General features: G+C 45.9%; 1 protein-coding gene across 1 annotated transcript; it reads right to left on the bottom strand.

The window, feature by feature from the left end:
* Positions 1–15,845: 15,845 nt before the first annotated feature.
* Positions 15,846–58,203, bottom strand: LOC141141188 (ribonuclease H1-like). Its single transcript, XM_073628883.1, has 8 exons — positions 58,096–58,203; positions 57,981–58,054; positions 55,472–55,584; positions 54,995–55,094; positions 53,028–53,082; positions 52,678–52,762; positions 44,699–44,823; positions 15,846–15,923 (listed from the first exon to the last, which is right to left on the bottom strand). The coding sequence occupies exons 1-8, from the start codon at positions 58,201–58,203 to the stop codon at positions 15,846–15,848; spliced, it is 738 nt and encodes a 245-aa protein (XP_073484984.1).
* Between the last annotated feature and the right edge of the window lie 6,230 nt (positions 58,204–64,433).

Below are 64,433 nucleotides of genomic sequence, written 5' to 3'. Positions count from 1 at the left end.
ACAGACCAAGCTTTTTACCACAAAATTCTGTGCATATGAACTGAAAGCAGTGTCATCCTAGAGACTTAGTAAATGTTCTAGGAGTACAGGGTCCTCAAACACAAAAACATGTTCTTTATTCATTTGTCCAGTCCACTAGAGTCTGACAATGGACTTGGCCCGTACGGGCCAGTTGTAATAATCAGCCAGTGAGAGCAAAGGATGCTCTTAATAAGTTTTTAAAGCTCCTGCCACCTAAGTCATCAAAAGAGGAAACATTTTCAACAGGAACAGTGATATGCTTGTTGAGCACTGATAAGGCAGACACCATTACCAGAACAGACCATTTTCCATAAGACAGGGTTCTCCAAACTTTATCAGCAAAGGGCCGGTTTACTGTCCTTCGGATGTCCTGGCAGAAGTGAGAGTAAACAAAGCCTCAGTCTTGTTGGTTGGTGGGAGTAAAAATTAATGCATAGTGCCTGTGGTCAGTAGGAGGATTAATAACCCATCATTGGTAGCAGTGGGAGTAATAGGGCCCCAAGGTCCAGGAAAAAGGCAAGCAAAGGGCCACATCTGGGCCAGGGGCCGCATGCCATAGGCAACCATAGGATACAACTTGGAAAGGACTTTGGAGGAATGAATACATGGTCAGGCTTTCACCAATCCTCACACCGTTCACTTGTGTGTGCAAAGTAAAATTCTTTAGATTTTGCTGGCTGTTTAATACCCATATGAGTGAGCTTACTGTAGAAAGCATATGGTGCAACACCTTAGTTCCATAAAATAAAATGCAGAGGGTGGAAATCCTTCAGGATCCTTTTCTGCATCTACTTCACCCTCCCCAAAGAGGTTAAGAGAATCAGGGTCATACTCCTTTAGAGAAATAAGAGTGCTTTTGAGCCCTGGAAAGCAAAAAGTCCCAAAAGGGCAGAGCATTTCCCAAAGAAATAGAGTGTAAAATCTGCCTTCGTCAGATAGGCCACTTTGTCACCTGAGAGGAAGCTAGAAATTAGACAAAGATTCCATATTAACTGCTTCAGCCCCAGAAGATTTTACCCCCTTCCTGAGCAGAGCGTTTTTTGCGATTTGGCACTGCGTCGCTTTAACTGACAATTGCGCCGTTGTGCGACGTAGCTCCCAAACAAAATTGACGTCCTTTTCCCATAAATAGAGCTTTCTTTTGGTGGTATTTGATTGCCTCTGCGATTTTTATTTTTTGCGCTATAAACAATATAAGAGCTACAATTTTGAATAAAAACACGCATTTTTACATTTTGCTATAATAAATATCCCCTAAAAATATATAAAAAAAATTATTTTTCCCTCAGTTTAGGCCGATCGTATTCTACATTTTTTTTTTTTTACCAAAAATATCGCAATAAGCGTTGATTGATTGGTTTGCGCAAAAGTTATAGCGTTTACTAAATAGGGGATAGTTTTATAGCATTTTTATTACAAATTTTTTTTTTTACTAGAAATGGTGGCGATCAGCGATTTTTATTGTGACTGCGACGTTATGGCGGACATGTCGGACATTTTTGACACATTTTTGGGACCAGTCATTTATACAGCGATCAGTGCGATTAAAAATGCATTGATTACTGTGTAAATGACACTGGCAGTGAAGGGGTTAACCACTAGGATTCGGGGTGGGGTTAAGTGTGTCCTAGGGGAGTGATTTCTAACTGTCAGGGGGGGGGGATGGGCTGGTGTGTGATGTCACTGATCTCTGCTCCTAATGACGGGGAGCAGAGATCGAGTGACACTTACCACTAGGCAGAACGGGGAGATGCTGTTTACATCAGCATCTCCCCATTCGTCCTCTCCGTGAGGCGATCGCGTGTATCCCCGCAGCGATCGAGTCCACGGGACCCACGACCCGACTCACGGAGCTCACAGCCGGCGCGCACGCAATGGCACGTGGGGAATTCAAATGGACATACAGGTACACCCATTTGCCCAGCCGTGCCATTCTGCCGACGTACATCAGCGTGCGCCAGGCGCGAACCGGTTAACAAAGCTCCTTTTTTCCCCATTACAGGAGAACAGTCAGTCACTTTACCAGGCAAAGGATATAGTTGCAAACGTCTTCTATGTATCACTGCTGCGTGTGGGGAGAAAAACAAAAAACAAAACAAATGTAGCCATTTACAAAAGGCGGGTATCACCCTAAATTAAATCACATCCCAAACGCAAATGTAAAACAGAACATTATCACAATTACTGGGAAATACTGTTACCTTATCCACACTGCATGTTCCCAAAAGGGATCAAAGTTCAACTTGCACAGTGGAGATACCCCTGGACTCTTCAGGGTCTGCGTGCCATAGGAAGAGATCATGGTCCTGGATCTGTACTTTCTGTAAATATTTTATTTGCACCAATTTTGACCTTTACATTATTAAAACCTTATTTTCGAAGAGTGTTAACCTTGTCGCTAAGCTCTTAATGCAAGCTAGAAAAGAACCTGTCTCTTCAAGCATGCTACTGTACAGGAAAAATCTTATGAACATCCCTGTCTGTGGTGACTGTTACAGATGATTATTCTAAGATCATAATTGTAATGCTAAATTGGTGGAAGTTCTGACTCTTGATTAAAAGTCTGTGGTAGAGCTGCACAATTAATCAGTAAGAAACACGATTCTACTCCCCTCCCGATCTTAAAACAGCATTTCCAGGTTCTATGTAACAAGTGCAGAATGTTCCCTGCTCACTTCTGACTTAAAAATAAAAAAAAATAAAAAAAGCAGCCTGTCAAGTTTAGGTCAACATGTCCGATAACTATAAACAAAGTAACATTTCATTCTAAGGCCTCTTTCAGACGCGCGGATCCGTAATCAGCCATCCACTTGCTCAGCAGGGATCGCTCTGTTGATCCCCGCCAAGCCGGCAGATGACATGTTGGATCTCCGCTCTCCTCTATGGGGGGGGGGGGGCTAATCGGATGATTACGAAGACAGCCTGTCAGTTTTCATCCGATCCGACAGAAAAATAGGGCATCCATATGTCTGGATTTTGCAGATCGGATGTCAGCAGACATGTCACCACTGACATCCGTGGCTCCATAGAGATGGATAAAGCAACCATTCAGATCCACCTGAAAAAACTGACAGGCGGATCTGAATGGTCCGCAGGTGTGAAAGGGGCCCAAGATCAAATCAGTTTAACCACTTAAGCCTCCTGTACACTGCTGCTGGTAAACTGTTGTTCAGAGGCAGTTGGATGCTTTTTTCATCTGCCCCTGAACTCATCCAATGTTATCTTATGTGTACATGTACACAGGTTCGGTTAAAGTAGTTTTTTTTAGGCAGTTGCTTTTATAGGCTTTTCTTTGAAAGCAAATAAAAAAAAAAAAAAAAAAAAAAAAAAAAAAAAAAAGGGGGGTGGGGGGGGGGGGGTGTTCAGACATCAAAGTTTCCGATTCTAAATGCGGTAACTCACATTTAATTTACAGACGTTTTTCATTTTAAACGCTTCTAAAATGCAAACGCAGCAAAGCAGATGTTTTAAAACGTGGGTTACTATCTGTCCAGGTAAATTGTTCAGGAGAGGTTGTAAAACCATTAAGCCTTAAAGTGGTGTTCCACCCACTTTTACAACTCTTCAGCATCCCTCACTAAACTGCACTATAAACAAATTGGATATTTTTTTTTTTCTCAGCACCTACTGTATATCTGCTGTATTCATTTTTCACTATCTCCTCCCTGACCGTGGCCCATCGCATCATTTCCTATTTGCAATGCCTTCTGGGAAGGGGCGGCAACTTCCTCTGACACTGCCGTTGCTATGGAAACCTTACCTGAAACCTATTACACTGCTTGTGCTGCACTGAGCATGTGTGAGATCTGCAAGGATGAGATACAGGAAGAAATACAGTCTGGCATCAGATGCCCACACTTAAGATGGCCACGGCCTGCTGTAAGTTTAGAAAATAAACTACTGCTATAAACTAACAAAACAGACCTTAGCTTACAGACTAATTTTACTAGAATACATTAAGCTTGTGTATTATAGGGGTATTTTTATATAAAAAGTATAATTTCAGCTAGAATACCACTTTAAAGACCAAGCGTTTTTAACTGACACTAGCTGCTTATAAGTTAAAATCAGAATATTTTGCTAGAAAATTCCTTAGAACCCTAGAGAATAAAATGGTGGTTGCCACAATGTATTTGCACAGCAGTCTTTCAAATGCAATTTTTTTGAAAAAACAAAAAACCCACACACACTTTAGGACCCCTTTGGGCTAAAAATAGCATTTGTAAAAGTACCTGAAAAAGGTCTCCCCTGAAGCCCCAGTGTGAAAGCACCGTAGCGGTGTGCGCTTGCAGGAAGTTAGAAAAAGTCCTGCAAGCAGCATCTTTCAGCCAGTGCAGAAGCGAGATATGCACCGCTCCTTTCCCACCCCCTGCAATTGATATCAATGGGAACCACTGCCAAAGCGCTTTGAACTCTTAATTTGCCTGCTAGATTCCATCTAGAGTTTATCTGCCCTCCACCTACTCATCAAAATGCATGTGCTTCCACTGTGGAGTCACTCAAGCTAGTGATAGGAACTACAGATACCAGGGTGCCTTGGCAAGGCTCTGTAGCTTATGCATGTATTCGCAAATGTGTGCAGACTAAACCCGTTTTTAACCACTTCCCGCCCGGTCAATAGCATATTGACGTCCGGGAAGTGGTTGAGCTATCCTGACTGGACGTCATAAGACATCCAGCAGGATAACATTCCGGCGCGTGCCCGCGGGAGCGCGCAGCGCGGCGATCGGCGGCGGCGCGTGTCCCTCGGACACAGCGCTTCCCCAATCTAGGTAAACAGCCAATTCTATTGGCTGTTAACCCCGTGATCGGCTGTGTCAAAGTCACAGCCGATCACCTGTCACAATAAACTCGGCAGCGCGCTCCCTGCGCGCCGCCGAAGGCATCCAGAGTAGTGATCGAGGAAGGCGAGTGTCCCTTGGACACAGCGCTTCCCCGATCGGTAAACAGCCAATGAAATTGGCTGTTTACCAGGTGACTGGCTGTGTCCAATCAGAGCCTGTCACAAATGTAAACAAAAAAGTTGCTGTTACTATCTGATCCCTGCTCTCTCCTCACACACCGATCGCGAGAGGAGAGAGCAGGGATCAGTGAGTTATTCAGTGTCTGTCTGACAATACTGTTTGTACTGTACTGTGCACAACACGGCCCCCCCCAATAAAGAGGACCTGTCACACAGCCCATCTGTCAATCAGCCCATCTGTCACAGGCCCACCATCTATACTGCCACACAGGCCGCTACCAGTATTGCCACTAGTGCCGCCATCGGTACCACCACCACCCATACCACCGTCAGTACCGACATCAGTACCACCACCACCCATACCGCCACCTGTACCGCCACCACCACCCGTACCGCCATCGGTACCACCACCCGTACCTCCATCGGTACCACCACCCGCACCGCCATCTGTACCACCACACAGGCCCGCCAATAAGAATTGCCATAATGTCCCAAAGGCTTTACCCACCTGAGGAGGCATATGAGATTCTTACCATGTCGGATGATGGGAGCAGCGGGGAGCTCACATCATCTGGTTCGGAATACGAGCCAGTGGAGGATAGTGGATCAGAGTCCGAGTCCGCGGAGGAAACAGTCCCTCCCAAAAGATTGAGATCAGGACCAAGATCAGGAGATCTGCCCACCACCAGCAGCGCCAGACCCCAGGAAGAGGAAGAGGAGCCCAGTACAAGCACTGGAATTACCATCAGCAGCGCCAGACCCCAGGAAGAGGAGCCCAGTACAAGCACTGGAATTACCCGCCCAACCCGAAGAACCCCGCCCCAGTCCTACCTTCCCGATGCCCTGGCAAACCCCTTATGGTTGCCTGCCAACTCAGGACTTGCTATCATCCCCCCTTTCACCGCGCAGCCAGACACTACGAATTTTTCTGAATTCGATTATTTTTCCCCCAAGATTTTCTGCAGAATATGGTGGATCAAACTAATTTATATGCATCCCAATTTATTGCTGCCAACCCCAATTCTTCCTACGCCCGCATGTTCCAGTGGCGATGTGCCACACTGGATGAATTTAAAATGTTTTTGGGCCTAACTTTTAATATGGGGCTTACAAAAAAGAATGAAGCCCATGCATATTGGTCCACCCACCCCATCCAACACATGCCCATATATTCCGCTGTCATGTTCAGGACAAGATACGACATGATTATGCGTTTTCTCCACTTCAGTGACAATTCCCAGTGCCCTCCCCGAGATCATCCCAACCATGACAAATTGTTCAAGATACGCCCCCTAATCAATTCCTTTTCCCAGCGATTCAAAGAAGTTTTCATCCCAGACCAAAAAATTTGTGTGGACGAGTCCCTCATACATTTCACTGGCCGACTGCACTTCAAGCAGTATATACCAAGCAAGAGATCCAGGTATGGGGTGAAGTTAAATAAATTATGCGATCGAGCCACTGGATATATCTTCACATTCCGGATCTACGAAGGCAAAGATTCCCAGCTCCAGCCCCATGATTGCCCCACATATATTGGAACCAGTGGGAAAATTGTCTGGGAGCTGGCATACCCCTATTCGACAAAGGATACCATTTATATGTCGACAACTACTATACCAGCCTGCCCCTTTTTCGTCACCTTTATAATAAAAAAACCCCGGCCTGTGGTACCTTAAAAAAAACCGTAAGGGATTCCCACGAAATCTGTTGGCAAAAAAATTAAGAAAGGGAGAATCGGCATTCATGAGGAACGAGGAGGTGTTGGCCATGAAGTGGAGGGACAAGAAAGATGTCCACATGCTCTCTACCATCCACAATGACACCGTGGTGGAGATCCAAAGAAGACGCGGCCCCATTGTAAAGCCCCAATGTGTCCACGACTAAAATATGTATATGGGGGGGTGGATTTAAACGATCAGATGCTACAGCCCTACTTATCAAACAGAAAGTCCCGTTACTGGTACAAGAAAGTTGCCTTTCACCTTTTTCACATGGCCCTTTTTAATTCGTTTGTCTGCTACCAAAAAGCAACTCAAAACCAACAAGTCACCTACCTCAAGTATTTTGAATCGATCGTCACGGCCCTCATTTACCAACAAGGTCCCGCCCCAGGAAGCATTCGCTCGGATGCTGTGAGTAGACTTCACGAGCAACACCTTCCCTATAGCATTCCCTCCACAGAATCTGGAAGAAGACGCCAAAAGAAATGCCGTGTATGCAGCAGAGGAGGAGTAAGAAGAGATTCCAGCTATTATTGTCCCCAATGTCCCTCCCAACCTGGCCTGTGCATCGGAGATTGCTTCAGAAATTATCATGCATTCATCCAATATTAGTTCCCTGTATTATTACCAGACTGCCATTTCCCCATTTGCCTGCTACCATGTTAATTAACTGACCCTGGCCTGTTTACCGACAATGTCTTTGCTTGCCGTTTCTGCACGTTTCTGACTTGCATGTGTACCAACCTCAGCCTGTTTACCGACGATGCCTCTGCCTGCCGATTTAAACCACGTTTCTGACTTGCACGTGTACCAACCTCAGCCTGTTTACCGACGATGCCTCTGCCTGCCGATTTAAACCACGTTTCTGACTTCCACGTGTACCGACCTTGGCCTGTTAATCAACCATGTGTTTGCCTGCCACTTGGACTGATCTTTTGGCCATCTACTTTAGTACACAGGGGTCTCACATATGTGAGGGGCTTCAGAAGAGAAAACCAGTTTTTCGTTTTCTGTGCTCCCAGAACAGCGATTTGGGTGGGAGAAGCCTCCACCCCTGGCCCTAAGCTTGATGGTCCTTTCTGCTGCCTGGACCAATACTTTGGCTGTGCTGACCATATTGCTGCCTGTAAAGACCCATGACATTATGGACCATGTTTCTTCCTGCTGTTTGCACCAATACTTTAGCTGTGTTGACCATATATCTGCCTGCTGCCTCTACTGACTTTGGACAGTATTTCTGCCGGGACACCTCTGCCTGCTACCTGGACCTGTGCTCTGGCTGTGATGACAGTATCTCTGCCTGTATGAACTATGGACAGTATTCCTGCCTGCTGCCTGGATGATTGCTTTTGCTGTCGCTGACCTCATTCCTGCCTGGACCGATGCTCTCCTCTGTGGACCACTGCACTTCTAAAACCACAGGTAATCTTTTGTTATTTGGTATGTACCTGCTATGTGTTAGAAATATGAAGGGCCTGCAAAAATGTGATCGTTAGTCAGAAAATGATATGTGTAATTAATGCTGCTAGAATGCCTGGAGGTGCTACTTGGATTTTGGGCCTCTGTATGTGGCCAGGCTGTGTAAAAGTCTCAAACATGTGGTATCGCCATACTCAGGAGTAGCAGAATGTATTTTGGGGTGTCATTTTTGCCATGTACATGCTATGCATTATAAATATCTTATAAATGGACAACTTTGTGTAAAAAAAAAAAAAAAAAATTTTCATTTTTTTTCCACATTTTCCAAAAACTTCTGGAAAAAAATGAACCGTTCAAAAGACTCATTATGCCTCATAGATTATACGTTGGGGTGTGTGCTTTCCAAAATGGGGTCATTTTGTGGATAATTCCATTGTTCTGGTGCTCCAGGGCCTTCAAAAGTGTAATAGGTGGTTGAGAAATGATATGTGCAATTTTTGCTTGTAAAACGCATGAAAGTGCTACTTCAATGTTGGGCCTTTGTATGTGGCCAGGCTGTGTAAAAGACTCACACATGTGGTATCGCCATACTCAGGAGGAGTAGAGGAATGCATTTTGGGGTGTCATTTTTGCTACGTACATGCTATGTGTTAGAAATATCTTATAAATGGACAACTGTGTAAAAAAAAAAAAAAAAAAAAAAAAAAAAAAAAAAATGCATTTTCATTTTTTTTTCCACATTTTCCAAAAACTTCTGGAAAAAAACGGAGTTACTTACCGGTAACATCCTTTTCCAGGAATCTTTCAGGACAGCACCATAGAGAGACACCGGCTCCTCCCCTCTTAGGAAACACCGCCTTCCAATTCAATATTTAAATCTCATCCTCCCAACGGCCCCTCAGTTCTTCACGAGTTCCTCCGGCCAGCTGGGGAGACACAAGAATACGTCATACAAATCTTTATCTTACCTGACGTTCTCATGCGATGAGTTCTCATAGATAATCAAAAACCTGGGTGGGTACTAGTGCTGTCCTGAAAGATTCCTGGAAAAGGATGTTACCGGTAAGTAACTCCGTTTTTCCCCATTCATCTTTCAGGACAGCACCATAGAGAGGATAAGCGAGCACCTTACCTTAGGGAGGGACTACTGCCTGCAGCACCTTACGCCCAAAGGCTTGGTCTTTGGCTGACAGCAGGTCCAATCTGTAATGCTTCACAAACGTGGAAAAACTGGACCACGTTGCTGCTCTACAGATCTGCTCCGGAGAAGCACCAGCCCACTCTGCTTGAGAAGTTGCCACTGCCCTGGTGGAATGTGCTTTAATACCCTCCGGGGGCTCCAAACCCCCGATTACATAGGCCTGGCTAATGGCCAACCTTAACCATCTGGCTATTGATCGTCTAGAGGCTTTGAACCCTTTCCTAGCCCCTGAAAACAATACAAAAAAAGAATCGGATTTCCTAAACTGTTTTGTACTATCTAAGTACTGAAGGACGCACCTTCTAACGTCCAGTTTGTGAAAAATATGCTCCTGTTCCCTCACAGGATTCGAACAGAAGGTAGGTAAAATAATTTCCTGGCCCCTATGAAAACTAGAGGCCACTTTTGGTAAAAAGGCCGGATCCGTTTTAAAAATCAAACGGTCCGGAAAAACCTGAAAAAAAGGCGCCCTAATAGAAAGGGCTTCGAGTTCACTTACTCTCCTTGCTGTGGTGATCGCCACCAAAAACACAGTTTTGAGGGTGATCAACTTCAAGGTACAGGATTCCAATGGCTCAAAAGGATCCCCTGTAAGAGACTGTAAAACTAAGGAAAGATCCCACACTGGGAATGGGGAACTTTTAACAGGCCTCTGTCTGCCTAAAGCTCTAAAAAACCTAGCTACCCAAGGATCTATAGCTAGCGGCTTTTCCAGGAAAACGCTTAGTGCCGATACTTGTCCTTTCAAGGTGCTAAGGGCTAATCCTTTGTCCGCTCCTGCCTGCAGAAACTCTAATACTGCTACAGAACTTCGTACATCGAAGGAGCTTTCTGTGCACCAACTGTTAAAGCGTTTCCACACCTTTAGGTAAATGGCTTGCGTCTCTCTTTTCCTGCAATTTAGGAGAGTTGTCACTAGCCGATCCGAGAAACCTTTGCCCTTTAGCAATTCTTCCTCAGTAGCCACGCTGCGAGGTTCCATCGCTCCACCTGAGGGCAACAGATTGGACCCTGAGAGAGAAGATCCTCCCGGATAGGCAGAATCCAGGGAGGCTCCACTGTCAGACTCTTCAAGAGGGAGAACCACGGCCTCCTTGGCCAGTGTGGTGCGATCAGAATGAGGGTTGTGTCTTCTGACCGAAATTTTCTCAGAACTGCTGGAATCATTACGGGAGGGGGGAAAGCATAACACTTTGAGAAACGCCAGCTCTGAGCTAGTGCGTCCACCCCGGCTGCTCCGTCCCATCTGTTTAGGGAAAAGAACAGACGAGCTTTCGTATTCGCCTTTGAGGCGAAGAGATCCACGGAGGGGACCCCCCACTTCCGAGTAATCATCTCGAAGATGTCCTGGTTCAAGACCCAGTCGCCTTCCTTCAGCATTTTTCTGCTCAGAAAATCTGCTACGTGGTTCTGCTCCCCCTTCAGATGTATTGCAGAGAGAGAGAGAATGCTCCCTTCGGCCCACCTGAGGATGGATTCTGCCAGACCCCACAAGGATCTGCTCCTGGTTCCCCCTTGCCTGTTGATGTAGGCCACTGCTGATGAGTTGTCCGAACGGACCCTCACATGCTGCCCCAGGAGTTCTCTCTGAAAAGCTCTGAGAGCCAACTCTATTGCTCTCAGTTCCCTCCAGTTCGAGGACTTCTTTGCGTCTTCTTTTTCCCAGGTGCCCTGCATCATCTTGGAATCTAGGTGTGCTCCCCACCCTGTGCCGCTCGCATCGGTCGTAACCGTTATGGACACTGGAAGAACCCACTCCAGGCCCTGTGAGAGATTGGACCCTTTCCTCCACCACCAGAGGGACCTTTTGACCTGACTTGGCACAGATATAAGGGAGTCCAGAGATGCTGGACTGTGGTCCCAGACACTCAGAATAAACAGCTGTAGGGGGCGAAAGTGCAGCCCTGCCCACTGAACTGCCGGAAGCGTGGAAGTCAGTAAGCCCAGTGCTGACATTGCTTTCCTTACTGAGATCTGACTGCTGCCCTGGAGCAGTAATATTGCTCTGTCCACCTTCTGGATTTTTTCTGCTGGAAGGAACACTTTTTGTTTTGTCGAATCCAGTACATAGCCCAGAAAGGTGACCTTTTGGGCCGGAACCAAACTGGATTTTTCCAGGTTCAAGAGCCATCCCAGGTTTTCTAAGCTGTCTCTTGCTACCTGAAGATCCTGGTACAACTGCTCCGGGGAAGGAGCAAACAGGAGTAGGTCGTCCAGGTACGCGACTACAGAGATGCCTCTGAGCCGCAAGAAAGCCAGGACCTCCACCATCACTTTGGTGAAGATGCGGGGGGAAGAGGATAGTCCAAAGGGGAGTGCTTTGAACTGTAGATGAAACGTTCCTTCCCCAGTTCTCACCGCCAGTCTGAGAAACCTCTGGTAACTTTCTGCGACTGGAATGTGCAGATAAGCGTCCTTTAAGTCTATTGACGCCATGAAGCAATTTGGGGGAAGAAGCGCTTTCACCGAATAGATAGAATCCATCCGGAATTTCCTGTAGGTAATTGAGACATTCAGAGGCTTCAGCCATTCTTGTTCCTCTAACTCCTGTAGGGAGGATAGAAGAGCTGACGCTTTCTCTGCACACTTTGGCAGCTCGGTGACCAGAAGTCTGTGCTGAGGGGGTTCTGAGAACTCTAGCTGGTAACCTCTTCTTATGATCCCTAACACAAACTGGTTGGAGGTGATCATCTCCCATTGTGGGAGGAAGGCCCCCAATCTTCCTCCCACCGTGGTTACCCCGTCATTGGGTCTTCTTGGGCTGTTCAGGAGGGCGAAAAATCGCCCCTCCCCGCCCCTTGCCCTTCTGCCCCCAAGCTTTTTTCTGCCGTTCTCCTTTTGGGGTTTCAAACTTTCTCTGAGGGCGAAACTTTCTTTTAGCCTGCTCCCCAAACTTCTTTTTAATGGGAAAGGCCTTTTTCTTATCGGCCGTCCGGTCTAAAACGGTCTCTAAACCTGGGCCAAACAAGAGATCTCCTGTGAGGGGAATTCCACAGAGTTTAACTTTAGACGCGCTGTCTCCTTGCCACGTCTTAAGCCATAGGGCCCTTCGAGCCGAATTAGTGAGGGCTGAAGACCTTGCGGACATGCGCACTGATTCGGCGGAAGCGTCCGCAATATACGCTACACCCTTAAGTAGCATGGGAAAGGAAGCCAAAATAGTCTCTTTTGGCGTTCCTGCCTCAATATGCGCCTTTATCTGCGTAAGCCAATATTCCATATTGCGGGCCACTACTGTGACCGCCATGGCAGGCTTAAGGTTTCCCTGTGACGAATCCCAGGACTTCTTTAAGAGAGAGTCCATCCTTCTGTCCATGGGGTCTGCAAGAACCCCCATGTCCTCGAAGGCCAGATCTGTTTGCCTGGAAACCTGAGAAAAAGCAGCATCCAGCCTAGGGGTCTTATTCCAGACTAGAGACTCCCCTTCTGAAAAAGGAAACCTTCGCTTCAAAGCCCTTGAAAAGAAAGGTTTTCTCTCAGGATCTTTCCATTCATTCTTTATGGCCTCAACCAATACATCATGGACTGGGAAATCCTTCCTTTTTTGTTCCCCAAGACCTTTGTACATTTGGTCATGGAGCGATAACACCTTCTTTTCTTCCTGAATTCCCAAAGTGGTGTGAATAGCTCCCAAGAGCTCCTCCACTTCGTCCAGGGAAAGCTTATAGCGAGAGGTTTTTGTGGATTCCCCATCCACCTCCTCCACATCCGATTCCCTTTGAGAATCTGAAGCGGTGCTATCTGGCTCCTCCTCAATTTCCACTCTGGAGCCCCCTGGTCTCTCTCCACTAACAGAGGGAGTATCCACTGGGCTAGGTGTAACACTCTGCTGCACTGGTAAAGGACTGCTTTGGGCTTGCGGCAACTGGAAGCTAGAAAAGAGTGCCTTAAAGGACTGAAAGGTGCTAGAAAGCTCTTTGACGGATGCAGCAAGATCTGTACCCTGTTCTGCTGCCTGTTCCCTGACTAATCCATCAATGCACTCCTTGCAAAGTGCCTTGGTCCAGGATTCCCCCATACTAACTCTACAAGAGGGGCATTTTTTCTTTGAACCATGAGGCGACTTGCTTTTCTCTGTGGCTTTCTGAAAAAGAAAGAGAGAGAGTCGCCATAAATGCCCAATCCCACCAGTGCTTTTACAGAGGACCACCAGGAGTGCCCCCCCCAGGACCAACCACCACCAGGGTCCCAGACACACTCCCCTTCCCCCCGACCACCAGTGAGGGGAGAACACCCGTGAAGCTATCGGGATTTAGGTAAGGGAACACCACCCCAGGGTTCCACTTACCTTAGCATGGCTGGTGCTACTGTCTCCTGGAGCAGTTCTAGAGACCTCTGTCTCCGACATGTCCGCTGAGGATGGTGGTCGATCGTTTCCCCCGACAGCTGACTCTACAGCAAAGCAAGAGGGTCGCACCAGCCGAACGCTCGGTCCGTTTTCTTTCCCCGCGTCCGGAACCGGAAGACGCGGAATCGTCGGAAGTGCCCGCCCTCGCCGGAACTGACGTCACCCGTCATCCGACCCGGCCATAGAGCTTCAAACGCTGGCTGCACAAGCAGGAGAGACTCAGGCACTTCCCACAGCGCCCCCCTGGGCAGAAGAAACACGGACCTCCTCAGCTGTCTCTTTCCCCAAGAGAGGCTGAGGCGCGCCAATTCAGTTTTAAAAACAGGTAAGTATGGCTTCCCCAGCCTTTACCTAACTGAATAAACAATAGTAGAGGGAAAGAGCTAGAGAGACCCGACTCCCCCTCTTCCTCACACCAAATCTTTGGCTTCAGTCTCCCTGACTGATCCGCCACGGTTCCCAAGCAGTGTCTCCCCACCGGAGGAAACACCTGAACTGAGGGGCCGTTGGGAGGATGAGATTTAAATATTGAATTGGAAGGCGGTGTTTCCTAAGAGGGGAGGAGCCGGTGTCTCTCTATGGTGCTGTCCTGAAAGATGAATGGGGAAAAATGAACCGTTCAAAAGACTCATTATGCCTCAGATTATACCTTGGGGTGTGTGCTTTCCAAAATGGGGTCATTTTGTGGACAATTCAATTGTCCTGGTGCTCCAGCGCCTTCAAAAGTGTAATAGGTGGTTGAGAAAGGATATGTGCAATTTATGCTTGTAGAACGCCTGAAAGCGCTACTTCAGTGTTGGCCCTTTGTATGTGGCCAGGCTGTGTAAAAGTCTCACACATGTGGTATCGCTATACTCAGGAGGAGTAGCAGAATGTATTTTGGGGTGTAGTCGCAATTATGCATATGCTGTGTGAGAGAAATAACCTGTTAATATGACCAGTTTGTGTAAAAAAAAAAAAAAATTCTTAATTTTCCCAAGAATTGTGGGAAAAAATTACAGCTTCAAAAAACTCACCATGCCTCTTAGTAAATACATTGGACTGTCTACTTTCCAAAAAGTGGTCATTTGGGGGGTATTTGTACTTTCCTGGCTTGTTAGTGTCTCAAGAAATGAGATAGGCCTTCAGGTGAGATAGTACATCAGTTGTGATCAATTTTCAGTGATTGGCACCATAGTTTGTAGACGCTAACTTTCACAAAGACCAAATAATATACATTTGGGTTATTTTTACCAAAGATATGTAGCAGTATACATTTTGGCACAAATTTATGAAGAAAAATGACTTGTTTGCAAAATTTTACAATAGAAACTAAAAAAAAAAGTACGTTTTTCAAAATTTTCGCTGTTTTTTTGCTTATATCGCAAAAAATGAAAAACCCAGTGGTGATTAAATACCATCAAAAGAAAGCTATTTGTGAGAAGAAAATGATAAACATTTTGTTTGGATACAGTGTAGCATGACTGAGTAATTGTCATTCAAAGTGTGAGAGCGCTGAAAGCTGAAAATTAGTCTGGGCGGGAAGGTGCATAAGTGCCTGGTATTGAAGTGGTTAAACACACTGTTAGAGAGGTCGATTCGGTTGTCTGCAGGCTGGTCAGTAAGTAAGTTTGGGATTTTTCATTGGCCTTGTTTACATCTAACAGATGAGCTTGGCATCCTCTGAACTCATCCCAAACTCCCAATGAGTTGTGAACTGATCTCCCAAAAACTGTGGGAATGATTCAGTTCATTGCAGTACCAAAAAAAAAAAAAAAAAAAAAAAAAAATTGAATATAAATCTCAGGAGAGAATTATATTCAGCAGGTCAGTCTATACCAAACCAAAATTTTAGTAAAGACAGTTATGTAAACATGCCACTATTTTTTTTTTTTGTAAAACGTTTCTGCCTTGATGCCCTAAACCCCACAGTAAAAATACAAATTTACAACTTGCTATATTGAACTTTATTGCAGAACACTAAACATTTGAAAGTTACACATTCAAATACAATAAGCGAAAGCATATAAACTCCCATTATATACATTTTTTTTTTAGTACATATGAAATGGAAAGGGCACATTTTTCACAACCAAAAACCAATAACAAAATGGAACTATATTGCTAGAACATAACAGGGGATTTTATTTTGTAATAACTCTTAAGAACTACAATACATGTTGTAATACTTTACTGTCCTGCTCCATTCCTTGCCAGCCAGTCAGCCATTTCATTTCCCTTATCGCCAGCATGTCCTGGGACATGGCTCTGTATGGAAAAAAATGAAATGGGTGAATAAACTCATTATGAAAACAAATGCATGAACGTTAAGAAAAATCTTTTTGAAAGGGCTCCGCAAAAAGCAGTCGTTTGAATGCGATAACAGGTAAAAGTTAGGCCATCAAATAAGGTTTTTTTTTTTTTTACTCCCCATAAAATGAAATTCCTGTCAACAAAATCTCTTGAAATTTTCATTGAATCAACTGAGGGACACGAGATCATAAGGCAAGCTGTGGCTTGAAAGGTTGACCTAGGTTAAGGAATCTGCCCAGTGTGACAATGTCATCTTCAGGAGGGTATTGAGTATAATCCCTGAGACTTACTGATTGGACAGGGGACGAGAAGCATCCTGAAAGGCAAGCACACCCTCAGCAAGTGGTGTTCCTGTTAAGGTGGGTCACTGGTGCATCTACAATGGGAACAGACCACTGTTTGAACTTTATCCCCTTTCAGAGATTTGTTTCACTCTGATGGGGCCCAGTCAGCAATGAGCAGTGGTTCTCAACCTCAGTCCTCCAGTACACTCAACAGGCCATGTTTTGGAAACTTCTCTTGGATAAAATAGCTGTCCAAAATACCAAGTCATTGACTGATCTAAAGCACCTGTGTAAGATAAAGGAAAACCTGAAAACATGGCCTGTTGGAGGTAAAGACTGAAGTTGAGAACCACTGGTAGAAAAAGGTTTCGAAATAGCAGGGTAGTGGGAAGGTCTTTGCAGCTGTATGAGCCCTTAAAAGACCTAAAGCCTGGAACAGAAAGCAGAGTTCCAAATGCAGGGTAGAATACACACAAGACTGGGGTTCAACCCCTAATAAATCCAAGGTAATTGACAGGAGGGGGTCTTTCTTCAGGAAATCATGAATTTTCCATTGGGGCCTTCTGTCTTTACTGAGCCCAGGAAAAATAGGTTTTGTAATTATGAAAACCTTTTCTCTAGTGTTCATTAACCACTTCAGCCCCGGCACTTTGTGATACAGCACTGCGTTGCTTTAACTGACAATTGCGCAGTCGTGCAACACTGTACCCAAACAAAACTTACATCCTTTCCCCACAAAGAGAGCTATCTTTTGGTGATATTTGATCATCTCTGCGTTTTTTTGCGCTATAAAAAATAAAGTGACAATTTTGAAAAAAACATTGTACTTTGCTATAACCCCATAAAAAAAATAAATAAAAAAAAAAATATTCTGTTTAGGCCAATATGTATTCTACATATTTTGGTAATAAAAATAGCAATATAAGCGTATATTGATTGGTTTGCACAAAAGTTAAAGTGTAGGGGATAGATTTAATGGCATTTTTATTATTTTTTTTTAAAGTAATGACGGCGATCTGATTTTTATCGTGACTGACATTGTGGCGGACACTTGACAATTATACAGCGATCAGCGCTATAAAAATGCACTAGTGTGTAAATGTCACTGGCAGGGAAGGGGTTAACACTAGGGGACGATCAAGGGGTTAAAGAGGGCCCATCAAAAAAAAAAAAAAAAGAAAAGTCAGCAGCTACAAATACTGCGGCTGCTGACTTAATTGGACACTTACCTGTCCCAGGGTCCAGCGATGCGGGGGATCGAAGCCCCACTCGTCTCCCCCTCCCTTCGGCGGCGCCGGGCTGTGGCTTCACAGCCTGGCACCCACTGCGCTTGCGCGAGCGGCGCCGCGTACCGTGATTGGCCGCTCAGTCACCTGGGACCTGTAATGGGTCCCAGATGATTGACAGGAGGGAGGGAGCAGAGCCCTTCCTGTGCCAAGGGGGAAGTGATGTCACCAGCCCAGGCACTGGAAGAGGCAGACTACGAGGGACCCCCTAGCAACAGGCATTTAGAAGTAAAAAAAAAATAAAAAATTTCCAAATTTTTTTTAGGCACAGTCATGAATTTTTTTTTTTTTTTTAGGGTGGACCACCACTTTAACTGTGTTCCAACTGTAGGGGGAGGCAACAGACTATAGGAGAGATGACAGATCTTGGTTCCTAGCTTAGAAACTCATGATCTGCATCTCCTCTCAGAGCAGAACAGGGGATTTGTGGGTTTACACACCCATTATGCCTCTCATGCCTGGCGGTCACACCCCCAGCCTGCTATCCCACTTAAAGGAGCAGACATTTCTACGACAGCTCATGGGATCGTCCTGACCTGCCGCAGTATGACGTCGGCAAGTGGTTAAAGGACTCAACACTTGAGCAGGATGCTAGGTGCAATGAAAACAAATAAGCACACCCAATGGGCAGCCCTCTGGTGGTGGCAAAATCCCCCTCTCCGGTTAGTAGCCAGAAGTAGTAAGACACCACCAAGACAGCAGGAAAAGAAAAAAAAAAAAAAAAAAAAAAAAAAAAAAAAAAAAAACTTGGTGGGTGCTGGGTCGTTGAATTTAGCATCTGCTAAGGCAGGTACAATTTATAGAACTTGATAAAACTGAACGACCAGGTAGCCGCCTTACAAACCTGAACAGAAGCAGAGTAGCGATTGCCCAGGATGCACGGAGAACCCTGGTGGAATGTGCAGTTACTGGAAACAATCGCCTCTAGGCCCAACAGGGCATAGGCCTGGATAACCACTTGGCAAATCCACAAATCCATCTAGCAATAGTGGAAGACATAGCAGCTTGACTTAGTAGTCTAGGACCATTCAGGACTATGAATAGAGAGTCAGACTAACGGCCCTAACCACACCCAGGGAAAGGAGAGCCACCTCTGCGGATAGCACCTTTGGCAAAAAAGACAGCCCAAGACAAAGCACCACCATGTCCATAATCAAAGGCTGCGTACAGGGAAGAGGGGAATCTCAGATATTTCCAAAAGGAGGCTTTTGAAAGGCCAAAAAAACACAAGAGTCCCACGGTGGCCTAGAAAGGGGGGGGGGGGGGGGGGGAGACACTATGTGATCCCCCTGGATAATGTACACACTAAGGAATCCAAGGGACATTGAAAAACAGCCCAGACAGAAGCCTGGCTCCTATATTACTGAGGGTCAAATGTCTAATCCACTCCTTGCAGAGGCCACGATGCAAGCAAGAACTTTTGGGAAGGAACCTTAACCACTTAAGCCCCGGACCATTTGGCTGGCCAAAGATAAAGCACTTTTTGCGATTCGCCACTGCGTCACTAACTGATGGTCATACAACGTGGCTCCCACAAATAGAGCTTTCTTTTGGTGGTATTTGATCACCTCTGCAGTTTAATTTTTGTGCTATAAAAAAAAAAAAAAAAAAAAAAAAAAAATTTAAAAAAAAAAAAAGAAAAGACCATTTTGAAAAAAAAAAAAAAACGCATTTTTTTACTTTTTGCTATTATAAATATCCCCCCAAAAATATAAAAAAAATTCTCCTTAAGTTTAGGCCGATATGTATTCTACATATTTTGGGGGGGGAAATCGCAATAAGTGTTTGATTGGTTTGCATAAGTTATAGCGTCTACAAAATAGGGGATAGTTTGACATTTTTATTGATTTTTTTGCTAGTATTGGTGGCCATCAGCGATTTTTATCGTGACTGCAACACAATGGCGGACCATTTACATTTATACAGCGATCAGTGCGATTAAAAATGCATTGATTACTGTGTAAATGTGACTGGTAGTAAAGGGGTTAACCACTAGGTGGCACTGTAGGGGTTAAGTGTGTCCTAGGGAGTGATTCTAACGGGGGGATTGTGTGACTACACTGATCACCGCTCCTGATTATAGGGTGCGGTGATCAGTTAGTGTCATTAGGCAGAAGGGGGAGATGCTTGTTTATATTAGCATCTCCCCGTTCTTCCTCACCGTGAGACGATCGCGGGTATCCCTGCGGACAGAGTCCGCGGGACCCGCGATCAGAGCCCCCGGCGGGCGTGCGCCCGCAAGCTGCCTCTTAAAGGGCAACGTACAGGTACGTTAATCTGCCGCAGTATGTGCGTGAGGCGTTCGGGAAACGGTTAAAGACTCACTATGCACAAATAGGCTTTCCAGTTGCGGAAAGAGAAAAGGAGGTGGATTTCTGAGCTACAAGCATTGACCCCTATCTGACAGCACTTGGGTCAGAACAGCCAAGCCAGTAAAGTCAGTGACTGTAAAGTAGGTTGGAACACCTGCAAGGATCGAATCAGAAAGCACCATAGTGCTCCAATTCTGACAAATCTGGAGAAACTTCAGGACACAGGGACCACCCCCCTGGTCCCGACACTGGCAAATGAGATAATCCTCTTGCCAGTTGTCCATCCCCAGAATGTGAACTTCTGCCCAGTCAAAAATATGAGACCCATCCAGGGCTGCAGCTGAGCTCCTGTTGCTCCCTTTATAATTGAAACCAATTACCAGAAGTTCCAGGATGTTGATAGGAAGACTGGTTTCCTCGAGAGGAACAGCCCTGAACGGAGAAATGATCCAGCACACCTCCCAACCAGAAGAGACTGGCATCTGTGGTGATAATCTACCAATCAACGAAGAGAAAGGACTGCCCGGCCGATAGAAGTGGAGACTGAAGGGAAGTAACTTGTCCTGAAAGGCTTAGAAATACAGACAGTCACCTGTAAGTCTTATGCCCCACACGGTCGGATTTTCCGACGGAAAATGTGCGATAGGACCTTGTTGTCGGAAATTCCGACCGTGTGCAGGCTCCATCACACATTTTCCATCGGATTTTCCGACACACAAAGTTTGAGAGCAGGATACAAAATTTTCCGACAACAAAATCCGTTGTCGGAAATTCCGATTGTGTGTACACAAATCCGACGGACAAAGTGACACGCATGCTCAGAATAACTAGAGATGAAAGCTATTGGCCACTGCCCCGTTTATAGTCCCGACGTACGTGTTTTACGTCACTGCGTTTAGAACGATCGGATTTTCCGACAACTTTGTGTGACCGTGTGTATGCAAGACAAGTTTGAGCCAACATCTGTCGGAAAAAATCCTAGGATTTTGTTGTCGGAATGTCCGAACAAAGTCCGACCGTGTGTACGGGGCATAAGTCTCGCAAAACGCCTTTCAGGACAACCTTGGGAGAGGATAACCGAAAAACTTACCCTAGGGTGGGACCACTGCCTGCAGTACCTTCCTGCCGAAGGCTTGATCTGCGGAGGACAGCAGGGCCAACCTATAGTGTCAGAGAACTGACAAAAAGTTGGACCACGTGACAGCCTTGCATATTTGTTCGGGCGTAGCACCGGCCCTTTCAGCCCAGTACACAGCCGTTCTCTCAAAATGAGCAGCAATACCTGAGGGGGGGTATGTCTCCTTAGCTTTGTAGGCCTGTGATTGCACATTTAAGCCACCTACCCAAAGTACTTTTTGGAAGCTTTCGCCCCTTTACGTGGTCCTGAGATAATATCACAAAGAGCATTTGATCTTCTAAACTCTTTAGTGACTGTTAGAAAATGTAGCAAGCATCTACTTACATTCAGTGTGTGGAAAGCTTCTCCTGGATTGGTAGGAGCTGAGGAGAAAGAACTGTTTCCTCTGAACAGTGAAACATTGAACAAACCTTACGCAGAAATGCTGGATCCATGTCAGGGATTACCCAACCAGAAAAAACCTTTAGAAAGTGTTCCGTGACCGCCAGGGCCTGAAGCTCACCAACTCTTCTGGCGGACGTGATGGCTACAGAAAAAAAAACCCACACACACACACACACACACACAGGTACCTGTTAACTTTTCTAAGAAGTATTCCAGGACAGCATCCGAGAGATAGGATCCTCCTCCCTGAAACAGGAAAGACATTAGTCCACCATTATAAATTTGATAGTCTTACCTGCATACCTCAGTTATATTAAAGCACTGAAGGAACCCTCCGTAAGCTTAAAGCATCCCCATTATACCTGGTATTTATCGTTTAAGGGTGGGAACTAGTGCTGCCCTGGAAGACTTAGAAAAATTTACCAGGTGCCCAACTGTTTTCTCAAATAGTCTTCCAGGGCAGCATCCGAGAGGATGTATCAAGCAATACTTACTAGGGTGGGGATAAAGACTGGAGCACCTTGCGACCAAATGCCTGGTCTTGGTCAGACAGCTGGTCTATACAATAGTGCCTTGTGAAGGTACTGAAGCGCAACCAAGTCACTGCCCTGCAGATCTGCTCCGTAGTTGCCCTGCTTTTTCTGCGACCACAGTAGCCCAGGCTCTGGTTGCATGTGCTCTGATCTCGCTTGGAGGGATGAGGTTTTGTGCCTCATACGCCTTCTGTATGGCCATTCTTATCCATCTGCTGATGGTATTTTTGGATGCCCGCTTTCCTTGGTTGACTGCCGCAGAGGATAAAAAGAGGTAGTTTTTCGCCAATCATTTGTTCTTTTGAGGTATGTTAAGAGTGTGTTTCTTACATCGAGCTTGTTGTAAGCGTCTTTTGTGTTGTCCATAGCTTTTGGAAGCGAAGGGATGATATTTTGGGTTGTATGGAACATTGAAGAAACCTGGGTAGAAAAGCAGGGTCTGGCGAGAGAATTAATTTGTCCATTTAGATCAGGCAGTATGGTGCCATCATGGAAAGTGCTTGAATTTCACCCTCTTCTGGCCAATACCAGGGCCACGAGAAGTGCAGTTTTTAGCGTGAGATTTCTGTTTGAGCCATCTTCCATTGGTTTGAATGGAGGGGAGAGAAACCCCCCCGGGTACTGTGGACATATCCCAAGTTGGAGTTCTGTCCATTTTAGTAGGTCTAGCTCTGTTAAGTGACCTTAGGAATCGCTTTATCAGCAGATACTCTGCAAGTCTGGTGTTCATGAACGAGGAGAGTGCCGCCACTTGTACTTTTAGCGTGCTTTGGGAGAAGTTTGTCTGCTCCTTGTAGGAAATCCAGAATTGTCGAGATTATCCCTCTGTCGGGAGTCTGTTTTTGTTCCAGGAGACAAACTTTTCTCACTTTCTCGTAGATTGCTCTAGTCATGGGTTTCCTGCCGTCTAGGATGGTGTTGATCACTCTGACAGCCCTTTGTTTTGAAGCCTTATCCTTTCACTAACCAAGCCAAAAGCTTCAGTATTCTGTGATTTTGACGGTTGACTGCCCTGTGATGATAGATCTGGACAGTCTGCCAGTGTCATTTGAGGCTGGATGTTGAGGTTAAAGTGGTTGAACCATGCCCTTTGGGGCCAGTGCGGTGCTATGAGCATCACTGTTGCTTTCTCTGCCTTTATCTTTTGAATCACTCTTGGGATTAGGGATGTGCAGATAAGCACCCCTAACCCTGGGGCAGTTGGAGGGAATGCATAACTGCCATCACCAGCTTTGGCTGAAAACATCTACTCCGCTGTTGCCATCTGTGGGATCCAGTGAGAAGAAAGTTGGTGATCTTGCTTTCGCCCTGGAGGCGAACAGATCTACCTCGGGTACCCCCCACGTTTGCGTGATTTGTGCGAAGGTTGTTAGGTTGTGACCAGTCTGTTTTATGGTCTTCCGGCAGGAAGTCAGCACGCTTGTCTGTTCCTTTCAGGTGGATGTCTGATATTGATCTTATGTGTTTGTTTCTGCCCATAACAGGATTGTTTCAATCAGGCTCATCAAGCTTTAGGACTTTATCCCCCCCCCCCCCACCTGTTTAGGTATGCCACTGTTACGTCTCTCCCCTGTATCGCTGGTTTCAATGCTTTTAATGCTTCACCCACAGCTTTTAGTTCTCTCATGTTTGAGGCTTGGGACCATCTAGGAGTTCCATTTCCCCTGTGTGCTCCCCAACCTAGGGTGCTGGCATCGGTGGTAATCCTGACAGGGTTGGATTGAACCCATCTGCGCCCTTCGATGTATCGGGGAGGGTTGAGCCACCACTGAAGCGTTTGACTGGGGGTCGGGACAGAAATGGACTTGTCTAGGGATGAGTGGTTGCCATCCCACTGGGACAGAAAGCAATTCTGTAGAGGTCTCATGTGAATCTGCGCCCAGGTGATGGCTGGGATTAAGGACAATCAATCCTAGCACTGCCATTCCTTGTCTGATCGTAATAGAGTTGGTCCCTCTTAGAGGTTACTGCCTGCATATTTTTGTTCTTTTATTTTGTTAGGAAGGTTTTGGTTAGTCTGGAGTCCAGTACATAGCCCAGATACACAACTCTGGCTTGGGGTCAGCTGTGATTTTTATGTATTTACTATCCACCCCAGGTTTTGTAGATAGGGCATACTTGCGCGCAGATTGTTCTCTAGGGTCTCTGTTGAATCCGAAAAGAACAGTAGAGCATCTAGGTATGGTATGACGCCAATGCCTTTTCTTAGGCTCTTTAGCGCTTCTGCCATTATCTTTGAAAAGATCCTGGGTGCAGAAGAGATGCTGAAAGGGAGAGCTGTATATTGCAGGTGTATGGTGTTTGCCTACCCTTGTATTGCGAACCTCAGGAATTTAAGGACCCTCCTTTAAGGGGACATGTAGGTAGGCATCCTGTAGGTCTATCGTGGCCATTGTTCCCCGTGGTAGGATATTCGAATAAATAGACTCCGTCCTGAACTTTTTGTATTTTATTCCTGTTGAGTGGCTTGAGGTTCAGTATGAGCCTTAGCTTGCCTGACTTTTCTTTGCAAAAATATGAGAATAAAACCCCATGTTTGTTCCTCTTCTTGAGGTACATGGCAAATCACTGACCTAGTAGATTTTCCGTGGACTCTAAAAAGGCCTTTACCCAATCTTCATCCTTTGGTAGTATGGTTACCAAGTACTTGATTTGGGGTGGTAGAAAATTCTATCGTGTAGCTCTCTATGGTGCGTCGGATGAATTTGTTTTCTGTTGCTTTCATCCATTGGTGGGCAAAAGCTGCGAGTCTGGCCCCCACCTGAAGACAGTCGTTTTTTATTCTTTGGGTTAGGGGGCTTGAGGATTTAATCACCCTTTCCTTTTGTGTTGTTCCCAGTGCTTCTTTGCTTCCAGCTTGTTGAACTTTCCGAAAGGGCACCTTCCCTTGCTTTTTTTGGTTTGGGGAAAACCCTTGTTTACTGCGGTCCTGTCTAGCAGTTTCTAGGTCAGGCCCGAATAGCAGATCTCCTGTGAATGGGATTCCACAGTCTGTTTTTAGAAGGGATATCACCTTCAAGACTTCAGCCACAGGGCTCTTCGGGCTGAGTTCACTAGAGCTGTGGCCCTTAAAGATATTCTCACGGTTGCAGCTGAGGTATCCACTAGAAAAGCTGCCGCTCTGGTCAGTGTGGGGATGTTTTTTTTTTACCAATTCATCTCTTGGTGTGTCACTCTCCAGTAATTCTTGTAGCTGGGTTAACCAGATTAGTAAGGTGCGGGCTGTGCAGGTGAAAGCCATTGCTGGATTCAGGTTTGCCGCCCCTGCTTCCCAGGCCCTCTTTAAGAGGGCTTCTATCCTCTTATAAATAGGGCTGCTTAAGGTATCCACATTGTCGAAAGCCAAGTCGGGATTTGTTTGCGACTCTTGCTCAAGAGGCATCCACTTTGGGGCATTTAGCCCAGGTTTTAAGGTTTGTCTCTGCGCTTGACCGCTGCTGGTATGGAGAGAGAGTTTTCTCTGGGTCTGCCCACTTTTGACAATGTCTGAGTTTGGTGTACAGGAAATGTTCTAGGTTTCCTGGGCTGCAGTCCTTTATTCATCTTGTCATGTAGTGCAAGCTCTGTGGCTTTTTGCCCTTTGATACCCAGCATGACGGCTATAGCTTTCAGAAGGTTCTCCTTGTGAGAGGAATAAGTTGGCCTCTGAAGCTGAATCTTCCTCCTCAGAGTCTGAGCATAGACCATCAGATTAGTCAGAATCCTCTTGTTCTTGTCGCTTTGCCTGTTCCCTGTTACTCGAAGGGACACATGTCCTGCTGGTAGAAAACATAGCACAGCTGGTAAAGCCACGGATGGGCGAAAGCATCTATGCCTACAACCCGATCTTCTCAGAGTGAAAAAAAAAAGCCCATACTTTCAAGTTCTGTTGACTCGCAAACAGATCAATTTGAAGTTGCCACCCAAGCTTTAGTGATCAAGACATCTTGGTTCAGACTCCACCACTCTCCTTCTGCTTAGGTCTGCTAACAGATTCTGGGATCCCTTTAGATGGACCGCAGACAGAGGCCACATTTTGTTCTGCTAAAGGAAGTAGCTGACTGGCCAGCTCCAGCAGTCTTTTACTCCGGGTTCCTCCTTGCTTTAATACATAAGCTACTGCCGTTGTATTGCCCGAGAGAACTTGTACATGTTGTCCCGACTGATGAAAAGCTAGGAGTCCCAGAAAAACAGCCTTCAGTTCCTGCCAATTTGAGGACTTTGGGGCTTCTGCTTTGGTCCAGGACCTTTGAGAGGTTTAGCTGTCCAAGTGGGCTCCCCAACCACTCATGTTCGTTGTTAGACGCATGTCTAGGGGAAAAACCCAGAGGAGGCTTCTTGCTAGGTTGGTTGAAGTCCACCAGAGCACCCGTTTTGAGGTGAGCCTGATCCATTTTCTAAAGGCTCCTGGTGTGACCATCTTTGTAGGATGTTCATCTGGAGAGGCCGGGAATGTAGTCTGGCCCACTGTATGGCTGGAATAGACGCCGTGAGGAGTACCAAAACTGCCATGGCTGATCTGACTGAAAACCGAGAGATTAGTCTGAATCTGTCACCGATTGGATCTTCATCTTTTCTTGTGGCAGAAAAACTTTCTGAAGCAGCAAGTTTATTGTATAGCCCAGGAACTTCATGTCCTGTGCTGGTTCCAAATTTTTCTAAAATCAGGAGCCAGCCTAAGTTCCTGAGGTGAGCCTGAGACGACTGAAGATCTCAAGACCTGTTTTTTGGAATCTGCAAAAAACGGGTCATCCAGATAGAGGATGACCGAAATGCCTCTTAGCTTCAGAGGCTCCAGAGCTTTCACCATTATTTTTGTAAAGATCCTGGGGGAGGATGAAAATCTGAACAGCAGGGCTCTGAATTGGAGATACCAAACTGAATTCCCCAGGTTAAGAGCCAGACAGAGAAACCGCTGAGATGCCTGAGCCATAGGGACATGCAGATAAGCGCCCCTAACCCTGGGAGGTGGCGCTTTACACAAACAGGCTTGTAGTTTTTTTCCCCCACTGTAGGTGAAAGGCAGACAGACAATCTTCCCCCCACTGGGGTGAGATTGTCACTTATTCTTAGGGGGCTGGTCGGGGGGGGGTCTGAAGAGAACTCCTCTTCCCTTACCCCTTTGGGAGACCCAGCAGTTCTTCTGGTCCTGGTCCCCATTTTTGTGGGGCTGTTGAACAGCATGAAAATTCTTCTTGATTAGTTTGTTGGAAGGAAACACCTTTGTTGTCAGCTGTCCAAGACTGTTTCAAGGTCTGGACCAAAAATGTCACCTGAAAACACAATTTGATCTTGAAAGCTGTCACCAGTCCAAGTTTTCAGCCTGTCTGGCTGAGTTCACCAGCGCTGAAGATCTCAGACATCTTTACTGACTCAGCTGATGCATCAGCCATGTATTTTACAGCCTTCAGTATCAGCGGAAAGGACTCCAGTAATTCTTTCCATGATGTATCTAGCTCTGCATGGCTCTTCAGCTTCTTTACCCAGCATTCTAGGTACCTTGCCACTAACGTGGAAGCCATAGCGGGTTTGAGACTGTCAGATGTGGAATCCCACGCTTTTCAAGAGTCCACCCTTTTATCCATCACATCCTTCAGCACACCCCCATGTCTTCGAACGCTAGGTCCGTGCGATGGGAAAATTGTGAGAACACGGCATCTACTCAGGGTTTTATTCCAAACCTCTGTCTCCTTATCTTCAAAGGGGAACCTTCTCTTGAAGGTTTTGGAAAAGACAGTGCCTATCTCAGGGTCCTTCCATTCTTTAACTGCGTCCGAGAGGATCTTATGGACTGGAAAATTCTGTCTTTAGTGTCATCTAGTCGTTACATTTTATCATGAACCGATAGTTGCACCTTTTCCTCCTGGATCTCAAGAGTAGTATAGATTGCTCTCAAAAGATCTATTTCCTCTAGTGATAGCTTGTACCTAGATGCTCGGCTATCATCTTCCTCACCTGAATCCTTGAGGGGAGGGAAGAGTACTTGTCTCTTCATCCCCTGAGTCAACAACCTCTGCCGTTATAGAAGGTGGATGCCCTAGGGCTGGATGGGGGATGCTGGGGCTCAACCTGGCCTGCTGGGCTCCTGGCCAGCATACATTTGACCAAGCTTGGAGTTTGTAAGCTCTCGTACTGAAGAGAACAGATCCTTGTACTGTTGGGAAGTTTCCTCTTCAACCAGCTCCTTAACACAGGACCTGCACATTGCTTTTTGCCATGAATCTGAGGGGATTCTTGCAGGATGGGCATTTCCTCTGAACTGGTAGATTTGAAAAACACACAAACTCACCTAAGCATCCCTGCATACTTTCCTACCCTTAGTGCAAATAGACCTCCACCAGACAAAGGAAAACTCTGCCCCAAGCAGTGCCAGCCCCAGCTTAAATGCAACCACCAGACTGCAGGATCCAACCAAAGTTACCTCTGACTACAGCTGCAGGCTCTCTGCAGGGAGGAGCCCACAAATATGCATATAAGCCCATGTGGCAAAAAAAAAAGAAAAAAAAAAAAAAAAAAAAAAAAAAAGTACCACTGTACCCCTTACCTGGGCCTGACCGGTGCCTGCAGCACCTGCTTCCGCCGTTTGTCAGTCTCTTATCCATTCCAGCAGAGTGTATGCAGTGGGGAACTAAGAAAACCCATCTGGTTTTGAAAAACCCGGTCCCAACGTCATCAAGGGCCGGAACTGGAAACACCAGTAGACAGACCCACCCCCTTGGTCTCTGCGTTCCAGGCGACTGGAACCACTTGTCACCCCGTCCCCACAGGAAGCTGCATTGCTGGACATGACGTCACCCGCCAGCTGGGACCCAGAACCGACATGCGGGACACGCCAATTGGCAGCCCGCCCGGCCACCTGGGCCATGCCAGCGGACCCTGGGCACACAAATGCCGACACCTCCTTGGGCTATTGCTTCCCCTGAGCTGGAGAGACTGGGGACTCCGGATCACCCCTCCACCTGTACCGTGGGGTGCTAGGATGGTCACTGCACACAAGGCAGACAATCCTTAAGGCAAGCCTTCTGCCTCCACCTTGGAAAAGGCGCAGCTCCCTGTTCCAGCATGTGCTCCCACCATGGCGGAGGAAATAACTGAAGCCATGGTGGAAGAGAAGGGATTTAAAGGCTGCATGCGTTTCCTGGAAAATGGGCAGAGCTGCACTCTCCCCAAGGTTGTCCTGAAAGGCAATCTGAGAAAGTATCCTGGATGTAAGGAAGCTACCACTGAGTGTACCAAGTCCATGCAAAACCATAAGACTTAAAAAGGTGTACAAGGTCTTTAGATGCAAAAGTAGAAGGACACAGTCCATCATTGTAACTAAAAGGATTGGAGTAGAAGCCCCTGAATTTTACTGCAGATGTAACCAGGACCATGACTCCCTGATCCAGGAACCCTTGATTGCAAATTTGCCAGACGCTGTGGGGAAATACTTGAGGCAAGAAAAAAAAAAAATCCAGCAGAAAAGACATTCTATCTTGTAGCCAGACGAGATTACCTCCAGAACCCATTTATCCGAAGTGTGTAGGGCTGCAACTAACGATTATTTTCATAATCGATTAGTTGGCCGATTATTGTTTCGATCGATTAATCGGTTAATGACCTTAAAAAAAAAAAAAAAGTGTGGTGTATAATTTAGTTAATATGTAAAGTTTAAAAAAAAAGGCAATTCATTCTTAAATATCTCTATGCAGTGGTAAATATAAACAACCAACTATATGGTTAGGGAGCAAAATATTGAATCCACTCTGAGAATAATAGACAGAAGAGATATACTGTATATTCACTATTAGAGGAGATATACTGTATACACTATTAGAAGAGAAATACTGTTTTTTGGCCAATTTGTTGTTGGGCAGATTAAAAAATACAAATTGCTGCAAAAACGCATTACATGCTTTTCTGCAGCTTCTCCATGGAAGTATATTGAACCTAAAAAGCACCATTTTGCATTAAGAAAAAAAAAAGTCCTTGACCCTTTCCAAATACACAGCGGCTGAAAAAAAAGCATAGATGTGAACGTGTCCCATAGGAAACCATGTTAAATTAACTGTAGTGTGTTTCTGCAAAAAGCACCAAAAAACACATATATGTGAACCAGGTCTAAGACGTTTAGTAACATAATGGGGTTAAAAGAAACTAAAATGAGCCCTTTATAGTACAAAAAAAAGCAAATAATCGCAACTGTAAGGGGTTCATTTTTTTTACTGTAGAACGGTGAAAGTAATATTTACAGTAGCGATTTGCTCTTTTTGTACTATAAAGGGCTCATTTTATTTTTTTAACCCCACTATTTTACTGGCCGATTAATCGATTATGAAAATAGTAATCGATTAATTTCATAATCGATTAGTTGTTTCAGCCCTAGAAGTGTGAATCATCCAGCGATCTGCAAGAAGTTCCCCCATCTTAAATGGAGAGGAGGCGCAGCTTCATGCTGAAGCGGAATGCTCAGCAGGCTTGGACTTCCAAGAATATGGCTGCAGTGGAGGTGTAAGGCTTGGAGAACATGTCTAGGGAGGAGTCTTGGCCTTGAAATGACATTTGATAGTAGGAAAGGAGGGTCCCTTCTTGCAACGGAGTCCTTAACCTTCCTCGGGTCAAAGTGTGGTGAGTGGGGGTTCTGTATTGCTACTTGCAGAGCTGATCACAAGCTGTCACTGCAGCAGTGAAAAAAAAAAAAAAAAAATCCTACGAGTGGGCATTGAGGGAGGTAGCGTGGAAGAAGACACCCGCAATAGCCACTGTCCACTGGGCAGAGTAAAATGCCCCTCTGAGGGATATAAAGGGATCTACATGCAATCAACACAGGTGATTCACCCAGTCAGCTGTAGGAAATCTGGGAGAGATCTGTAGTCCTCCCAGCAAGGCATCTCCAAGGGTGAAAGACTAAGACAGTTTTCACACTGAGGTGCTTCTTGGGTGTTTTAGCGCTAGAAATGGCCTCTAAAAATAGCACCTGAAAACCGCTACCATTTATTTCAGTGTCTTTTCACACTGGGGCGGTGCTCTTGCAGGACGTTAGGAGAATCCCACAAGCATCTTTGGGGCTGTTTGGGAGCGCTGTATACAGCGCTCCCAAAGTGCTGCAACGCAACGTTTTAACCCCTTTGGGGTTAACAGCACCCCTCTAGCAGCCAAAAAGTGTTGCAAAAGCTCCACTAAAATGAGCAACGGTTTACCGCTAACGGCCAGCGCTTTCAGTATGAAAGCAGCCCAACACCTCTCTGAGTATGTGATCTGTGTGTTGGGCTATATCAGAAAGGGAATATAGGAGGGATCACCCAGGGCAAAAGGGATACTTGTACTCGATGCACTGAGCAAACACAGAAGAATACTGCTGGTTAGAGGCAAACCTGGACTTACTGATCTCCACTGATGAAACCTCTCCAGGCGAGGGACGAAACCTCTCCCAATCCTAGGTCGATCAGTCTCTTTGCTCTAAATGTGAGTGACAAAATGGACTCGGTCCGAGCATTGTATGCATTTGCCGAATACTTGATGGCAATGTTGGGGACTACCCAAATCCATAATATATGGCCTGTAACCCAACACAGCAATTGATTTTGGAGGGGGGAAGAGATACATGACAAATCCATTAACAAAAACTCATCTGGAACACCCCTTAGGCATGCTTTTAATTTTCAGCCCCAATTCCAAGTTGGGACACTGCGTAAAGTCTACACAAAAAACTGACTGCAACAATTTGCAAATCTCAATCATTTTATTCACATAAGAAAACATATCAAAAATGTTTAAAAACTGAAAAAACGTACCATTAAGAAAAAAGGTCATTTTGAAATTGATGGCAACGGATTTCAAAAAGTTGGGACAGGCAACAAAAAGCTAGCAAAGAAAGTGGTACAAATAAGGACGAGCTGAAAGAACATTTTGCAACCAATTAGGTTAATTGGCAACAGGTCATTACTGGGAAAAAAAACAAAAAACCCACACAAAGCTGTGTTAGTTCTTACTGATAGCCATTTCTAGTAGTCTTCCAAGGTAGCTCTTGAGAGATGGAGTTCCTCCCTCCAATAAGGAAACATGTTGCCACGTCCAAACTTTAAAAGGCGGTCCCTGGTCAGTCATCCAAGAGAACCGAAGGCCGAAATGTGAAAGACAAAACAAAAAACACAACCCCACAAAGTTAAACATTAGGGTGCAATCATGCTGCCCTGGAAGACTACTGGAAACAGTTACCGGTAGAACTCTGCTTTCCCCCCCCAGTCGTCTTCCAGGTCAGCCCTTGAGGATAACCAAGTACTCACCAGACCAGGGAGGGACAACAGCTTGGAGGACTTTCCTACCAAAAGCCTAGTCCTGGCTGGATATCAGATCCAGTCTGATGAATAAAAAGGTAGAGAATCTTGACCAAGTTGCCCTTGTTGAATGGGCCCTTCAATCTTTTGGCAGGGTTTCTTCCATAACTTCGTAGCACTCCAGTATCGCTGACTTGATACATCTAGCTAGCTTTTTGGACGCTCGTTTACCTTTTTGTTTTACAGCGTACAGGATGAATAGAGCGTCTGATGCTCTGAACTCATTGCTGATTTCAAGGTACTGAAGACATCTAATATCTAGAAGGCTTAGTTCTTGCTCCTGGCCGGTGAACTACAAAAATGAAGGTAGTATATCCTGGGATTTATGAAAAGTTGACGTCACCTTTGGTGTAAATCCCAGACCTGTTTGGATGACGATTCTGTCATCCTGAATTTTGAGAAAAGGCTCCGACAGCCCAGAGTTTGCCTATCCTTCGAGCTGTAGTGATAGCCACGAGGAAAATGGTTGTGTGTCAGCAGGCGTAAAGATGTTTCTTGTAGGGGCACAAAGGGGCTTTTGATGATTCCCCCTCAGTACCACTGACAGATCCCATGTGGGACATTGTGTCTTGGGTGGTCTGTACTTGGCCAAGCGCTGCAAAAAACCAACGGTCCTGTAGTGTTCGTTCTAGATACACCAACAGTGCTGCAATCTGGACCTTTAGCATACTGAGCGCTAAACCTTTATTAGCACCTTACTGTAGGAACGCAAAAATAGGTTAGTGTATCCATCTTTTGTCTGTTATTTTCAGTACACCAGCTGTTAAATTTACCCAGGTCTCTCTGTAGATGGCCCTGGTGTTCGGCATCCTAGCGATCAGAAGCCTCCACTCGAGTCCTTTCAATCTCAAGATGTCATCCTCAGTAATGGATGTCGCCCCTTGTCCATACAATCTTTTAAATGCCTCATGTCTTCAAATGCCAATGAGGACTGGAGACTTTCGATTCTCGTTCCACACCTCCTGTGGATCACTGAAAGGAGACCGCTTAAAGCAGGGTTCCACTCAAATTTTTAACTTAATCTTACCCCCTTCAGTTAATTGCATAGATGTTCAAATGCCGCACAAAAACATTTGTTATTTGATGTAATTACCTTTATATTGTACTTTGTGGCACTTCCTGTGTCTCCTCCCTTGGGAGTAGGCGTGTTTATTGCCTTTCCCCGGAGCCGCACTGTCTGATGGGAGCTTAGTGTCGGGCTTCCCAAGATTCGGTGCAGAAACAACGATCATGCGCGTGAACAAGCTGTGAATGAACAGCATTCACCGCATCCCGGAAATCAATGCTTATGGGCTTCACATGCCCACAAGCAAGATGGAAACAGCCAGCATCACATTTAAGTTATTCTTCAGTATGAAAACAGACAGACATATTACACCCAAACCGAGTACTATTTTGGGATTAGCAAAGTGTCTCAATGACCTTAAAAAAAAAAAAAAAAAAAATTGGTCGCCGGACTCCCGCTTTAAGGCTAGCTGCAAAGAAGTGCTTCTTTCCTGGGTCTGTCCATTCCTCACGGCATCCATCACCTGGTGGACCAGGAATACTTTGGAAATTTAAGCAAAAGAGCTTCCATCATAACATGACTTAATGTACAAGGGTCTAAGGAAGAAAAAGTCCAAAGTCTCATACAGCCCCCAGTAAGTCCTCTACATCTTCTAGGGACAATCTGTACTTGAGGCCTCTTTCCTTCTTCCTGCTCAAAGTCTGGGCTGTCTGTAGCTACTTCGCTAAGCGCACTCCTACCCGCTCATTCCCTCACTGTCTCCTGCGATCCTTAGATGACTGAATTTGGCAAGGCTATGGAAGAGGAATTTCCAGAGGGAGCTGTTGGAGATTTTTCTTCTGAAATAGGATTTTTGTACTCACCGTAAAATCCTTCTCTGTAGTTCACTGATGGACACTGCTCTATTCTCTTGACCGTAGGGTTATATCTTCCTCCTTTCAGGAGACCAAGCAGAACATGCATTGCATGTGGAAATACCAGAACTGTACAGTTCCGCCCAGGGGGCGGTCCCTCTGATATAACCCCCCAGCCTGCCTCCTGCAGCTCAGTACATCAACAAGCAGTATAACGTAATCAAAAGGAGGGGTGGGTGCTGTGTCCATCAATGAACACCAGAGAAAAGGATTTTACGGTGAGTACAAAAATCCTATTTTCTTTCATTCAGTGACGGACACAGCTCCATTCTCTTGACCGTAGGGACGTCCCCAGTGTCATAACGAGGGGTGGGAACAGCAAAACCAATCTTCACCCACAACCAGAAGTGCACACAACAGAGGAGTTACCCTCTGAAATCAACCGCAGTAGAATCTGCGGGCGACAAATGCATCAAACTGCATGAACAACAACATGAACTTTGTCCAACAAAAGAAAAGAATGTAAATTGCAACATTACAGGGCCGCCTGCATAACTTTGTGGCCAAAGCAAGCATCCGAAGATGTGCTTACATCAACCTTGTAGAACTTGGTAAAGGTGTGAACTGACGACCAAGTTGCCGCCTTACACACTTGGGAAACTGACGCTTGATGTCGGAAAGCCCAAGACGTCCCAATTGCCCAAGTGGAATGGGCTGACAGGAAAGAGGGGTACCTGCCCCTTCAAGGCGTAAGCCTGGACCACGATCTGTCTGATCCACCTGCAAATGGTAGTCGACGAGACCACTAGCCCTTTTTTTTGGACCAGCCACCGAAACAAACATTGAATTTGACTTTGGGAAATGGAGCCGTGGCAGACAGATATACTCTTAGAGCCCGGACCACGTCCAGGGAATGGAGGGCCACCTCTTTAGGATGTGTCGGCTTAGGACACAGACGGTAACACAATGTCTTAATTGAGGTGGAAGGCCGAAAATACCTTCGGCAAAAAAGGTTGCGGACGCAATACCACCTTATCCCTGTGGATAATCAGATAGGGCGACTTGCAAGACAAGGCCGCCAGCTCTGAAACCCTCCTGGCAGATGTAATAGCCACTAAAAAGACCACTTTCTGAGACAGGGTCAACAAGGGAATTTCCCTGATGTTCTCAAACAGCGGTTTCTGAAGCGGCGACAGCACCAGGTTCAGATCCCACGGAGGTAGTGGTGGACGCACCAGAGGAACCACATGCTGAACCCCTTGCACAAAAGTGCGTAACAACGCGTGAGATGCCAGGGGTCATTGGAAAAAAACAGCCAAAGCTGAAATCTGTCCCTTAACGGTGCTCAAGGCCAACTTCTGGTTCACTCCTCGCTGTAAGAACAGCAGGACTCTAGCCACCGAATAAGTAGATGGGCGCCACCCCATCTCCCCACACATGGAGATATAAGCCTTCCATGTACAATGATATATCTTCTGGGAGGAAGATTTCCTTGCCCTCAGCATAGTGGAAATGACCGAGTCCGGCAGACCTCGGTTCCTTAACACCTGGCTTTCAACAGCCACGCCGTTAAAGCCAGCAACGGTAGAGCAGGATGAAGTATCGGACCTTGCCCTAGGAGGTCCTCCCGCACCTGCCAAGGAACATCCGCCACCAGGCGTATCAGGTCGGCATACCAAGGACACCGAGGCCAATCCGGGGCAATCAGTATGACTGGGATCCCCTCGGCCTCCACTCTGTGGAGCAGACATGTTAACAGTTTGAGCAGAGGAAAGGCGCAAATCAGCCGGTACTGCTCCCATGGAACCAACGCGTCTGACGCATCCGCCCAAGGATCTTTTGTCCTGGACACAAACCTCCGCACCTTTCAATTGAGCTAAGAGGCCAGAAGGTCCACATCTGATGTGCCCCACCACAGGCAAAGAAACCTGAACACCTCCGGATGCAGAGCCCATTCTCCTGGGTCCAGCATCTGACGACTAGATAGTCCACCTGCCAGTTTTCTACTCCCGGGATGTATATAGCCAACAGGGCCGGTACATGTCGCTCTGCCCACCGAAGGATGTGAGTGACCTCCTGTGCTGCGGCCGAGCTTCTCGTTACTCCTCAATGGTTGACATATGCCACCGCTGTGGCGTTGTCTGACTGGATCCTGATCGGACATCCTTGTAGTCTCATCGACCATGTGGAAAGGCATAGCCTGATCACTCGAAGCTCGAGCACATTGATCGTTAACTGGGATTCCTCCCTCGACCAGAGACCGTGTCGATTGTACTCCCAATACTCCACCCAAGCCGGTCAGGCTGGCGTTCGTTGTGATCACCGTCAAATGAAGAGGAAGGAACGATTTCCTGGACCGAAGGGCCGGAGATCTCAGCCACCAGAGAAGAGAGTCCCTGACCAACTGGCTCACCCAAATCTGTCAATCCAGGGATAACGGAGATTTGTCCTGTTTCAACAATATTTCCCTTTGCAAGACTGGTGTGAAAGCCACTATAAGGCCCAGAACTCGCATGCAGAAACGCGACGACCACCTGTGGCTCCTCAACTGCTTCACCGAGGTCCTGAGAGTCTGCAGCTTGTCTGAAGGGAGAAGGACTCTCGCTTCCACGGAGTCCAGCAGTAAGCCTAGGTATTCCAGACGTTGAGTCTGCACTAGAACAGACTTCTTGAAGTTCAACACCCACCCAAACTCTGGTAGAGTGCATGATGATTGCCACATCCTCCCTTAATTCTGAGGCGGAAGCTGCTCTCAGGAGATAGTCTAGGTAACCCACGATTGCGATCCCACGTTGTTGCAACAACGCCAAAATTGGAGCCAATACCTTGGTAAAGACTCAGGATGCTGAAGCCAGACCAAAAGGGAGAGCCACAAACTAGTAGTGGTCTTCCCCTACTGCAAATCGCAGAAACCTCTGATACTTGAGGCATATGGGTATGTGCAGGTACACATCCCGGATATTGAGAGACGCCAGAGAGTCCCCCTGATGGAGTGCAGCGACTATGGAGCGAACTGATTCCATTATGAACCTCTGTACTTTCACAAAGCAATTGAGGGCTTTTAGGTCCAGGATTGGACGCACCCCTTCCTTTTTGGGGACTTCAAACAGATTGGAATAAAAGAGCTGGGAATAAGGGTATGCTGGAGGGAAAAAATATGTTTGGTGTCCAAGAGAGAAGCTCTATCTTGTAGCCCGATGAAATCAGTTCGTAGACCCATTTGTCGGACAGCCGAGAGGCCCAAACTACAAACTCCCGAAGGCGACCCCCCACCCGTGTGTTGGGCCTCAGTAGTCACCCTGTCGGACTGGGAACGTTTACCTGAGGTCCCGGGCAGATGAAAAAGCCTCTTTTGAGCGGAAAAGGAGGGCCCTTGCCTGCAGCATGGCTCCTTACCCTTCCTGGACTGTGGGAGCAAAGTGCTCTTCCCACCCGTGACATTCTTAATGTCATCTAGCGAGGCTCCAAAAAGCTGTTCACCAAGGAAATGCAAATCCGTCAGCTTTTTTTAGATGCCTGGTCCACAGACCAGCATTTAAGCCATATCAGGCACCGCAGCACCACTGCTGCTCTGGAGAGCAAAGGAAGTGTATCCAGGGCCGCATCAGACATACTTAAGGCCTTGCACCAATTGGTCTGCTAGTTCCACACAGACAGGAGAAGACTGCTGATTCTCCAATTCACGGTCCAATAATTTCGCCCATTCAGTAAGGGTCTGCGACACTAATGCCGTGGCCAGTACCGGTCGTAGTGCTGACCCCGCTACCGTAAGGATGGATCGGGCCACTGCCTTGGCCCTCCTGTCGGTAGGATCATTAAACGCAGGAGTCCCTTCTACCAGGATCGTGGTTACTTTGTTTAACCTGGACACTGGGGGGTCCACAACCGGGGGAGCCGACCATTTCTTACGAAGGCTCTCCTCAAAGGAGCAACGCACCGCCATTCGTTTTGGGACCGAAAAGGTCAGTTGCAGGCTACCCCATTCCTTGTATATGAACTTATCAAAGCAAGTCAGATACGGAAACACCTCAGGTGTACGGGCTGGCTTACGGGACCCAAAAGGGACCACCAACTTGGCAGAGGATCCTGCCGCACCGTGTATTTTCAGGGTATCACGCACAGCGGTGATAAGTGCTCCAACTAGAGCTTTTTCCCGCGCGGACATGGAATCATCCTCACTGTCCAATCAGTCCTGGTCAGCGTCCTCTGACACATCAGAATAGGGGCCACCAGTCACTGCGGGGCCCGAGTCTTTATCAGAGCTCTCCCCGGAGGAGGGGGGGGCAGGGCCATTTTACCCACCTTGCGCTCGCACGCCGTCTCCACCCTGGCAACGAACGATTCAAGGACCCCCGACAAAGCGTCCAAAGGCACCGCACTATTTGTAGGTGAGCCGGTTGCAATTGCAGGGAGATCTGGGAAAGAAATACCAGGTTCTGACGCCATGCTGACCCTTCCTGTCTGCCACCCCTGGGGACTTAGGACAAGGTGTATAGTCCCACCCTCCTAGCTGCTACAGACTGAGGGGTTCCCACCACAGGACTCACCACCCTGACCAAGAGCTGTGCCGTGCTGCTGCTGGCTGTATCCAGCGATAATGCACAGGTGTCCTGGAACAAAACACGCACTGTTCTGAGCCCAGGGAACAGCGCCGTGTGGAGAAAAAGTGCGCCAGGCTACAAGAAAAATGGCCACCGGGTGTCCTGTACATAGGACAAAAACCGCCACCCATGTTTCTCACAGGGATGTACCTAGATAATGGCGCCGAACAGCGCTATGGCAGCAGCATACAGAAGCCCAGACACCCAGAAACAATTAGTCTGCAGCATCCCTGGGGGGGGGGGGGGTGTGACAGGGACAGGGAGAGAAGAAAGGAAGAGGGACCCCCTAATCGACCTCCCAGGGAATGCCCAGCTGCTCAGTCCTGCCGAGACAAGAGCTGTACTTACCCTCTGGATGAGCTGTGGACATCCCATCACAGATCCACACCCGAGCAGTACGGAATGGCTGCGGGCCACGGCACACTGTGACAAAGACATCCGTAGTCCGGTCATATGTGTTTCCCCCGGAGCTCACCGGCCACCCCTGGAGCCTGAGGGGCATGTCGTGGCCGACCCAGCGCGTACCTAGGGCCTTGCACACGCTCGATGGCCAGGCTGGGGAGACTACAAGGATCTATATTTATCCAGTCCAGCCGGCTGTTGATAGGTGGTCACAGGATCTTAAAATCTTGCGCAAAAAAAAGGCAAAATCCAGAAAAAAAACCCCAGGACCAATAGTCCAGATAGGGAGCCTAGGTCGAAAAAAAAACAGCTGCAGGAGGCAGGCTGAGGGGTTATATCAGAGGGACCGCCCCCTAGGCGGAACTGTATAGTCACATGCAATGCATGTTCTGCCTAGTCTCTCCTGAAAGGAGGAAGATATAACCCTACGGTCAAGAGAATGGAGCTGTGTGTCAATGAACGAAAGAAAAATCTTTTAAGATCCTTAACAGTATTAGCCATGTCATCCCTCATGGATCCAAAAATTTGGGTAGATTGCATCCGACTTTAACCTGTCTATGCACACTTGACAATATTGGTTCTGTGTATTCCAAGGGCATCTTGGCAGCACATTTCGCACACCGCTTCCTGGGAGTGGGCTTTGGGTCTTTTAGCGGTTTGACCTGCAAGACGACAACACACAGGGGACCCCATGGGAGTAAGACAGAAGCACACTCCATATCATGAATACAGCGCACACCCGGTGACACTAGTAACCCCCTGCCAAGCTCCAGCTAGTGACCACAACCTAGCTGCTGTCCCACTATACTGGACACAAAGACACACCCCCCCCCCCCCGCACGCATGTCCATTTGTTTCCTGCTGGTGCCTTCGCCTCCTGGAGCCTGGGCAGATGGAATGTCATCCTCTTGCATCCTGACAGCGCGGATGCCACAGGACACTGTCTCCTGCAACCTCTCCATGTGTAATGGCACCAGCTGGTCATTCAACCACCCTGCGCCTTTAAGGGATCGGATCAGTTCCCCAGCGACATCATCCTGCCCTGGAAATAATGCACAGCGTCTTCTGGTTCATGCTCCCCCTTCCCGGCGGAGCTTGCCAAGGGGACAATGCATTGCCACCTCTCTTCACACCCGGGCCCAGAGGGAGAAGGATCCAGGACACCTCCCACCCGCTGCCAAGGAGGGTTGCCAGCTGCAGTTAACCTGACCTACACCTAGAGAAACAGTAAGGATGCACTCACCCACACAGCATAGAGGCTACCACTGCTTTCTCCCAGCTGCAGCCTGAGATGGAGCTTTCGGTGGTCCTTAGGCAACCTGTCTCCTCCGGACAGAACACTAAGACTGACCAGGGACCGCCTTTCAAAGAGGCAATGAGTTTGCTGACTGGAGGGAGGAACTCAGTCTCTGACCTGAAAGACTTGGGGGGGGGGGGGGGGTGTTGAACCATTTCAGAATGTTAAACAAAAATTGCAAATGCTTTAAACAGATCTATAGTACATAAGATCAACAGATTAAGAATCCGGAGAAATTTCTGTGCACAAGGGACAAGTGCAAAATGCAATATTGGATGCCCACGATCTTGGGGCCCCCAGATGTCACTTAATTTAAAAAAAGGCATGATTCTATAAATAGATATCACTGCATAGGCTCATGAATACTTCTAAAAATCACTTTATTTGTCTGAACACAAATCACCATACCATACAAAAATGCAAGTTAAAGCTTCAGCATGCAAAGAAGCCATATCTAAACGTGATCCAGAAAGGCCACCATATTCTCTGGGCCAAAGCCATTTTGGTAAGTTGAAAAGTGGAAAACTGTTCTGTAGTGAGGTGAATTGAAATTTTTTATTTTTTCCACAAATGGGAGTCACATCCTCTAGACCAGGGATATGCAGTTAGCGGACCTCAAGCTTTTGCATAACTACAACTCCCATGAGGCATAGCAAGACTGACAGACATGCATGACACCCAGAGGCATGATGGGACTTGTAGTTTTGCAACAGCTGGAGGTCCGCTAATTACATATCCCTGCTCTAGACTAAAGAGTGGGACACTTGTTGGCACACTGTCCAAAAGCCTGCATCTGTTGGTATGGGGGAAAATTAATGCGTTTGAATGGCCAGCTTGCGCATCTGAAAACGATAAAGGCTGAAAAAGATACTTACCGGCCACTTTATTAGGTACACCTGTTTAAATGCTTGGTAGCAAATTGTTACATCAGCCAATCACATGGCAGCAGCTCAATGCATTTAGGCATCTAAAACGTGGTGAAGACAACTTGCTGAAGTTCAAACAGAGCATCAGACAGGGGGTTTACGGGACTTTGAATTTGGCATGGTTGTTAGTGCCAGACAGGCTGGTCTGAGCATGTCAAAAACTGCTGATCTCCTGGGATTCACACACACAACCATCTCTAGGGTTTACAGAGAATGGTCTGAAAAAGAAAATATCCAGTGAGGGGCAGTTGTGTGGACAAAAATGCCTGGTTGATGTCAGAGGAGAATGGGCAGACTGGTTCAAGATGATAGAAATGCAACATCAACTCAAATAACCACTCGTTACAACTAAGGTATGCAGAACAGCATCTCTGAACGCACAACACATCAAACCTTGAAGCAGTTGGGCTACAGCAGCAGAAGACCACACGTGGTGCCACTTCTGTCAGCCAACAGGAAACTGAGGCTACAATTCACACAGGCATACCAAAAACGGACAATAGAAGATGGAAAAAATGTTGCCTGATCTGTTGTCTTGATTTCAGCTGCAACATTCAGATGACAAGGTCAGAGTGTGGCGTAAACATTGAGATGTAAGTTTTTTTTGAGCTTCATACTTACCTAGGTAGATGCAGCATCAGACCAACGCTGCATCTGTCCCCCAGCGTCTCTGCACTGAGAACCGAGCCACCGAACACCACAAATGGCACGGTTCTCACTCCTCCGAGCAGAGAGCTGCTGCTGTCAGCATCTCTTCTGCTCTGTTCCTCCATGCTCATTGGAGCACTAAGCTGTGGAGTGGTGGGGAAGCAGCCATCTCAGCAGCTCACTGAGACGCTGAGACTGCCATCAGTCAAGGCATCTGGCAGATCCAGACTTCCTAAGTTGGGATGGCGTGCTGCCTCAACTGATTTCAGTGACGTCAGCGGAGAGCAGACTTCAGACTGCTCTCCACTGAAAATGAGTCGCAGGAGTGCAAAACGATTTGCACTCCTGTGACCCTTAGGAGAAGCCCAGCCTAAAAAGCTCAGGCTGGACTTCAAAGCATGGATCCATCCTGCCTTATTACAATGGTTCAGGCTCCTGGAGGTAGTGTAATGCGTGGGGGATATTTCCTTGAATGATTTGGGCCCCCAAGTACCAATTGAACATCGTTAAATCATCACGTCCTACCTGAGTATTGTTGCTGACCATGTCCATCCCTTTAGGACTAGCATACCCATTGTCTGATGCCAACTTCCAGCAGGATAATGCACCACGTCACAAAGCTCAAATCATCTCACCACTTTTTTCCTGAACATGACAATGAGTTCAGTGTACTGCAACGGCTTCCACAGTTACCAGATCTCAATCCAATAGAGCACTTGTGGGATATGGTGGAACGGGAGATTTGCATCATGGATGTGCAGCTGACAAATCTGTAGCAACTGCATGCCATGTCAATATGGACCAAAATCTGAGGGATGTTTAACACATCGTTGAATCTATGCAGTGAAGAATTAAGGCAGTCCTGAAGGCAAAAGGAGGTCCAACCCAGTACTGGCAAAGTGCACCTAAAAGTGGCAGGTGAGTTGCAAGAATGGAACATTCCTCTCCCAAACACACCAGCAAATGGTCTCCTCCGTTTCCAGACATATACAGTTAAAAGATGATTACACCACCTACCTACACCACCTTAACGGACCGGTCACAATTTTTGGCATCAGGGTTGTACTCATTGATAGCTTTTTGATTTCCTGTCCCAACTTTTGCTGCTGACAATCTCAGAATCATCGCTTTGTTTTCATTTAGATTTTACACAACATTCCAAATTTTTTGTAATTGTGGTTGTAGATGCACCTACTGTCCTACTCCTGAAGGTGACATCAAACCCATCCGTTGAGAAAAACTGTCCTTCAATGACTAGAGAAAAATTCAGGAATATTTCCCCTGCCTGGAAAACTCAGGGCTGCACACAGCCATCAACAGACCTGAATAGCTGTGTGCAGATGCACTCAAGGTTATATGCAAAAAAAACAGAATCACTGGTGTATACCCAAGTAAAGCTGCGCACAGCCATTTAGGTCTATGGGCAGCTTCTTGACGGCACCTGGGCTTTTTAGTGTAGGGGGAAATACACGGAATTTACGTTCCACAGACTCAGACGCCACTGTCTGAGAGGCCTGAAGAAATAAGTGCACGGATCCTTTTAACTTCTTTGCCATGGCCTGGACTAACCCACCCTTCTTCACAGACTTATATTTATATCCAGATCCGATAGCCATGACCTCTGTTTACATCCATGGAGAGCCTGGCCACGCAGTACAGCCCCATAGATTTCAACCAGTTAACGCCCGACCTATAGCAAAGTTATGGCTAGGCAGGACTTTGACGATTTATCACCGCCTGTGTCCATCGGACACAGGTTGATGACTGAACAGTGTACTTGCCAGCTGCGGGTACCATGTGAACACTGACGAATCAGCGCCGATCACATGACAATTGTAAACAATGGGTGGCTTTCTTTCATGCCATCCATCGTGTACAATTGTGATGCCAGCTGTGATTCGTCACAGTGATCACATGGTACAGATATATATACAAATACATACCGATTTGAGTTATTTTCACCAAAGAAATGTAGCAGAATACATTGGTCTACATTTATGATGAACAAATATTTGCAAAATTTTATAACAGAAAATAAAAACAAGTTTTCTTCCCTTTCAAAATTTAGTCTTTAGTACATTTAGCAAAAAAATTAAAAGCCCAGTGGTGGTGATTAAAAACCACAAAGAAATCTCTAGTTGTGTGAACAAAACTTTGTTTGTGTATCGTGTTGCATGACCGTGCAATTGTCATTCAAAACACGACCGCACCAAAAGCTGAAAATTGGATTCGGCAGGAATGGTGTAAAAGTGCCCAGTATTGAAGTGGTTACAGCTAGTCTACCTTCAACTCCCAGTGGGGAGACAGTCCCATAAATGTCTACAGGGCCGTAATGTGCAGGCACAGCAAAGAGGGAGACTTTAACCATTGGGTGTAAACATAACAGATTCCGTAGTCATCAGATCTAAGTAAGCATATCTGGATTGGGGGGGTGGGGGGTGGGATCGTTTAGGTCAGAACACAGGGGCAAAAAGAACAAGTTCACTTTGGCTTTAAATTCTTCACCTGTTGCAGAGTAAGTAATGCATAAACCCTTCCACCATTTGTCCCAGAGACAGAATTTAAAACGTAAAGGCATTTGTCACTGAGCATATGCGTGTCTGGGGATTTTTGTTATCCCCCTTCACAAAAAAAAAAAAAAAAAAAAAAAAAAAACAACCCACACAGCTCACTACACTTTTTCTCCCCCATGTTGGTATTAAGCAGTTATCCACACAAGCAGCTCCATTTTATTTTATAGACCCTGCAATCTTCAAAATCTTACCCATGTGACATCAACTTCTTTACAGAGCTTGTCCAATTTCTGAAAGTCCTCCTTATTGACAACATCCCCACCATTGTAAGTTTTCCAGCCATTTTGCTTCCATCTAGGCATCCATTCAGTCGCACCTACAATTAATATAGCCACATGAGGCCTTGTACAGACTGCTTCACTTCCTCAATGAACATTACCAGTGGTTGTAAATCCTTGTATACCCAGTGAAGTACTGCCCACAGGTAATACACATGAACCAAGCCTACATAAACGTTGTACCTGTCTATCTGCAGTCTTCTCTAAATCTGTTCAAAGTGCAGAATCCCTCACTTTTAGATTGTAAGCTCTAAGAGGTCGGCCCTCTGATTCCTTCAGTATTAGTGTATTATATTTGTAAACAACAACTTTGAGGGGGTGGAGAGCTGAAATTGCACACTGCAGAGCTCAGCTGATTGGAAGGGAAGAGATACACCCCCTCCACACAGCAACAGAGCTGAGGCTGTTAATCTGCTGGATGTTTCTCCTGTCACCATTTTTCTCTTGGTGTCAGATGTGACTCATGCAGATAGAGTAATGAAGCAGCAGACAGAAAAAACACTTAGTGCTCTTAATTGAAACAAGTACACACTATAGATCGATATTGCTTTGTTCATATTTCATGTCTAAGGTTTACAACCACTAACAATTACATTGAAAAGAAAAAACCTGCACAGATTTTGGAATGCAATCAAAATCAGACAGTTGACCGTTACATGGCAAATACAATCATACTACTCCCCTCTTCAGCAAATTAACTTTCCATGGGGGGGCAGAGGAGCAGTCAAAATAAGCAATAATCCTGTTCCACTGCACTAAATGTCACTTCCATGATTTCAGATAACATGTTAATGCTGTATTCAAGTTGACAAACACTGACTGCAAATGGAAATTCTGTATAGCAGGGATAACAGGTACAATTTTTTTTATCAGCCCTGTTGGAGAGCTTTAGTGAAATTTCAGAGGTCTAAACAGACCCCGATGTCTCACTTTTGAGAGAAAATATTGAGTCCTCAAGCTATCTCTGCAGCCTCAACTGCACAGTGAACAGGAAGAGCTTCCTGTTCATTCACAAACTGAAGCACTGTAAACACCGCTTACTATGCTTCAGTTAATGAATGAAATCTCTTTTTTATTGAAGAAGAGGCCAGTGAATGACATTTACCAGCCCCTTCACCACTTATCTTGAAACTATCCCCGAAGGAGCCAGTGGGAGGGGGAGGGAGAAAAGCCAGTAGTGCTGCAAGGGATGGGGGACCCAGGCAACGGAAGGGTGGGGAAGCTGGGCAGCATTTACTAAAACTGATCGCCTGTATTTTCCTCCTGCAGAAGCTGAAAAGCCAGCTTTCAGCTGCAGCATTAGAAAAATACAGGTGATCAGTTCTAGTTTATGCCGCCCCTGCTCCAGGGGTTGGCAAGTTAGGGACGCAATCTACCCGTCACCAGCCATGTAAGGTATGGAAATTTTAGCAATACAAAAGGCTGCAGAAACGGATAAAAAAAAAAAAAAAAAAAAAAAAAAAAAAAAAACAGCAATGCATTCCTATGGGCAAACAGATGTCGTCCGTTTAAATCAGTTTTTCGCCCGCTTCCGCTCAGGTCTTTTTTTTTTTTTAAATGGAAAATGTCGTTTTTGTTCAGTTTTATAAAATGGAAGTAAACGGGACAAAATAAAAAATGGATGTTAACTGATGACAACTGAATCCCATTTTTCTTAGCAAAAACATGTCTGAACAATGGTCATATGAAAGGGGCCTTAACCACTTGCCGACCAGCCGCCGCAGTTGCCACAGCTGGGCGACACAATGTTATATTACGTTGCTTCGCCCTATGGCCACTAGGGGAGCGCCCGATGCTCACCGCCCCCCCCCCCCCAAGCCAATGAGAGTGCCCGGCAGTCATGATCACCACTGACACACGGAGAACCGGGGTCTGTGGGTGTAAACCGTTTCCGGTTTGGAGGGGAGAAGTGACAGATCGTCTGTTCATACAGAGTATGAACAGCGATCTAGCTCTTCCCCTACACAGTCCCATCCCCCTTCCGTTAGAAACACCAACAGGGAACAATTAACCCCTTGATCGCCCCCTAGTGTTAACCCCTTCACTGCCAGTGAAATTTTTATAGCACTGACCGCTGTATTAATGCCAATAGTCCCAAAAATGTGTCAAAAATGTCCGATATGTCCGCCATGTTGCAGACCCGATAAAAATGGCAGATTTCCATTACTAGCAAAAAAAAAAAATAAAAAAAAATAAAAATGCCATAAAACTATCCCCCCATTTTGTAGATGCTATAACTTTTGCGCAAAGCAATCAATATATGCTTATTGCGAAGAAGTAAAAAAAAAAAAAAAAAAAAAAAAGCTTTTTTCTCAAAATTGTCGCTTTTGTTAATAGCGCAAAAAATAAAAACCGCAGAGGTGATCAAAAACCACCAAAAGAAAGCTTTATTTGGGGGGGCTCCATTTCCACTAGTATGACTTATGTGACTTGTGTCCAGTCTTATGACAAGTCACAGCCCATTGATTTCAATGGTACCCGTTCCCATCTATGCAACTCTGAAAATCAGCAACTTTGAAAAGGTACCTGCACTACTTTGATGCAACTGATCCAAAGAGTATAAAGCTGGATCAAAGCTGCACTCAGTCGCATCAAAGTCACGCTTTAAATTTACTCTAGCCTTAGGCTAGATTTCCACTAATGTGACTCCAAAATTGTGTGATTTAGAATGCAACTTTACACTCTGGATCAAAGTCGCATCAAAGTAGTGCAGGCACCTTTTCAAAGTTGCTGATTTTCAAAGTTGCATAAATGGGAACAATTACCATTAAAATCAATGAGCTGTGACTTGTGATGTGACCAAAGGCGCATGAAAAGTTGCAATAGTGGAAACGTAACCTTAAACTCATTACTCACATGTAACGAGCAATAGAAAATCTGTATCCTTCCAAACTTTCAAAAATGTTTCTTTGTACCTCATTTCTTCCCCAGCTCCCTCCACCATTCACAGCAGCTGGGCATGTGCCACACCATGGACAGTGCCATGCAGAAACCAATGTGGTTGTACACTGTAGAAAATCTTCAGCATGTTGCACTGTAATATAACAAAACATATTTCCAAAGCCTGCCCTCCCTCTCAGGAGAAGCTGCTGGACAAAATGAGGCTATGAAGACAGGAGGGGGATCATATTCTGTGAAGTATAGGAAGGATGGGGGAGGGCAGGTCTAGACATGCCTATCTAATGGCCCATACACACAATCTGAATATCGTACGACCTTTTTCGCTTAATAGTAGCACGTAGAAATTGAATAGGTAAAGTCACAAAAATTCTCATACGACAGAAGAAAAAAAAAAAAAATCAGAAGTGATGTCATGTGTTGTAATATTATTTGTATTGTATTTTCGGACAACTATACTGACTAAATGAAAATCGTACGATGAAAATTTGTGCTTGTCCAATTGAACAATCACGGCCTGAAAATCATGCGATTCTTCCTCGGACGACAGTTTTCATACGATATTCGGATCATGTGTACAGGCCTTTTCGGGAAGTGATAACGACCTTTTCAGGAAGTGATACAGCCTAGCAAATTCAGATAAGGCTTCATGTACACGGGACGCTTTTACAACCTCTCCTGAACGATTTAACTTAACACATAGGGACCCATGTTTAAAAAAAAAAAAAATCTCTTCAAAATAGCCAAAAGAGAAAATGCCTGTAAACGAAATGTAGCTAAATGCGAGTTACCGAGTTTAGCGCTTGAAATGCCTCTAAACTCTGCTTCTGAACCCTTTTTTTCGTTTCAAAAAACAAAAAAAAAAAAAAAAAAAAAAGCCTCTAAACTCAACTGCCTAGAAACTATTGTAAATGACCCTTTGTACATTGACAGAAGTTAAGAGGAGAGTTCAGGAGCAGTTGAAAAAAAAAATGCCCAACTGCTCCTAAAAGTCCATTTACCAGCAGCAGTGTACATGAGGCCTAAGAGATAGAGTTGTTGGTGAACTGGAAGAAGCCGATTAGCTGTCTTATCCATGGCTAAGATAGGCAATCAGCTAGCCAGAAAATGAATAATATCAAAGATAATATTTAAAGTGATTGTAAAGGTTTATTTTTTAAAAACATGCCATACTTGCCTCCACTGTGCAGCTCGTTTTGCACAGTGGCCCTAATCATCGTCTTCTGGAGTCCCTCGCGGCTCTCCCAAGGGGGTTACCTTGCAGGCGCGCTCCCAAGTCCAGCATTTGCGTCCATAGACTCGAATGCCAGACTCAGGCCCCGCCACCCGCGTCATTGGATTTGATTGAAAGCCAATGGATAGATTGATAGCAGCGCAGCCAATCAAGAGTCGGGACCCCGTGGAGAGGGACAGCGTGTCCCTGCCGAGATGAAGGGGCTCAGGTAAGGAAAATGGGGGGGGGGGGGGGGTTGGTGACTGCCAGGTGTTTTTTAACCAAACACGAGGGTTTACAACCCCTTTAACATACTATTAAATCAAAAAAATAATTTGACTGGATTTCCACTTTAACTCCTTCAGATCCACACTATAGCCGAATGACAGCTACAGTGCGGATCTGCTTTGCCGGGAGGGCATCAATAGACATCCTCCCCTTTGCAAGCTGGCCGCGCCTCCCTGCAGGTTGCGCGATGTGATCACCTGAGTCAGACTCGGGTGATCACAGATCGGAGTAAGGGGTCGATCCCGACCCCTTACGACGTGATCAGCTGTCAAGCCAATGACAGGTTATCACGTGATGTAAACCGAATCGGAAATAGTTTTTTCTTCACGCTGACCACATGAGGAGAAAAAAAAGCCGATCCCCAGCTCCTGTTGAAGGGACATCAGTCCTGAGCAGGGAGAGGCGAAGCTGCCTCATATGTGCCCACCAATCAGTGTCCACAAGTTCAGAGCCACCCACCAGTGATGCAGCCTATCGGTGCCCACCAGTGCAGCCTCATTAGCGCAAATCAGATAAAAATTTAATTTGGGTACAGTGTTGTATGACCGTGCAATTGTCATTCAAAGAGTGACAGCGCTAAAAGCTGAAAATTGGTCTGGGCAGGAAGGGGGGGGGGGGGGGGTTGGTGCCCAGTAAGCAAGTGGTTAAAGTGGAGTTCCACCCACTTTTACAACTCTTCAGCATCCCTCACTAAACTGTGCACTGTAAACGAATTGGATATTTTAAAAAATTTCTCAGCACCTACTGTATTCATTTTTCACTTCCTCCTCCCTGGCCATGGCCCATCGCATCATTTCCTGTTTGCAATGCCTTCAGGGAAGGGGCGGCAACTTCCTCTGACACTGCCGTTGCTGTGGAAACCTGACCTGAAACCTATTACACTGCTTGTGCTGCACTGAGCATGTGCGAGATCTGCAAGGATGAGATCCAGGAAGAAATAGTCTGGCTTCAAATGCCTACACTTAAGATGGCCACGGCCTGCTGTAAGTTTATAAAATAACAAACTACTGCTATAAACTAACAAAACAGACCTTAGTTTACAGACTAACTTTACTAGAATACATTAAGCTTGTGTATTATAGGGGTATTTTTATTTAAAAAGTATAATTTTGGCCGGACCACCACTTTAAGGATAGTGCATACTAGAGGTGCTTTACTGGTCTAACAAATCGATTATCGTGTCAATTTGATTCCATGATGCATCACAATTACTGCCCATGGTTTATCAAAAAATCCGATCAGTCAGCAGAACTACATGCAGGGACACTCCCTGCATGTAGCAAAGTCTGAACACAGAAAGTATTTTTTTAATAAAAATAGTAAATAAAAGCTACATTCGCACCTGAGCATTTTCAGCTCGTAAAACACCTGAAAAATGCCCAAGCAAAATCCCATTCATTTCAATGGCACCTGTTCACATCTGAGCGTTTTGTCACCCGAGGCAAAACGCCCTAAGCTCAAAAATAAAAAAAACGAACATGAGCTTCTTTGAGGCAGATTACAGGCGTTTTTATGCCTTTAACATCAGTGACCTGAACATAATAGCGGCAAATCACACGACTTTGAAACACTCAAGTGAATGCTGCCTAAATGGCACAGCCCCCTTTACATTTCATAGCCCCCCTGCCAGCATACTCTAAAATGAAAAAAGTAAAAATTACTGCCAGCCCCCTGTTTCAGGGATCCATCCTACACTAAGTGTTAATGTAAACAGATGCCTGTAAATACCCCATCTCAGCTCTTTTATGACTGGTCATGTGACCTCCGGCCGCAGGCCATGGGTGGGGAGGAGAGCAGCCGGAGGTCATGTGACCAGCCATAATATAAACAGATGCCTGTAAATACCTTAACACTTACAGTGTAGGATGAATCCATGAAAAAGGGTCTGGCAGTGATTTTGTTTAAACTTTAGAGTATACTGGCAGGGCTGTCCCAGCAGAGGCAGGAGGCGCTGGAATTACATCATTCGTGCAATCGTGATGCAGCATGGTTCAAGGCTGCATCGTAAGATTCTTTTCATCACCCCTGGTGCATACCACACCAATTAGACAGGACAGTATATCTGGGGGTAACAGCTGTGGAGTGAGACTACTGAATGAGAGAAATCACATCCAGATGTGTCCTTGGGTTTGCCTTCCTGGCATTATGGTGCCAAGAACACCCCTTTTAACGCAAACTACACTTATACCTCTGGAGCAGAACAGAGAACCAGACCAGTGGGCTTTGAGCCTCTACAGGCAGATTGCCCCAGTATCCAAGACTAATGTCCTGAGTGAACATCCAACTGCCTCAACCAAAGGAGCAGAGGAAGACTCAGATGAGGACGATCCTAAAAACAATAGGTACCCCAGGTTCCAGGAGCAGTTTGTCTAAGGGAAACAAGTAAACAACCCCAGAACCACAAAGGGAGTATGGGCGAATGTCACCCATGGCAGTGGGATTATCTGTGTGTCTTAGGCTGGCCATAGATACAATTTTCTATCCTTCCACCATGGGTGGAAGTAAAGAATATCACTGTATTCCCAACATAGTCCTTGATGGTAGGGGAATGCCTCCCGCTGTGCTATTGTATTCTGCCAATGGGGGGCACAGCGAGCATTCCCATCCAGCAGAATATATTGGTTACTGCAAGTGGCTATAGTTGCTAGCAGTAAAGTATGCAGAAAAAGCTGACATGCTAATTGTACCAAAGTTGATCAGTTGAACAACTTGATACAATCAGCCTGCCCATACATGGGCCGGTCCCTGATGAACCAGCCAAGATTCAAACCATCTATGGCTGGCTTTACCAAAAGACATGGTATTCTGCTCCCTGCATCTTTCTCGAAAACTCTATAGCCTCTTCAAATTAAAGTGGTTGTAAACTGTTACACTTGTACCTACAGGTAAGCCTATAAGGAGGATTACCTGTAGTTACTGTAATTATCTATAGGTACTGCAAATACCTCCTAAACTTGCAGTTTAAGAAATATTCACTATCTGCGCTGCTGCCATTGACACATGTGCACTGAAGGGCCCAATCATGCTGTTTCTTCAGTACCTGTGCCGTGACTGGACACCCATGCATAGGAGTGACGCCATTGCGGCTCCAGTCAGAGCGCCGGAGTCCACAAAACCGGAACTCCGGTGAAAGATGTCGGTCGTGGGAGTGGAGTGCAGGCAGCACTGCAGGGCATCGTTCTAAGGTAAGCATTTCATAATGAGCCAGTATGTGATGCATACAAGCTCATTGTGCCTGTCTGTCTTGCGGGGTTTTTTTCCCGTAGGTTTAAAACCTCTTTAAGGTTCGCTCCAGTTATCTGCAAGATCAGTTATCTCGTGGAAATCCAATACATAACATGTCTTCTGCTCACAGTCTCACAAATTAGGTTTAGTTCCAAGATAATATTGCAATTGTTTAGACCCTCACATTCTTGTATGCGTTCTACATTTCATGTTAAAAGAGATTAGTCACTACAATGACAGCTTAACACAAGTACTTGATTTATCTCACCTTTTATAGTGAACTCACTGTCTGAACGAATATTAAGTCTGGTAATATTCTGACTCTGGGCCTGCTCTACTGCCCTGCAGGCTGCCTGGAGAGAGAAGTCCAATAACGCACATTTAGGTTAACAGTTCTAGACTATAGCAACCAAAAACATGACTGCATAAAACTATATACTAATGCAGCCTGAGAGGCAAGAAACTGAATAGTTTAAAAATGATAAATTACCTCAGTGAACTAGATAATAAGACTAAAGTCTAAACCGGAATAGCATCCTGAAAATTTTATCAGTTCAAACATAGTTTTACATGCCAAGTACTACGGCACCAGCATAAACATGGCAAAAAGGGTTCTACCTGTATTTCAGCTCTCTGATTTGTCTGTCTTCCATCCAACCTTTCAGAAACATTGCTGTAATACAAGGCAGAAAATACAATTTGACAGCACAGATCAGTAGATAAACACATTAAAGATCACTTAAAGAACAATGCGTTTATCACTGGTTACAAAGGATCCTGATCTCTAAGCAAATGCCACATTGATTAGGTCATTACTCTATCTCCTCTGTCTGCAAACTCCCTGAATTCAACTGACAACTGGATTGCAGAACCAGGCTGGCTTGTAGAGCTGACCCTCCCAACCAGGGCAGCCACTAGAAATGGTGAGGCCCCTTACACAGCTTTAGGTCTAGGCCCGCCCGAGTTTCTCCCTGCCCCCCTCCCCGGGCCTGACCACCAATATTCCCCAGGGCCTGTCCACTTGCTGTTCCATCAAATCCGCCCACTCGGCATGTTCTCTATCCCATCTCCTCCTACCACAGAAAGGGGGGGCAGTGGGGAAGGGTCACAGGAGAAGACCAGCAGAACAGGAGGGGGGGATGTCATGGGAGGAGGGGGCAGCACCACAGATTAGAGGCAGTGTCTCAGGTGGGAGAAGGTGGGACAGGTAGGGGGGGGGGCAGCAGGACAGGTAGGAGGGAATGACACACACACCTAGAGAAGCACCAGTCCTCCCAGCTGCCACATGTCCAGCAGTGCCAGGAGGGGTAGCTGAGCCTGTGTCCCATTTCCACCAGGATCGCTGGCAGCAGCTGCAAGGAGGGGGGCTTCTTCACCCTGACCTCCTCCATGGGACCCTCTGCTGGCACAACTGGCCCCACCCACTCCAGCGCACACTGGTACCTGACCGGAGCAAAGCTTGCATGCACAAAGGGGAGGTTCCTCCACCCAACCTCCATGGGTCCCTCCGAACTGTACACAAAAGGGGGGAGGGGCTCCTCCCCCTGATGCCCTCCTCCAACCTGAGGCCCTCCGACCTGGCACCTGATGTCACCCCACCTTGCACAGCGTCTGACAGCGGGCCCTGACCTGCACACATGTGGGATCCGCCCACCTCTGCATCCTGACAGCCGGTCCGCTCTGACAGCAGCTGCCTTGTGTTAAGGATAGTCCAGGTTATGGCCTGCGGTCCGGGCCCCTTACATGTGTACTGGCTGTACCCCCGATAGCGGCCCTGCTCCCAACTACCAAATAAAAACCTGCTGTGCTGGGGAATGCATGAAGCCAGCGTAAAGACAAATGCAGCCAGTTACAACTCCAGCTAGCTGTAAATACAAATCTATAGGTTTAATTTTAAACTGCAACCTTTGCTGCCAGAGTCATTTGTGTGTTTGTCCACAGGTTAAAACTCCCAAAACATTTTCTAAAAGCAGAGACCCTAGAGAATAAAATGGTGGTAGTTCCAATTTGTTTATATTACACAATATTAGTGCAACAGTTTATCAAACTATTTTTTAGCAAAACAAACAGATCAGATTGTGCCAAGTAAACAGATACCTAACATGTCAAGCTGCATTCATCCATAAAACAAACTTTAATACCCCAAATTATCTATCAGCTATGCTTTAAAATCCCTTACAGGTAATCAGTTCAAGAGTTAACCCTGAATAATGTCCCTAGAATTATTGCATTCATTCCAGCACTCAAGTTGTAGTACAACTGCATCCAATGCATGTGTTTATGTAGGCAAGTGTAATGGGGGGCTTTAAAACCATTTCCTGATAGGATAGCCCAATAAAATCTGGGGAACCCCCGTTCCACCGCCTGTAGAAGTGATGGAGTGGCTGTATAGCTGCTCGAATCTCTTCCACTAAAAAGAATCACCAGCTGAAAATTGATACCAGGATAAGGCACCATCCCAGTATAACTACTTCAACTGGAGGAAGTCATGACGTCCACCCAAGGACAAGTGGTTAAAGAGTCTAGCTACTAGACCTAAGCAACTATTTTATTCTTCATATGGTCCAAATCCAAATAAGACTTACTGTGAACTGCCATCGCCCCAGTAAACACCAACTCCAGCTCTTGCGCCATATCTACCATTGCGGGAACAGCATCCATCAGTGTAAACCACTGCTGACCTCTCTGCAAAAGGACAAATATTTGCTTAGTACAAGTGAGAACTGACAGTAAGGATTTCCCAGGTACTTTTGAATAGTACTTGCTGCTGGTATATTTTTGTGCAGAACTGTTATCTAGTGTAGCTGTACAGGTGTACACAGAAATGGTTAGTTCAGGATTAGCCTTGGTTAAGAGATTACTTTAGTACAAAGGGCAGGTTGAACGCACAGCAGGGGAACACTTGTACAGGAGTACAAATATACACAAAAGTACACTTTAACCCCTAAACACAATGCTATCATTTGTAAGGGATTCTATGGTACAATTGTTTATTTCAACTGGACACTGCATACAGCACAATGTTTTTCCCCAAACAGCCTGACAACTCAGAATAGGTGTACCGCTTTTTGGAGGGTAGTCACGCTCTTCTACAAAGTTCTGGGCTTCTTGATATGTTGAAAACTTTTTGTAACTTGCCGACGGATAGCGGTCCACTTGCTCTCTGCATTCATCCCTGGAATAAAAAAATTGCTCATTAAGAAGTCTTGTAGTTCATGTCAATGAATATATTCAAACCCATGTCTCCACGCAAGACTTGCTCCTTTCATCGCACAACCCAAGTGCTGGCCCCTACAGCCCGCCCCCAAAAAAGCCAAGCTTAAGAGCATGTTACATTTTTTATATAATTTCAATAGTGAATAGCACACATAGAAAGGTCTTCGTAAAAGAATTGAAATTACACTTCAGAAGTACAGCTTGCAGAGATCACCAATTCCCAAGGCAGGCAAACGGAGGGCCGTCTTTTTAACCCTTTTGTGAATCCTCTACAAGAGAAATCAAAGCTGAGACAATGGCTTGTTGATCCAATCAGAGCAAGATGTTGACATGGGAGAGTCAGTCTACTATTCCTTTACTGACCAGTTGTAGTTCAGCACCAGTCACCAGGGCTGCAACTAAAAAAAGTAATCTTTCAATAGGAAAAACAGCTCTCATAAGCAGTTCAGCCATGTACTTTATAGTTTTCTTAACTGCATAGAAAAAAAAAACAGCGCTAGCGCTTACGAAAAAATCTGTACCCATTTCAAAGGAGGAATCTACATACTGTTCCACAGAGGTTGTGGGCAACACTCCCGAGACAGATCCTCCTTACCACTAAAGTGGGGGCTGTCAGCCAGGGTAACACTGACACGGACTGAGGACACCCGGCCGTATTTATCCCCGCGAGACATTTAACTTGCTGGCTGTCCCAGACCAGGATTGGACTGTCATAGCCAACAGTCTGCATGTGCCACTTGGCAGGACTGGGGTGACCACATGATGAATGTCTTTGTAGGAAAAAAATCCCCCCCAAAAAAAGGCTATGGAACCACAGATCCCAGCAGGGAACAAGGTTTTTACTACTGAAACACTAGGCAGAAATAACTGCCTTGCCTATAGAAGAGGGGGGTTTATACCAGTTAGGACTGTGTATAGGCGGTGCTGTGTTCTTTTCTGCCTAGTGTCTTACTCCTTTAGGTGGCACTATAATCTTATAGGGAAGAATAGAAGAGCTGTGTTCATCAGTGAACACAAGAGTCCAGTAAAAACTTCTGTTTATCCCCCTGAGACAAATCCTTCTGTTTGTACCTTGCATGCTCCCCTGAGACACTGCAGCTTACAGTTAAGAGGGTTTCAGAGAGTTCAACACCCTCAATAACATTTGACACTGCAGTGCAAGGTGGTTCACCCTACATTGAAGTGACAAATCTGACTCGAGGGCAGTGCATCGATGTGATCACCTTTATCACATGGTGCTGCATGAGCCAGACTTCACTGGCAGGATCAACAGGTATTTGTGGGCCTTTGCAGGTTAACTAAAGGAAAACTAAGTGCAGAAGCACCAACATTCTGGAAGGTCAATTGGCTCCCATCCAAAATTTGCCCTAGTATGATATGATATTCTCCTGAGCACAGTCAAGATGGCTGCCTTACCATTTTCTCCAACAGCAAATCAAGCTAATAAAAACAAACTACAGGTTTTATTTCACTTTAATTAGTTTGGTGCAAACTAACCATTTCCATTAAGAATAGACGAGTACGCTGTCAGTGCTGTATAAGCATCACCTACATACAGTATACATCAAGGCATTCTGGAAGGAGCACAGCAACCTGCTGTGCCCAGGACAAAATAGTCGGGCTGTTCAGCCATTCACAAGAAGCCTTGTATTTTTATTAACACAAGGCTTCTTCTGTTTGGCTGAGGTAGCGTGTATGACATCTATCACCTGCCTCTCCACCTCAATCAGAGGAAGCCTTATATACAGCCAATACCGCAGCTAGTTGGGTTAAGCACACATTCTGCGGGTGCAAACTTAACACGTCAAAATTGACAGGCTTACTCGCTTGAAACTTGCTCATTAAAGTCAGTGGACCCATGCCACAACCAAGAGCCAAATGCTTGGCTCATGGTTGTGGTGCAAAATCCAAAATCCCTGCTTGACAGATAAAACACAGGCATATAGGAAGCAGCAGCATAGCCTCCTGAATGCCTGTAAACCTTTTTATGACAGCTTACTGGGAGTGGTTAACACTGCTGCTCGTGTGAAAGACACCTCAAGAGTGCTGAGAAATTGGCAGGCACATTCAAAGCTTCCTTTGGTACTGATGGCTGCCACCAGTCACTAATGTACACAGTGAAGGAGAAATACCACTAATCTCAGAAGAGGGCTAATAACACTGAAAAAGTGTTTCAAATCCTCATCTCCTGAGAGGCTCAACAAACCTGTGTGGGACCCAATCCATCATAATGCTGCGCTGATGCATGTACAATATTACTATGTTGTACTTAAAGCAGAGTTGCGCCTTAAAAAATTTTTAAAGTCAGCATCTACAAATACTGCAGCTGCTGACTTTAAAAATAAGGACACTTACATGTTCAGGGCACCTGTGATGTTCTCACCCAAAGCCGACCTGTCCCTCGGTTCCAGGTGCAGACCCCAGCATTTCTAGTAAGGGAATCCAGAAGTGAAGCCTTGCGGACACTCACCTGTCCCACGATCCAGCGATATGGGCGCACAAAGCCCTGCGCCTCTCCCGCCGGCATTCTAATGTGGGCGCCCTGCTGTGGCTTCACAGCCAGGCACACATTGCGCATGCCGTGCGCTGTGACTGGCCAGGCAACCTTCTGGGACCTGTGACACGTCCCAGAAGATTGCAGAGAGGTTGGGGGGGGGGGGGGGGGTGATCATCTTCCTGGCGCCAAGGGAGGAAGTGGGAGCTGGGTGCCTGTAAAAACAGGTTACCAGCTCCCCCCTACAAAAAATGACATGCCAAATGTGGCATGTCAGGAGGTCACATTTATACTGAGATACTGCAGTCTCCTAGATTGTTTTTTGCTAAACTGAAATTTTGCATAGAACTAAAGTGCTGCAACCACAAACCAAACGCTTGTCACCTCTCGAATAGGGATGAGCTCAGGTATGTTCAGACACAAGTCCAAACCCACTTGAGCCATCCTGCTGGAAAGCTTTTGAAGCCAACAGCCAGACACCAGAAGCATGCCCTGCTGCACTATGCCTTTTTTGCCGAATGGCGAGTTTGAATAGAACCAACGTGCTGCAACCAAAGCATTTGGAACATGAATGCAATTCACAGGAGGAGCCACCTCAACTTAACAAGCCACATTAAATTTGCAGCAGCACAAAACAGCCGTGGCATGTATACATGAGGTTTTACGCGTGTGGTAAAACTGCACCACAACCTCCTGTCCTTACCACTCTGTGTGTACAAGGGTCACAGCCTGCATTGCCCAAAAACGATTTCATAGAAACTATAAGGGTCGGTTCACTCTGAGGCAGCACGACTTAGAGCGACTGCCTCAGGCGACCCAGGACACGACTCAGCAGCGACTTGCAAAACGACTTCTGTATAGAAGTCAATGCAAGTCGCCCCAAAGTTGTACAGGAACCTTTTTCTAAGTCGGAGTGACTTGCGTTGCTCCGATTAGGAAGGTTCCATTGCAGAGAACGGGACGCTACTTCGTCCCAGTGTGAACCGAGGCTAACTAATGGCAAACCTTTTTTAGTTTTGGAAAAGGTGAAGTCAGAACCCCTGTCAAGTAGGTATTGTTGTCTGTGACCCAGTTAAGGAGATTCATCCTATTCGTTCTATTTACCATCACTTAAAATGGAGAAAAGTTAACATTTTGGGATGTGCTCAGAACAGGAATAGAGGGGAAATCTTCCAATCGGGACACTAGTTCTGGTGACACCCTGGGATTCCTTCAAATTGGAGGCATTTCCTCACTCCCTGTTTTGGCTATGGGACAGGAAGTGAAGGAACATCCCTGCAAGGGGACACAGATGGCAAAAAAAAACAAAACACACACACTTGACAGGGTTATAACATGCCCTATGGGACAGTTCACACCACATGCAGTCCGGAGTAGGTTAGATGGCTTCCAATGGCAGTTCACACCAGTGCTTGTCAGCTAAAGAAAAAAAAAAATAGCATATGCTGCATTTTTTCCCTGTACTGGAACGCAGTAAAACGCATCAAAAATGCATTGGACCCCAGTACAGTGAAAAAAATGCATCTGGAATGCATCCGAAAACACATCAAGAAAGCATGTAGAACAGATCTGGAGTGGGTTTTTTGTAGTGTGAACCAGCCCCAAGACCAGGTTCACACTGTTGGGCTGCATTTAGGCCATAGCACAGGTGTATGCATGGTTTGTGTGCGTTACACTTTTTTTTTTTTTTAGGCACAGTTCCATTGACTTCTATTAGGTCATAGGTGTGTGCAGCCTGTTGCATTAGGGTGTGCACCCCAGAACATACATACACATAAATAAGACCCCTTTCACACTGGGGCGCTTTGCTGGCGCTACAGCAATAAAAATAGCGCCTGTAAATTGCCCTGAAAGAGCCGCTCCTGTCTCTACGCCACCCCAGTGTGAAAGGGGCCTAAATGTAAAGAAACATTTGGAAATGTAAAACATGGATGGTGTCAGAGCAGTGGACGGTGTTACCATTTTATCATATTAATCCATTTCTTACAATTCTATTTTTCATGATTTTTTATTAAATTTATGAAGCCTAATGGGGTGGCTTTGGTGAAATATCAGGGGTCTGAATCGACCCCTGATGTCTCAGTTTTGAGACAGAAAGACTGAAGACCGATTCCCTAGTCACTTTCTCTGCAGCCTTGGATGCACTGGACAGTGAATGAATGGGAAGTGCCTGTGCTGGGTGGCTTCCTGTTCATTCACAAACTAAAGCATAGTAAATACAATGTGGCGGACAGCAGGGGGAATCAGCACCACACGGGGTAATATGGGTCTAGGTGTGCCACCTTATTCCTTTAAAACCAAAGGCCTATTAACAGCTTCAGCCCCGGAAGATTTTACCCCCTTCCTGACCAGAGCACTTTTTGCGATTCGGCACTGCGTCGTTTTAACTGACAATCGTGCGGTCGTGCGACGTTGCACAAACAAAACTGACAACCTTTTTTCCCCCACAAATAGAGTTTTCTTTTGGTGGTATTTGATCACCTCTGCGGTTTTTATTTTTTGCACTATAAACAAAAAAGCGTCCATTTTGAAAAAAAATGCATTATTTTTAACTTTTTGCTATAATAAATATCCCCCAAAAATATATAAAACAAACATTTTTTTTCCTCAGTTTAGGCAGATATGTATTCTACATATTTTTGGGGAGAAAAAAAATTGCAATAAGCATATATGGATTGGTTTGTGCAAAAGTTATAGCGTCTACAATATAGGGGATAGTTTTATGGCATTAATTTTTTTTTTTTTACTAGTAATGGTGGCAATCTGCGATTTTTATCGGGACTGCAACATTATGGCAGACACATTGGAAAATTTTGACACTTTTTGGGACCATTGGCAATACTACAGCGATCAATGCTATAAAAAAGCATTGATTACTGTAAAAATGTCACAGGCAGTGAAGGGGTTAACCACTAGGGGGCGATCAAGGGGTTAATGTGTCCCCTAGTGTGTGTTCTAACTGAAGAGGGGAGGGGACTGCAGGGGAGATGACAGATTGCTGTTCATACTCTGTATGAACAATCTGTTGTCTCCTCAGACCACCGGAAACTGTTTACACAGATCCCGGTTCTCTGTGTCAGCGGCGATCACGGGAGCCTGGCGGTGATCGTGATCAACAGGCACCCTCATTGGCTCAGGGGGCACACGCCAGCCTCTAGTGGCCACAGGGCGAAGCAACATTACATAACTTCATTTCACCCAGCCGTGCCATTAAACTGCGGCAGCTGGTCGGCAAGTGGTTAATTACACAGGTTCTGTGGCTGATTAAGGTGCTTTATCTGCATTAATTGGGTTGTGTTTTTCATTAGGATGCATTAAGATGAAAAAACATCTGGTAGTCACCAGCCCCCCTCGTTTTGCTTACCTGAGCCCCTTCATCTCCTCGGCGAGGACGCTCTGTCCGTCTCTCCACAGGGTCCCGGCTCTTGATTGGATAGATAGCAGCGCAGCCATTGGCTCCTGCTGCTATCAAATCCAATGACGCGGGTACCGGGGCCGAGTCCGGCATTCGTGTCTACGGACGCAAATGCTGGACTTGGGAGCGCGCTCGCAAGGTAACCCCCTCGAGAGAGCGCTTCTCCTAAGGGGTTAGCTAATGCGGGGAGGAGCCACCAGGGGACCCCAGAAGGGGATGTTCAGGGCCACTCTGCAAAACGAGCTGCACAGTGGAGGCAAGTATATGTTTTTTTTTTACAATCACTTTAAATTAGCCTTAGAACTTGTGTAATTCATATGTGTTTAAAGGGATGAGGTGACAACCCTAATTACATTGTGTGTAATGCCACATTTTCTGAAAGCACGCCAAAGATGCAGCATGCAGGACTGTTGGTGCGCTTTCAGAAAATGCAGCAAAAAAGCATGACCCAATAAAAAAGTGTAATATACTTGGAAACCACGCTATGGCCAAAACCCAGCACACCGATACAAATCTGGCTTTACTCCATCCAAAAGTTTTGCAGTTAACCATGTTACACAGCATGGAAGGTAGCTCAGGTAGTTCCCCTCCCTTTGGGAATTCCCATTAACTTCCTGTTGGCTCTAACAGGAAATATGGGCACATTCCCCCTGTGGCACAGAGACTAGGACAAAATGACCATGGCAAAGGTTTTATTCCTTCCTTCACCTAAAATGTAAAAAAGACAAATGTCTACAGGTACACTTCACCATGTGTCCATTCCCCAGTGAGAAACTTCCAGAAGCCCCACGTGCTCACAGAACATATCAGTAGAGAGGTTGCTATGGGCAACCGCTGTATTCCCAATGCAGGGATCTAGGCCTGAGCCTCCCACACAGCATAATGGAGATAGACAAGAACAAGGAGCCTCCCTCTCCTCCATAGGGGGCTCCGTGCCGACCATTCCAACAGACTACAGGCATCCCCCCCCCGTACATAAGAGAATTACCAGTTATCATAGACGCCCACACGGCGACCTCTGCGGACAGCGTACGACATGACAACGCAATCAAAGACACCACCAGGCTTCCAGAGGAGAAAAGGCGAGTCTCCGCCCCATCCTGCTCTTATATATATACAGCGCGGGAAGCGGAGTATCACGTGTCCGGGAGGAGCCTCAAAGCCCTGGCTCCGCCCCTGCATAGTGTACATACAGAGCGCAGGACACAGGCCTAGGCCGCAGTATGGCGTATAAATGATTTCAGTCAGGAAATAAAACGTGCTCACATCCCCTGTGTTACTGAGGATTGTACACTATTTCGTGTGTCTAGACAGGGCTGCAATAGCTATGAATGCCCTATCTGTACACTATTTTATATAGGAGATACATCATTGTTACACATGCTTACACATTAAGGCCCCTCTCACACTTATGCGACTTGTTCTGTGATTTGGAACTGCAAAATTACATGACAAGTCGTACCCCATGATTTCCAATGAGTACCATTCCTATCTGTGCGACTTCAAAGTAGTCCCTGTACTACTTTAGTCTGACTTTAATGCGACTTGAGGTCTAGTCTCTGTACTACTTTACTCTGACTTTGATGCAACTTGAGGTCTAGTCTCTGTACTACTTTAGTCTGACTTTGATGCGACTTGAGGTCTAGTCTCTGTACTACTTTAGTCTGACTTTGATGCGACTTGAGGTCTAGTCTCTGTACTACTTTAGTCTGTCTTTGATGTGACTTGAGGTCTAGTCCCTGTACTACTTTAGTCTGACTTTGATGTGACTTGAGGTCTAGTCTCAGTACTACTTTAGTCTGACTTTGATGCGACTTGAGGTCTAGTCTCTGTACTACTTTACTCTGACTTTGATGCAACTTGAGGTCTAGTCTCTGTACTACTTTAGTCTGACTTTGATGCGACTTGAGGTCTAGTCTCTGTACTACTTTAGTCTGACTTTGATGCGACTTGAGGTCTAGTCTCTGTACTACTTTAGTCTGACTTTGATGCGACTTGAGGTCTAGTCTCTAGTCCCTGTACTACTTTAGTCTGACTTTGATGTGACTTGAGGTCTAGTCCCTGTACTACTTTAGTCTCACTTTGATGTGACTTGAGGTCTAGTCCTTGTACTACTTTAGTCTGACTTTGATGCAACTTGAGGTCTAGTCCCTGTACTACTTTAGTCTGACTTTGATGTGACTTGAGGTCTAGTCCTTGTACTACTTTAGTCTGACTTTGATGTGACTTGAGGTCTAGTCTCTGTACTACTTTAGTCTGACTTTGATGTGACTTGAGGTCTAGTCCCTGTACTTTTTTAGTCTGACTTTGATGTGACTTGAGGTCTGGTCCCTGTACTACTTTAGTCTGACTTTGATGCAACTTGAGGTCTAGTCCCTGTACTACTTTAGTCTCACTTTGATGTGACTTGAGGTCTAGTCTCTGTACTACTTTAGTCTGACTTTGATGTGACTTGAGGTCTAGTCCCTGTACTACTTTAGTCTGACTTTGATGTGACTTGAGGTCTAGTCCCTGTACTACTTTAGTCTGACTTTGATGTGACTTGAGGTCTAGTCCTTGTACTACTTTAGTCCGACTCTGATGCGACTTGAGGTCCATAGACATCAAGATTACACAGGCATTGCTTCAAGTCGTGGCAAAATGGCGGCCAGGTTGCACAAGTGTGAAAGAGGCCTAAATCACACATTTGGTGCATTGTGTGCGATTAATCACCACTTCATGCTGCGTGCGTTCCATTGTTCTCAGATCATGGGTCAGAAGTGTCACATACCTCAGGCCTCGCTCACACTGAATGCAAAAAAGAAAACAGAGCAAGGGCCTAGTGCAATACCCCATAAAAAAAAGTTTATTGAAACAAAGACAAGCCGAAGACTTGCTCAGAAAATGCCCACGGGCATTA

The sequence above is a fragment of the Aquarana catesbeiana genome, linkage group LG04, assembly GCF_042186555.1.
Source record: "Aquarana catesbeiana isolate 2022-GZ linkage group LG04, ASM4218655v1, whole genome shotgun sequence".
NCBI lineage: Eukaryota > Metazoa > Chordata > Amphibia > Anura > Ranidae > Aquarana > Aquarana catesbeiana.
The sequence above is the reverse complement of the archived record's forward strand: the minus strand, read 5'-3'. Positions and strand labels throughout refer to the sequence as shown.

What these genes read in the sequence shown, in the direction of transcription:
- LOC141141188 (XM_073628883.1), bottom strand. Translation starts at nt 58,203, where the DNA reads ATGCGCAATGTGTGCCTGGCTGTGAAGCCACAGCAGGGCGCCCACATT. An exon ending in TGGGGCGATGGCAGTTCACA is followed by an intron (nt 53,083 to 54,994) that starts GTAAGTCTTATT and finishes CTTGTATTACAG; the next exon opens with CAATGTTTCTGAAAGGTTGG. An exon ending in CAGTGAGTTCACTATAAAAG is followed by an intron (nt 44,824 to 52,677) that starts GTGAGATAAATC and finishes TATTAATTGTAG; the next exon opens with GTGCGACTGAATGGATGCCT.